At 51.9% G+C, this 72089-nt stretch overlaps 1 protein-coding gene across 1 annotated transcript; it reads left to right on the forward strand.

The window, feature by feature from the left end:
• Positions 1–3207: 3207 nt before the first annotated feature.
• On the forward strand, positions 3208–30657 carry LOC142708473 (repressor of RNA polymerase III transcription MAF1 homolog; the record flags this gene model as incomplete). Its single annotated transcript, XM_075848399.1, has 4 exons — positions 3208–3431; positions 28188–28296; positions 29880–30008; positions 30492–30657. Coding segments are annotated over exons 2-4 (378 nt in total), but the record flags the coding sequence as incomplete, so codon positions are not given.
• Positions 30658–72089: the final 41432 nt, after the last annotated feature.

Genomic DNA, 72089 nt, shown 5'->3' on the forward strand with positions numbered 1-72089 from the left:
TCACCTCCTGTCTCCACTACATGACTGTATGATCAGCTTCTCTCCTCACCTCCTGTCTCCACTACATGACTGTATGATCAGCTTCTCTCCTCACCTCCTGTCTCCTCTAGATGACTGTATGATCAGCTTCTCCTCTCCTCACCTCCTGTCTCCACTACATGACTGTATGATCAGCTTCTCCTCTCACCTCCTGTCTCCTCTACATGACTGTATGATCAGCTTCTCCCCTCACCTCCTGTCTCCACTACATGACTGTATGATCAGCTTCTCTCCTCACCTCCTGTCTCCTCTAGATGACTGTATGATCAGCTTCTCCTCTCCTCACCTCCTGTCTCCACTACATGACTGTATGATCAGCTTCTCCTCTCACCTCCTGTCTCCTCTACATGACTGTATGATCAGCTTCTCCTCACCTCCTGTCTCCTCTACATGACTGTATGATCAGCTTCTCTCCTCACCTCCTGTCTCCTCTACATGACTGTATGATCAGCTTCTCCTCACCTCCTGTCTCCACTACATGACTGTATGATCAGCTTCTCTCCTCACCTCCTGTCTCCACTACACGACTGTATGATCAGCTTCTCCTCTCACCTCCTGTCTCCTCTACATGACTGTATGATCAGCTTCTCTCCTCACCTCCTGTCTCCACTACATGACTGTATGATCAGCTTCTCTCCTCACCTCCTGTCTCCTCTACATGACTGTATGATCAGCTTCTCTCCTCACCTCCTGCCTCCACTACATGACTGTATGATCAGCTTCTCCTCTCCTCACCTCCTGTCTCCTCTACATGACTGTATGATCAGCTTCTCTCCTCACCTCCTGTCTCCACTACATGACTGTATGATCAGCTTCTCCCCTCACCTCCTGTCTCCACTACATGACTGTATGATCAGCTTCTCTCCTCACCTCCTGTCTCCACTACATGACTGTATGATCAGCTTCTCCTCACCTCCTGTCTCCTCTACATGACTGTATGATCAGCTTCTCTCCTCACCTCCTGTCTCCACTACACGACTGTATGATCAGCTTCTCCTCTCACCTCCTGTCTCCTCTACATGACTGTATGATCAGCTTCTCTCCTCACCTCCTGTCTCCACTACATGACTGTATGATCAGCTTCTCTCCTCACCTCCTGTCTCCACTACATGACTGTATGATCAGCTTCTCTCCTCACCTCCTGTCTCCACTACATGACTGTATGATCAGCTTCTCACCTCACCTCCTGTCTCCACTACATGACTGTATGATCAGCTTCTCTCCTCACCTCCTGTCCCACTACATGACTGTATGATCGGCTTCTCCTCACCTCCTGTCTCCACTACATGACTGTATGATCAGCTTCTCTCCTCACCTCCTGTCTCCACTACATGACTGTATGATCAGCTTCTCACCTCACCTCCTGTCTCCACTACATGACTGTATGATCAGCTTCTCTCCTCACCTCCTGTCCCACTACATGACTGTATGATCAGCTTCTCCTCACCTCCTGTCTCCACTACATGACTGTATGATCAGCTTCTCTCCTCACCTCCTGTCTCCTCTACATGACTGTATGATCAGCTTCTCTCCTCACCTCCTGTCTCCACTACATGACTGTATGATCAGCTTCTCCCCTCACCTCCTGTCTCCTCTACATGACTGTATGATCAGCTTCTCCTCTCCTCACCTCCTGTCTCCTCTACATGACTGTATGATCAGCTTCTCTCCTGTCTCCTCTACATGACTGTATGATCAGCTTCTCTCCTCACCTCCTGTCTCCACTACATGACTGTATGATCAGCTTCTCTCCTCACCTCCTGTCTCCACTACATGACTGTATGATCAGCTTCTCCTCACCTCCTGTCTCCACTACATGACTGTATGATCAGCTTCTCTCCTCACCTCCTGTCTCCTCTACATGACTGTATGATCAGCTTCTCCCCTCTCCTCCGGTCTCCACTACATGACTGTATGATCAGCTTCTCTCCTCACCTCCTGTCTCCACTACATGACTGTATGATCAGCTTCTCCCCTCACCTCCTGTCTCCTCTACATGACTGTATGATCAGCTTCTCCTCTCCTCACCTCCTGTCTCCTCTACATGACTGTATGATCAGCTTCTCTCCTCACCTCCTGTCTCCACTACATGACTGTATGATCAGCTTCTCCTCTCCTCACCTCCTGTCTCCACTACATGACTGTATGATCAGCTTCTCTCCTCACCTCCTGTCTCCCCTACATGACTGTATGATCAGCTTCTCCTCTCCTCACCTCCTGTCTCCACTACATGACTGTATGATCAGCTTCTCTCCTCACCTCCTGTCTCCTCTACATGACTGTATGATCAGCTTCTCCTCTCCTCACCTCCTGTCTCCTCTACATGACTGTATGATCAGCTTCTCTCCTCACCTCCTGTCTCCACTACATGACTGTATGATCAGCTTCTCCTCTCCTCACCTCCTGTCTCCACTACATGACTGTATGATCAGCTTCTCTCCTCACCTCCTGTCTCCCCTACATGACTGTATGATCAGCTTCTCCTCACCTCCTGTCTCCACTACATGACTGTATGATCATCTTCTCTCCTCACCTCCTGTCTCCACTACATGACTGTATGATCAGCTACTCCCCTCACCTCCTGTCTCATCTACATGACTGTATGATCAGCTTCTCCTCTCACCTCCTGTCTCCAGTACATGACTGTATGATCAGCTTCTCTCCTCACCTCCTGTCTCCCCTACATGACTGTATGATCAGCTTCTCTCCTCACCTCCTGTCTCCACTACATGACTGTATGATCAGCTTCTCTCCTCACCTCCTGTCTCCTCTACATGACTGTATGATCAGCTTCTCTCCTCACCTCCTGTCTCCACTACATGACTGTATGATCAGCTTCTCCTCTCCTCACCTCCTGCTTTTATTATTATTATTATAGTGTGTTCATGTTATGTATATTCCCCGTGTGTCTGTCTGTCTGTCTATCTATCTGTCTCTCTTACTAGAAAATAAGCATTTGTCTTGAGGTTGGTCACGGACTGAGCGTTTTCGTGAATGATGCTGGGCCCCCAGCAGCACAGAGAACTTCAGCAGAGAGCTGTGGGGGTCTTGTGAGGTCACAGACCGAGTATATGGTGTAGGATTTGCCCTCGCAGGGTGTATTTAATCCCTCATGTGTATTTTCTCTATTGACAGTCCGGGGTTGATACTTCTTGTTTCTCCTATCCAGATTTCGGCCTTTGCCCACCATCTGTTGGATCGGTTTATATCGGCGCAGTCATGTCGTGGCTCAGGACGCCGTTACTTTGTGCTCCGAGTTTTTGTGAAGTGTCGTCCTACAAAAGACTCCACTTAAGCCAGAAATACTGAAGGGGCAGCGGACTGAGGATTATCAGAGGGTTTGGTGCTTGGTATCCAAGTGTTGTGCTGAAGAGAAGTGTCCCTGGATACAGGTAAGATGTACAGGCTGAGAGTTACATAGTCGGAGGAGCAGGTCCCCAGCAGCACAGAGCATGTCAGGAGAGGAGTGTGCTGATCATGTGGGGGGGGGGGGGGGGTCACAGGCTGAGAGTTACATAGTCAGAGGAGCAGGAAGGTATAACTGGTCATGTTTCGGCAGCTTGGACCTCATTCATCAGCCTTGGTGAGACAGTTAGTTCTTGGCGTGGATGATTGTGTCCGCTGCCTCTCCTTACTTCCCGCGGCTGCATTTGGTCTCTATTGATGCTCTGGGTTTTTTCCATGGAGTGGTGACCTGGACGCCGGCTGCTTCTTCTTTATAGACCGGCCTTCACCGACCAATAGCGCATCTGTAAAAGGTGAAGGCATATACCAGGCAACTGGGCACTGACGCGTTTCTCCAGTATACCCAACCTGGCCTTACCCTGGGAGACATTGTGTTTGTTTTGTCCTAAATAAAAAGTCCCTAAACCTATGAACTGATGGGGGAGGGAAACTAATGTGGAAATCAGGAGTCTAATCTGTCGTGTCCTCTTCTGGTTCAGCTTCGGTCTCCGAACCAGGGGGCAGATAGTGGCAGCAGTCATGGATATTATTACCCCAGCACAGGAGAACGAGGGGAGAACCAGGGGGCAGATAGTGGCAGCAGTCATGTATATTATTACCCCAGCACAGGAGAACGAGGGGAGAACCAGGGGGCAGATAGTGGCAGCAGTCATGGATATTATTACCCCAGCACAGGAGTACGAGGGGAGAACCAGGGGGCAGATAGTGGCAGCAGTCATGGATATTATTACCCCAGCACAGGAGAACGAGGGGAGAACCAGGGGGCAGATAGTGGCAGCAGTCATGTATATTATTACCCAGCACAGGAGAACGAGGGGAGAACCAGGGGTCAGATAGTGACAGCAGTCATGGATATTATTACCCCAGCACAGGAGAACGAGGGGAGAACCAGGGGTCAGATAGTGGCAGCAGTCATGGATATTATTACCCCAGCACAGGAGAACGAGGGGGAGAACCAGGGGTCAGATAGTGGCAGCAGTCATGGATATTATTACCCAGCACAGGAGAACGAGGGGAGAACCAGGGGTCAGATAGTGGCAGCAGTCATGGATATTATTACCCCAGCACAGGAGAACGAGGGGGAGAACCAGGGGTCAGATAGTGACAGCAGTCATGGATATTATTACCCCAGCACAGGAGAACGAGGGGGAGAACCAGGGGTCAGATAGTGACAGCAGTCATGGATATTATTACTCCAGCACAGGAGAACGAGGGGGAGAACCAGGGGTCAGATAGTGGCAGCAGTCATGGATATTATTACCCCAGCACAGGAGAACGAGGGGGAGAACCAGGGGTCAGATAGTGGCAGCAGTCATGGATATTATTACCCCTGCACAGGAGAACGAGGGGGAGAACCAGGGGGCAGATAGTGGCAGCAGTCATGGATATTATTACCCCTGCACAGGAGAACGAGGGGAGAACCAGGGGTCAGATAGTGGCAGCAGTCATGGATATTATTACCCAGCACAGGAGAACGAGGGGAGAACCAGGGGTCAGATAGTGGCAGCAGTCATGGATATTATTACCCCAGCACAGGAGAACGAGGGGGAGAACCAGGGGTCAGATAGTGGCAGCAGTCATGGATATTATTACCCAGCACAGGAGAACGAGGGGAGAACCAGGGGGCAGATAGTGGCAGCAGTCATGGATATTATTACCCCAGCACAGGAGAACGAGGGGAGAACCAGGAGTCAGATAGTGACAGCAGTCATGGATATTATTACCCCAGCACAGGAGAACGAGGGGAGAACCAGGGGGCAGATAGTGGCAGCAGTCATGGATATTATTACCCCAGCACAGGAGAACGAGGGGAGAACCAGGGGGCAGATAGTGGCAGCAGTCATGGATATTATTACCCAGCACAGGAGAACGAGGGGGAGAACCAGGGGTCAGATAGTGGCAGCAGTCATGGATATTATTACCCAGCACAGGAGAACGAGGGGGAGAACCAGGGGGCAGATAGTGGCAGCAGTCATGGATATTATTACCCCAGCACAGGAGAACGAGGGGAGAACCAGGGGTCAGATAGTGGCAGCAGTCATGGATATTATTACCCCAGCACAGGAGAACGAGGGGTGAACCAGGGGTCAGATAGTGGCAGCAGTCATGGATATTATTACCCCAGCACAGGAGAACGAGGGGAGAACCAGGGGGCAGATAGTGGCAGCAGTCATGGATATTATTACCCCAGCACAGGAGAACGAGGGGGAGAACCAGGGGGCAGATAGTGGCAGCAGTCATGGATATTATTACCCCAGCACAGGAGAACCAGGGGTCAGATAGTGGCAGCAGTCATGGATATTATTACCCCAGCACAGGAGAAGGAGGGGGAGAACCAGGAGTCAGATAGTGGCAGCAGTCATGGATATTATTACCCCAGCACAGGAGAACGAGGGGAGAACCAGGGGTCAGATAGTGGCAGCAGTCATGGATATTATTACCCAGCACAGGAGAACCAGGGGGCAGATAGTGGCAGCAGTCATGGATATTATTACCCCAGCACAGGAGAACGAGGGGAGAACCAGGGGTCAGATAGTGGCAGCAGTCATGGATATTATTACCCCAGCACAGGAGAACGAGGGGGAGAACCAGGGGTCAGATAGTGGCAGCAGTCATGGATATTATTACCCCAGCACAGGAGAACGAGGGGAGAACCAGGGGTCAGATAGTGACAGCAGTCATGGATATTATTACCCCAGCACAGGAGAACGAGGGGAGAACCAGGGGGCAGATAGTGGCAGCAGTCATGGATATTATTACCCCAGCACAGGAGAACGAGGGTAGAACCAGGGGTCAGATAGTGGCAGCAGTCATGGATATTATTACCCCAGCACAGGAGAACGAGGGGAGAACCAGGAGTCAGATAGTGGCAGCAGTCATGGATATTATTACCCCAGCACAGGAGAACGAGGGGGAGAACCAGGGGTCAGATAGTGGCAGCAGTCATGGATATTATTACCCCAGCACAGGAGAACGAGGGGAGAACCAGGGGTCAGATAGTGGCAGCAGTCATGGATATTATTACCCAGCACAGGAGAACGAGGGGGAGAACCAGGGGTCAGATAGTGGCAGCAGTCATGGATATTATTACCCCAGCACAGGAGAACGAGGGGGAGAACCAGGGGTCAGATAGTGGCAGCAGTCATGGATATTATTACCCCAGCACAGGAGAACGAGGGGAGAACCAGGGGGCAGATAGTGGCAGCAGTCATGGATATTATTACCCCAGCACAGGAGAACGAGGGGGAGAACCAGGGGTCAGATAGTGGCAGCAGTCATGGATATTATTACCCCAGCACAGGAGAACGAGGGGAGAACCAGGGGGCAGATAGTGGCAGCAGTCATGGATATTATTACCCCAGCACAGGAGAACGAGGGGAGAACCAGGGGTCAGATAGTGGCAGCAGTCATGGATATTATTACCCCAGCACAGGAGAACGAGGGGAGAACCAGGGGTCAGATAGTGGCAGCAGTCATGGATATTATTACCCCAGCACAGGAGAACGAGGGGGAGAACCAGGGGTCAGATAGTGGCAGCAGTCATGGATATTATTACCCCAGCACAGGAGAACGAGGGGAGAACCAGGGGTCAGATAGTGGCAGCAGTCATGGATATTATTACCCCAGCACAGGAGAACGAGGGGGAGAACCAGGGGTCAGATAGTGGCAGCAGTCATGGATATTATTACCCAGCACAGGAGAACGAGGGGAGAACCAGGGGTCAGATAGTGGCAGCAGTCATGGATATTATTACCCAGCACAGGAGAACGAGGGGAGAACCAGGGGGCAGATAGTGGCAGCAGTCATGGATATTATTACCCCAGCACAGGAGAACGAGGGGAGAACCAGGGGTCAGATAGTGGCAGCAGTCATGGATATTATTACCCAGCACAGGAGAACGAGGGGAGAACCAGGGGTCAGATAGTGACAGCAGTCATGGATATTATTACCCCAGCACAGGAGAACGAGGGGGAGAACCAGGGGTCAGATAGTGGCAGCAGTCATGGATATTATTACCCCAGCACAGGAGAACGAGGGGAGAACCAGGGGGCAGATAGTGGCAGCAGTCATGGATATTATTACCCCAGCACAGGAGAACGAGGGGAGAACCAGGGGTCAGATAGTGGCAGCAGTCATGGATATTATTACCCCAGCACAGGAGAACGAGGGGAGAACCAGGGGGCAGATAGTGGCAGCAGTCATGGATATTATTACCCCAGCACAGGAGAACGAGGGGGAGAACCAGGGGTCAGATAGTGACAGCAGTCATGTATATTATTACCCCAGCACAGGAGAACGAGGGGGAGAACCAGGGGGCAGATAGTGGCAGCAGTCATGGATATTATTACCCCAGCACAGGAGAACGAGGGGGAGAACCAGGGGTCAGATAGTGGCAGCAGTCATGGATATTATTACCCCAGCACAGGAGAACGAGGGGGAGAACCAGGGGGCAGATAGTGGCAGCAGTCATGGATATTATTACCCAGCACAGGAGAACGAGGGGGAGAACCAGGGGTCAGATAGTGGCAGCAGTCATGGATATTATTACCCAGCACAGGAGAACGAGGGGAGAACCAGGGGGCAGATAGTGGCAGCAGTCATGGATATTATTACCCCAGCACAGGAGAACGAGGGGGAGAACCAGGGGTCAGATAGTGGCAGCAGTCATGGATATTATTACCCCAGCACAGGAGAACGAGGGGGAGAACCAGGAGTCAGATAGTGGCAGCAGTCATGGATATTATTACCCCAGCACAGGAGAACGAGGGGAGAACCAGGGGTCAGATAGTGGCAGCAGTCATGGATATTATTACCCCAGCACAGGAGAACGAGGGGGAGAACCAGGGGTCAGATAGTGGCAGCAGTCATGGATATTATTACCCAGCACAGGAGAACGAGGGGGAGAACCAGGGGGCAGATAGTGGCAGCAGTCATGGATATTATTACCCCAGCACAGGAGAACGAGGGGGAGAACCAGGGGTCAGATAGTGGCAGCAGTCATGGATATTATTACCCCAGCACAGGAGAACGAGGGGAGAACCAGGGGTCAGATAGTGGCAGCAGTCATGGATATTATTACCCCAGCACAGGAGAACGAGGGGGAGAACCAGGGGTCAGATAGTGGCAGCAGTCATGGATATTATTACCCCAGCACAGGAGAACGAGGGGAGAACCAGGGGTCAGATAGTGGCAGCAGTCATGGATATTATTACCCCAGCACAGGAGAACGAGGGGAGAACCAGGGGTCAGATAGTGGCAGCAGTCATGGATATTATTACCCCTGCACAGGAGAGCGAGGGGGAGAACCAGGGGTCAGATAGTGGCAGCAGTCATGGATATTATTACCCCAGCACAGGAGAACGAGGGGAAAACCAGGGGTCAGATAGTGGCAGCAGTCATGGATATTATTACCCAGCACAGGAGAACGAGGGGGAGAACCAGGGGTCAGATAGTGGCAGCAGTCATGGATATTATTACCCCAGCACAGGAGAACGAGGGGGAGAACCAGGGGTCAGATAGTGGCAGCAGTCATGGATATTATTACCCCAGCACAGGAGAACGAGGGGAGAACCAGGGGTCAGATAGTGGCAGCAGTCATGGATATTATTACCCCTGCACAGGAGAACGAGGGGAGAACCAGGGGGCAGATAGTGGCAGCAGTCATGGATATTATTACCCCAGCAAGGAGAACGAGGGGTGAACCAGGGGTCAGATAGTGGCAGCAGTCATGGATATTATTACCCCAGCACAGGAGAACGAGGGGAGAACCAGGGGTCAGATAGTGGCAGCAGTCATGGATATTATTACCCAGCACAGGAGAACGAGGGGGAGAACCAGGGGGCAGATAGTGGCAGCAGTCATGGATATTATTACCCCAGCACAGGAGAACGAGGGGAGAACCAGGGGGCAGATAGTGACAGCAGTCATGGATATTATTACCCCAGCACAGGAGAACGAGGGGGAGAACCAGGGGTCAGATAGTGGCAGCAGTCATGGATATTATTACCCAGCACAGGAGAACGAGGGGTAGAACCAGGGGTCAGATAGTGGCAGCAGTCATGGATATTATTACCCCAGCACAGGAGAACGAGGGGAGAACCAGGGGTCAGATAGTGGCAGCAGTCATGGATATTATTACCCAGCACAGGAGAATGAGGGGGAGAACCAGGGGTCAGATAGTGGCAGCAGTCATGGATATTATTACCCCAGCACAGGAGAACGAGGGGGAGAACCAGGGGTCAGATAGTGACAGCAGTCATGGATATTATTACCCCAGCACAGGAGAACGAGGGGAGAACCAGGGGGCAGATAGTGGCAGCAGTCATGGATATTATTACCCCAGCACAGGAGAACGAGGGGAGAACCAGGGGTCAGATAGTGGCAGCAGTCATGGATATTATTACCCCAGCACAGGAGAACGAGGGGGAGAACCAGGGGGCAGATAGTGGCAGCAGTCATGGATATTATTACCCCAGCACAGGAGAACGAGGGGGAGAACCAGGGGGCAGATAGTGACAGCAGTCATGGATATTATTACCCCAGCACAGGAGAACGAGGGGAGAACCAGGGGTCAGATAGTGGCAGCAGTCATGGATATTATTACCCAGCACAGGAGAACGAGGGGGAGAACCAGGGGTCAGATAGTGGCAGCAGTCATGGATATTATTACCCCAGCACAGGAGAACGAGGGGAGAACCAGGGGTCAGATAGTGGCAGCAGTCATGGATATTATTACCCCAGCACAGGAGAACGAGGGGAGAACCAGGGGTCAGATAGTGGCAGCAGTCATGGATATTACCCCAGCACAGGAGAACGAGGGGGAGAACCAGGGGGCAGATAGTGGCAGCAGTCATGGATATTATTACCCCAGCACAGGAGAACGGGGGAGAACCAGGGGTCAGATAGTGACAGCAGTCATGGATATTATTACCCCAGCACAGGAGAACGAGGGGGAGAACCAGGGGGCAGATAGTGGCAGCAGTCATGGATATTATTACCCCAGCACAGGAGAACGAGGGGAGAACCAGGGGTCAGATAGTGTCAGCAGTCATGGATATTATTACCCCAGCACAGGAGAACGAGGGGAGAACCAGGGGTCAGATAGTGGCAGCAGTCATGGATATTATTACCCCAGCACAGGAGAACGAGGGGAGAACCAGGGGTCAGATAGTGGCAGCAGTCATGGATATTATTACCCAGCACAGGAGAACGAGGGGAGAACCAGGGGGCAGATAGTGGCAGCAGTCATGGATATTATTACCCCAGCACAGGAGAACGAGGGGGAGAACCAGGGGTCAGATAGTGGCAGCAGTCATGGATATTATTACCCCAGCACAGGAGAACGAGGGGAGAACCAGGGGGCAGATAGTGACAGCAGTCATGGATATTATTACCCCAGCACAGGAGAAGGAGGGGGAGAACCAGGGGGCAGATAGTGGCAGCAGTCATGGATATTATTACCCCAGCACAGGAGAACGAGGGGGAGAACCAGGGGTCAGATAGTGGCAGCAGTCATGGATATTATTACCCCAGCACAGGAGAACGAGGGGAGAACCAGGGGGCAGAACCAGGGGGCAGATAGTGACAGCAGTCATGGATATTATTACCCAGCACAGGAGAACGAGGGGAGAACCAGGGGGCAGATAGTGGCAGCAGTCATGGATATTATTACCCCAGCACAGGAGAACGAGGGGAGAACCAGGAGTCAGATAGTGACAGCAGTCATGGATATTATTACCCCAGCACAGGAGAACGAGGGGAGAACCAGGGGGCAGATAGTGGCAGCAGTCATGGATATTATTACCCCAGCACAGGAGAACGAGGGGGAGAACCAGGGGTCAGATAGTGGCAGCAGTCATGGATATTATTACCCAGCACAGGAGAACGAGGGGAGAACCAGGGGTCAGATAGTGGCAGCAGTCATGGATATTATTACCCCAGCACAGGAGAACGAGGGGGAGAACCAGGGGTCAGATAGTGGCAGCAGTCATGGATATTATTACCCCAGCACAGGAGAACGAGGGGAGAACCAGGGGTCAGATAGTGGCAGCAGTCATGGATATTATTACCCCAGCACAGGAGAACGAGGGGAGAACCAGGGGTCAGATAGTGGCAGCAGTCATGGATATTATTACCCCAGCACAGGAGAACGAGGGGAGAACCAGGGGTCAGATAGTGGCAGCAGTCATGGATATTATTACCCCAGCACAGGAGAACGAGGGGGAGAACCAGGGGGCAGATAGTGGCAGCAGTCATGGATATTATTACCCAGCACAGGAGAACGAGGGGAGAACCAGGGGTCAGATAGTGGCAGCAGTCATGGATATTATTACCCCAGCGCAGGAGAACGAGGGGAGAACCAGGGGTCAGATAGTGGCAGCAGTCATGGATATTACCCCAGCACAGGAGAACGAGGGGGAGAACCAGGGGGCAGATAGTGGCAGCAGTCATGGATATTATTACCCCAGCACAGGAGAACGGGGGAGAACCAGGGGTCAGATAGTGACAGCAGTCATGGATATTATTACCCCAGCACAGGAGAGCGAGGGGGAGAACCAGGGGTCAGATAGTGGCAGCAGTCATGGATATTATTACCCCAGCACAGGAGAACGAGGGGAGAACCAGGGGGCAGATAGTGGCAGCAGTCATGGATAGTATTACCCCAGCACAGGAGAACGAGGGGAGAACCAGGGGTCAGATAGTGGCAGCAGTCATGGATATTATTACCCAGCACAGGAGAACGAGGGGAGAACCAGGGGGCAGATAGTGGCAGCAGTCATGGATATTATTACCCCAGCACAGGAGAACGAGGGGAGAACCAGGGGTCAGATAGTGGCAGCAGTCATGGATATTATTACCCCAGCACAGGAGAACGAGGGGAGAACCAGGGGGCAGATAGTGGCAGCAGTCATGGATATTATTACCCAGCACAGGAGAACCAGGGGGCAGATAGTGGCAGCAGTCATGGATATTATTACCCCAGCACAGGAGAACGAGGGGAGAACCAGGAGTCAGATAGTGGCAGCAGTCATGGATATTATTACCCCAGCACAGGAGAACGAGGGGAGAACCAGGGGGCAGATAGTGGCAGCAGTCATGGATATTATTACCCAGCACAGGAGATCCAGGGGGCAGATAGTGGCAGCAGTCATGGATATTATTACCCCAGCACAGGAGAACGAGGGGAGAACCAGGAGTCAGATAGTGGCAGCAGTCATGGATATTATTACCCCAGCACAGGAGAACGAGGGGAGAACCAGGGGTCAGATAGTGGCAGCAGTCATGGATATTATTACCCCAGCACAGGAGAACGAGGGGAGAACCAGGGGGCAGATAGTGGCAGCAGTCATGGATATTATTACCCCAGCACAGGAGAACGAGGGGGAGAACCAGGGGTCAGATAGTGGCAGCAGTCATGGATATTATTACCCCAGCACAGGAGAACGAGGGGAGAACCAGGGGGCAGATAGTGGCAGCAGTCATGGATATTATTACCCCAGCACAGGAGAACGAGGGGAGAACCAGGGGTCAGATAGTGGCAGCAGTCATGGATATTATTACCCCAGCACAGGAGAAGGAGGGGGAGAACCAGGGGTCAGATAGTGGCAGCAGTCATGGATATTATTACCCCAGCACAGGAGAACGAGGGGAGAACCAGGGGGCAGATAGTGGCAGCAGTCATGGATATTATTACCCCAGCACAGGAGAACGAGGGGAGAACCAGGGGGCAGATAGTGACAGCAGTCATGGATATTATTACCCCAGCACAGGAGAACGAGGGGAGAACCAGGGGGCAGATAGTGGCAGCAGTCATGGATATTATTACCCCAGCACAGGAGAACGAGGGGGAGAACCAGGGGTCAGATAGTGGCAGCAGTCATGGATATTATTACCCCAGCACAGGAGAACGAGGGGAGAACCAGGGGTCAGATAGTGGCAGCAGTCATGGATATTATTACCCCAGCACAGGAGAACGAGGGGAGAACCAGGGGGCAGATAGTGGCAGCAGTCATGGATATTATTACCCAGCACAGGAGAACGAGGGGAGAACCAGGGGGCAGATAGTGGCAGCAGTCATGGATATTATTACCCCAGCACAGGAGAACGAGGGGAGAACCAGGGGTCAGATAGTGGCAGCAGTCATGGATATTATTACCCCAGCACAGGAGAACGAGGGGGAGAACCAGGGGTCAGATAGTGGCAGCAGTCATGGATATTATTACCCAGCACAGGAGAACGAGGGGGAGAACCAGGGGTCAGATAGTGGCAGCAGTCATGGATATTATTACCCCTGCACAGGAGAACGAGGGGAGAACCAGGGGGCAGATAGTGGCAGCAGTCATGGATATTATTACCCCAGCACAGGAGAACGAGGGGGAGAACCAGGGGGCAGATAGTGGCAGCAGTCATGGATATTATTACCCAGCACAGGAGAGCGAGGGGGAGAACCAGGGGTCAGATAGTGGCAGCAGTCATGGATATTATTACCCCAGCACAGGAGAACGAGGGGGAGAACCAGGGGGCAGATAGTGGCAGCAGTCATGGATATTATTACCCCAGCACAGGAGAACGAGGGGGAGAACCAGGGGTCAGATAGTGGCAGCAGTCATGGATATTATTACCCCAGCACAGGAGAACGAGGGGGAGAACCAGGGGTCAGATAGTGGCAGCAGTCATGGATATTATTACCCAGCACAGGAGAACGAGGGGGAGAACCAGGGGTCAGATAGTGGCAGCAGTCATGGATATTATTACCCCAGCACAGGAGAACGAGGGGGAGAACCAGGGGTCAGATAGTGGCAGCAGTCATGGATATTATTACCCAGCACAGGAGAACGAGGGGGAGAACCAGGGGTCAGATAGTGGCAGCAGTCATGGATATTATTACCCCAGCACAGGAGAACGAGGGGGAGAACCAGGGGGCAGATAGTGGCAGCAGTCATGGATATTATTACCCCAGCACAGGAGAACGAGGGGGAGAACCAGGGGTCAGATAGTGGCAGCAGTCATGGATATTATTACCCCAGCACAGGAGAACGAGGGGAGAACCAGGGGGCAGATAGTGGCAGCAGTCATGGATATTATTACCCCAGCACAGGAGAACGAGGGGGAGAACCAGGGGGCAGATAGTGGCAGCAGTCATGGATATTATTACCCAGCACAGGAGAACGAGGGGGAGAACCAGGGGGCAGATAGTGGCAGCAGTCATGGATATTATTACCCCAGCACAGGAGAACGAGGGGGAGAACCAGGGGGCAGATAGTGGCAGCAGTCATGGATATTATTACCCAGCACAGGAGAGCGAGGGGGAGAACCAGGGGTCAGATAGTGGCAGCAGTCATGGATATTATTACCCCAGCACAGGAGAACGAGGGGGAGAACCAGGGGGCAGATAGTGGCAGCAGTCATGGATATTATTACCCCAGCACAGGAGAACGAGGGGGAGAACCAGGGGTCAGATAGTGGCAGCAGTCATGGATATTATTACCCCAGCACAGGAGAACGAGGGGAGAACCAGGGGTCAGATAGTGGCAGCAGTCATGGATATTATTACCCCAGCACAGGAGAACGAGGGGGAGAACCAGGGGTCAGATAGTGGCAGCAGTCATGGATATTATTACCCCAGCACAGGAGAACGAGGGGAGAACCAGGGGGCAGATAGTGGCAGCAGTCATGGATATTATTACCCAGCACAGGAGAACCAGGGGGCAGATAGTGGCAGCAGTCATGGATATTATTACCCCAGCACAGGAGAACGAGGGGAAAACCAGGGGTCAGATAGTGGCAGCAGTCATGGATATTATTACCCCAGCACAGGAGAACGAGAGGAGAACCAGGGGTCAGATAGTGACAGCAGTCATGGATATTATTACCCCAGCACAGGAGAACGAGGGGAGAACCAGGGGGCAGATAGTGGCAGCAGTCATGGATATTATTACCCCAGCACAGGAGAACGAGGGGAGAACCAGGGGGCAGATAGTGGCAGCAGTCATGGATATTATTACCCCAGCACAGGAGAACGAGGGGGAGAACCAGGGGGCAGATAGTGGCAGCAGTCATGGATATTATTACCCCAGCACAGGAGAACGAGGGGAGAACCAGGGGGCAGATAGTGGCAGCAGTCATGGATATTATTACCCAGCACAGGAGAACGAGGGGAGAACCAGGGGTCAGATAGTGGCAGCAGTCATGGATATTATTACCCCAGCACAGGAGAACGAGGGGAGAACCAGGGGTCAGATAGTGACAGCAGTCATGGATATTATTACCCCAGCACAGGAGAACGAGGGGAGAACCAGGGGTCAGATAGTGACAGCAGTCATGGATATTATTACCCCAGCACAGGAGAACGAGGGGAGAACCAGGGGTCAGATAGTGGCAGCAGTCATGGATATTATTACCCCAGCACAGGAGAACGAGGGGAGAACCAGGGGTCAGATAGTGGCAGCAGTCATGGATATTATTACCCCAGCACAGGAGAACGAGGGGAGAACCAGGAGTCAGATAGTGGCAGCAGTCCTGGATATTATTACCCCAGCACAGGAGAACGAGGGGAAGAACCAGGGGGCAGATAGTGGCAGCAGTCATGGATATTATTACCCCAGCACAGGAGAACGAGGGGGAGAACCAGGGGGCAGATAGTGGCAGCAGTCATGGATATTATTACCCAGCACAGGAGAACGAGGGGAGAACCAGGGGTCAGATAGTGGCAGCAGTCATGGATATTATTACCCAGCACAGGAGAACGAGGGGAGAACCAGGGGGCAGATAGTGGCAGCAGTCATGTATATTATTACCCCAGCACAGGAGAACGAGGGGGAGAACCAGGGGTCAGATAGTGGCAGCAGTCATGGATATTATTACCCAGCACAGGAGAACGAGGGGTAGAACCAGGGGTCAGATAGTGGCAGCAGTCATGGATATTATTACCCCAGCACAGGAGAACGAGGGGAGAACCAGGGGTCAGATAGTGGCAGCAGTCATGGATATTATTACCCCAGCACAGGAGAACCAGGGGTCAGATAGTGGCAGCAGTCATGGATATTATTACCCAGCACAGGAGAACGAGGGGGAGAACCAGGGGTCAGATAGTGGCAGCAGTCATGGATATTATTACCCAGCACAGGAGAACGAGGGGAGAACCAGGGGTCAGATAGTGGCAGCAGTCATGGATATTATTACCCCAGCACTGGAGAACGAGGGGGAGAACCAGGGGTCAGATAGTGGCAGCAGTCATGGATATTATTACCCCAGCACAGGAGAACCAGGGGTCAGATAGTGACAGCAGTCATGGATATTATTACCCCAGCACAGGAGAACGAGGGGAGAACCAGGGTTCAGATAGTGGCAGCAGTCATGGATATTATTACCCAGCACAGGAGAACGAGGGGGAGAACCAGGGGGCAGATAGTGGCAGCAGTCATGGATATTATTACCCCAGCACAGGAGAACGAGGGGAGAACCAGGGGTCAGATAGTGGCAGCAGTCATGGATATTATTACCCCAGCACAGGAGAACGAGGGGAGAACCAGGGGTCAGATAGTGGCAGCAGTCATGGATATTATTACCCCAGCACAGGAGAACGAGGGGGAGAACCAGGGGTCAGATAGTGGCAGCAGTCATGGATATTATTACCCCAGCACAGGAGAAAGAGGGGAGAACCAGGGGTCAGATAGTGGCAGCAGTCATGGATATTATTACCCAGCACAGGAGAACGAGGGGGAGAACCAGGGGGCAGATAGTGGCAGCAGTCATGGATATTATTACCCCAGCACAGGAGAACGAGGGGGAGAACCAGGGGTCAGATAGTGGCAGCAGTCATGGATATTATTACTCCAGCACAGGAGAACGAGGGGAGAACCAGGGGTCAGATAGTGGCAGCAGTCATGGATATTATTACCCCAGCACAGGAGAACGAGGGGAGAACCAGGGGTCAGATAGTGGCAGCAGTCATGGATATTATTACCCCAGCACAGGAGAACGAGGGGGAGAACCAGGGGGCAGATAGTGGCAGCAGTCATGGATATTATTACCCCAGCACAGGAGAACGAGGGGGAGAACCAGGGGTCAGATAGTGGCAGCAGTCATGGATATTATTACCCCAGCACAGGAGAACGAGGGGGAGAACCAGGGGTCAGATAGTGGCAGCAGTCATGGATATTCTTACCCAGCACAGGAGAACGAGGGGAGATCCAGGGGGCAGATAGTGGCAGCAGTCATGGATATTATTACCCCAGCACAGGAGAACGAGGGGAGAACCAGGGGGCAGATAGTGACAGCAGTCATGGATATTATTACCCCAGCACAGGAGAACGAGGGGGAGAACCAGGGGGCAGATAGTGACAGCAGTCATGGATATTATTACCCCAGCACAGGAGAACGAGGGGGAGAACCAGGGGTCAGATAGTGGCAGCAGTCATGGATATTATTACCCCAACACAGGAGAACGATGGGAGAACCAGGGGTCAGATAGTGGCAGCAGTCATGGATATTACCCCAGCACAGGAGAACGAGGGGGAGAACCAGGGGGCAGATAGTGGCAGCAGTCATGGATATTATTACCCCAGCACAGGAGAACGAGGGGGAGAACCAGGGGTCAGATAGTGACAGCAGTCATGGATATTATTACCCCAGCACAGGAGAACGAGGGGAGATCCAGGGGTCAGATAGTGGCAGCAGTCATGGATATTATTACCCCAGCACAGGAGAACGAGGGGAGAACCAGGGGTCAGATAGTGGCAGCAGTCATGGATATTATTACCCCAGCACAGGAGAACGAGGGGAGAACCAGGGGGCAGATAGTGACAGCAGTCATGGATATTATTACCCCAGCACAGGAGAACGAGGGCAGAACCAGGGGGCAGATAGTGGCAGCAGTCATGGATATTATTACCCCAGCACAGGAGAACGAGGGGAGAACCAGGGGGCAGATAGTGGCAGCAGTCATGGATATTATTACCCCAGCACAGGAGAACGAGGGGAGAACCAGGGGTCAGATAGTGGCAGCAGTCATGGATATTATTACCCAGCACAGGAGAACGAGGGGGAGAACCAGGGGTCAGATAGTGGCAGCAGTCATGGATATTATTACCCAGCACAGGAGAACGAGGGGAGAACCAGGGGGCAGATAGTGGCAGCAGTCATGGATATTATTACCCCAGCACAGGAGAACGAGGGGAGAACCAGGGGTCAGATAGTGGCAGCAGTCATGGATATTATTACCCCAGCACAGGAGAACGAGGGGAGAACCAGGAGTCAGATAGTGGCAGCAGTCATGGATATTATTACCCCAGCACAGGAGAACGAGGGGGAGAACCAGGGGTCAGATAGTGGCAGCAGTCATGGATATTATTACCCCAGCACAGGAGAACGAGGGGAGAACCAGGGGGCAGATAGTGGCAGCAGTCATGGATATTATTACCCCAGCACAGGAGAACGAGGGGAGAACCAGGGGTCAGATAGTGGCAGCAGTCATGGATATTATTACCCCAGCACAGGAGAACGAGGGGAGAACCAGGGGTCAGATAGTGGCAGCAGTCATGGATATTATTACCCCAGCACAGGAGAACCAGGGGGCAGATAGTGGCAGCAGTCATGGATATTATTACCCCAGCACAGGAGAACGAGGGGAGAACCAGGGGTCAGATAGTGGCAGCAGTCATGGATATTATTACCCCAGCACAGGAGAACGAGGGGAGAACCAGGGGGCAGATAGTGGCAGCAGTCATGGATATTATTACCCCAGCACAGGAGAACGAGGGGAGAACCAGGGGGCAGATAGTGGCAGCAATCATGGATATTATTACCCCAGCACAGGAGAACGAGGGGGAGAACCAGGGGGCAGATAGTGGCAGCAATCATGGATATTATTACCCCAGCACAGGAGAACGAGGGGGAGAACCAGGGGTCAGATAGTGGCAGCAGTCATGGATATTATTACCCCAGCACAGGAGAACGAGGGGAGAACCAGGGGGCAGATAGTGGCAGCAGTCATGGATATTATTACCCAGCACAGGAGAACGAGGGGAGAACCAGGGGGCAGATAGTGGCAGCAGTCATGGATATTATTACCCAGCACAGGAGAACGAGGGGAGAACCAGGGGGCAGATAGTGGCAGCAGTCATGGATATTATTACCCAGCACAGGAGAACGAGGGGAGAACCAGGGGTCAGATAGTGGCAGCAGTCATGGATATTATTACCCCAGCACAGGAGAACGAGGGGAGAACCAGGGGGCAGATAGTGGCAGCAGTCATGGATATTATTACCCCAGCACAGGAGAACGAGGGGAGAACCAGGGGGCAGATAGTGGCAGCAGTCATGGATATTATTACCCCAGCACAGGAGAACGAGGGGGAGAACCAGGGGGCAGATAGTGGCAGCAGTCATGGATATTATTACTCCAGCACAGGAGAACGAGGGGAGAACCAGGGGTCAGATAGTGGCAGCAGTCATGGATATTATTACCCCTGCACAGGAGAACGAGGGGGAGAACCAGGGGTCAGATAGTGGCAGCAGTCATGGATATTATTACCCCAGCACAGGAGAACGAGGGGAGAACCAGGGGTCAGATAGTGGCAGCAGTCATGGATATTATTACCCCAGCACAGGAGAACGAGGGGAGAACCAGGGGTCAGATAGTGGCAGCAGTCATGGATATTATTACCCCAGCACAGGAGAACGAGGGGAGAACCAGGAGTCAGATAGTGGCAGCAGTCATGGATATTATTACCCCAGCACAGGAGAACGAGGGGGAGAACCAGGGGTCAGATAGTGGCAGCAGTCATGGATATTATTACCCCAGCACAGGAGAACGAGGGGAGAACCAGGGGGCAGATAGTGGCAGCAGTCATGGATATTATTACCCCAGCACAGGAGAACGAGGGGAGAACCAGGGGGCAGATAGTGGCAGCAGTCATGGATATTATTACCCCAGCACAGGAGAACGAGGGGAGAACCAGGGGGCAGATAGTGGCAGCAATCATGGATATTATTACCCCAGCACAGGAGAACGAGGGGGAGAACCAGGGGTCAGATAGTGGCAGCAATCATGGATATTATTACCCCAGCACAGGAGAACGAGGGGGAGAACCAGGGGTCAGATAGTGGCAGCAGTCATGGATATTATTACCCAGCACAGGAGAACGAGGGGAGAACCAGGGGGCAGATAGTGGCAGCAGTCATGGATATTATTACCCCAGCACAGGAGAACGAGGGGAGAACCAGGGGTCAGATAGTGGCAGCAGTCATGGATATTATTACCCAGCACAGGAGAACGAGGGGAGAACCAGGGGGCAGATAGTGGCAGCAGTCATGGATATTATTACCCAGCACAGGAGAACGAGGGGAGAACCAGGGGGCAGATAGTGGCAGCAGTCATGGATATTATTACCCAGCACAGGAGAACGAGGGGGAGAACCAGGGGTCAGATAGTGGCAGCAGTCATGGATATTATTACCCAGCACAGGAGAACGAGGGGAGAACCAGGAGTCAGATAGTGGCAGCAGTCATGGATATTATTACCCCAGCACAGGAGAACGAGGGGGAGAACCAGGGGTCAGATAGTGGCAGCAGTCATGGATATTATTACCCCAGCACAGGAGAACGAGGGGGAGAACCAGGGGTCAGATAGTGGCAGCAGTCATGGATATTATTACCCAGCACAGGAGAACGAGGGGAGAACCAGGGGGCAGATAGTGGCAGCAGTCATGGATATTATTACCCCAGCACAGGAGAACGAGGGGAGAACCAGGGGTCAGATAGTGGCAGCAGTCATGGATATTATTACCCCAGCACAGGAGAACGAGGGGAGAACCAGGGGGCAGATAGTGGCAGCAGTCATGGATATTATTACCCCAGCACAGGAGAACGAGGGGGAGAACCAGGGGGCAGATAGTGGCAGCAGTCATGGATATTATTACCCCAGCACAGGAGAACGAGGGGAGAACCAGGGGGCAGATAGTGGCAGCAGTCATGGATATTGACTGCGTCCTGTGCTCTTCTCTGTTATTATACCCCCTCCTCATACACGTCCTGTGCTCTTCTCTATATGTTATTATACCCCCTCCTCATACACGTCCTGTGCTCTTCTCTATATGTTATTATACCCCCTCCTCATACACGTCCTGTGCTCTTCTCTGTTATTATACCTCCCTCCTCTTACACGTCCTGTTCTCTTCTCTATATGTTATACCCCCTCCTCATACACGTCCTGTGCTCTTCTCTGTTATTATACCCCCTCCTCATACACGTCCTGTGCTCTTCTCTATATGTTATTATACCCCCTCCTCATACACGTCCTGTGCTCTTCTCTGTTATTATACCCCCTCCTCATACACGTCCTGTGCTCTTCTCTATATGTTATTCTACCCCCTCCTCATACACTTCCTGTGCTCTTCTCTCTTATTATACCCCCTCCTCATACACGTCCTGTGCTCTTCTCTGTTATTATACCCCCCTCCTCATACACTTCCTGTGCTCTTCTCTCTTATTATACCCCCTCCTCATACACGTCCTGTGCTCTTCTCTGTTATTATACCCCCTCCTCATACGCGTCCTGTGCTCTTCTCTATATGTTATTATACCCCCCTCCTCATACACGTCCTGTGCTCTTCTCTGTTATTATACCCCCTCCTCATACGCGTCCTGTGCTCTTCTCTATATGTTATTATACCCCCTCCTCATACACGTCCTGTGCTCTTCTCTATATGTTATACCCCCTCCTCATAGGCGTCCTGTGCTCTTCTCTGTTATTATACCCCCTCCTCATACTCGTCCTGTGCTCTTCTCTATATGTTATTATACCCCCTCCTCATAGGCGTCCTGTGCTCTTCTCTGTTATTATACCCCCTCCTCATATACGTCCTTTGCTCTTCTCTGTTATTATACCCCCTCCTCATACACGTCCTGTGCTCTTCTCTATGTTATTATACCCCCTCCTCATACACGTCCTGTGCTCTTCTCTGTTATTATACCCCCTCCTCATACGCGTCCTGTGCTCTTCTCTCTATGTTATTATACCCCCTCCTCATACACGTCCTGTGCTCTTCTCTATATGTTATTATACCCCCTCCTCATATACGTCCTGTGCTCTTCTCTATATGTTATTATACCCCCTCCTCATATACGTCCTGTGCTCTTCTCTGTTATTATACCCCCTCCTCATACGCGTCCTGTGCTCTTCTCTATTATACCTCCCTCCTCATACGCGTCCTGTGCTCTTCTCTCTATGTTATTATACCCCCTCCTCATACACGTCCTGTGCTCTTCTCTGTTATTATACCCCCTCCTCATACGCGTCCTGTGCTCTTCTCTATTATTATACCCCCTCCTCATACACGTCCTGTGCTCTTCTCTATGTTATTATACCTCCCTCCTCATACTCGTCCTGTGCTCTTCTCTATATGTTATTATACCCCCTCCTCATACACGTCCTGTGCTCTTCTCTGTTATTATACCCCCCTTCTCATACTCGTCCTGTGCTCTTCTCTATATGTTATTATACCCCCTCCTCATAGGCGTCCTGTGCTCTTCTCTGTTATTATACCCCCCCCCCTCATACTCGTCCTGTGCTCTTCTGTTATTATACCCCCCTTCTCATATACGTCCTGTGCTATTCTCTGTTATTATACCCCCTCCTCATACACGTCCTGTGCTCTTCTCTATATGTTATTATACCCCCTCCTCATACACGTCCTGTGCTCTTCTCTATGTTATTATACCTCCCTCCTCATACGCGTCCTGTGCTCTTCTCTATATGTTATTATACCCCCTCCTCATACACGTCCTGTGCTCTTCTCTGTTATTATACCCCCCTCCTCATACACGTCCTGTGCTCTTCTCTATATGTTATTATACCCCCTCCTCATATACGTCCTGTGCTCTTCTCTATATGTTATTATACCCCCTCCTCATATACGTCCTGTGCTCTTCTCTATATGTTATTATACCTCCCTCCTCATACACGTCCTGTGCTCTTCTCTGTTATTATACCCCCTCCTCATACACGTCCTGTGCTCTTCTCTATATGTTATTCTACCCCCTCCTCATACACGTCCTGTGCTCTTCTCTATATGTTATTATACCTCCCTCCTCATACGCGTCCTGTGCTCTTCTCTATATGTTATTATACCCCCTCCTCATACACGTCCTGTGCTCTTCTCTATATGTTATTATACCTCCCTCCTCATACGCGTCCTGTGCTCTTCTCTATATGTTATTATACCCCCTCCTCATACACGTCCTGTGCTCTTCTCTGTTATTATACCCCCCTCCTCATACACGTCCTGTGCTCTTCTCTATATGTTATTATACCCCCTCCTCATATACGTCCTGTGCTCTTCTCTATATGTTATTATACCCCCTCCTCATATACGTCCTGTGCTCTTCTCTGTTATTATACCCCCTCCTCATATACGTCCTGTGCTCTTCTCTATATGTTATTATACCCCCTCCTCATACACGTCCTGTGCTCTTCTCTGTTATTATACCCCCTCCTCATACGCGTCCTGTGCTCTTCTCTATTATTATACCCCCTCCTCATACACGTCCTGTGCTCTTCTCTCTATGTTATTATACCCCCTCCTCATACACGTCCTGTGCTCTTCTCTGTTATTATACCCCCTCCTCATATACGTCCTGTGCTCTTCTCTATATGTTATTATACCCCCTCCTCATACACGTCCTGTGCTCTTCTCTATATGTTATTATACCCCCTCCTCATATACGTCCTGTGCTCTTCTCTATATGTTATTATACCCCCTCCTCATACACGTCCTGTGCTCTTCTCTATATGTTATTATACCTCCCTCCTCATACACGTCCTGTGCTCTTCTCTGTTATTATACCCCCCTCCTCATACACGTCCTGTGCTCTTCTCTATATGTTATTATACCCCCTCCTCATATACGTCCTGTGCTCTTCTCTATATGTTATTATACCCCCTCCTCATACACGTCCTGTGCTCTTCTCTATATGTTATTATACCTCCCTCCTCATACACGTCCTGTGCTCTTCTCTGTTATTATACCCCCTCCTCATACACGTCCTGTGCTCTTCTCTGTTATTATACCCCCTCCTCATATACGTCCTGTGCTCTTCTCTATATGTTATTATACCTCCCTCCTCATACACGTCCTGTGCTCTTCTCTGTTATTATACCCCCTCCTCATACACGTCCTGTGCTCTTCTCTATATGTTATTATACCCCCTCCTCATACACGTCCTGTGCTCTTCTCTATATGTTATTATACCTCCCTCCTCATACACGTCTTGTGCTCTTCTCTATTATCATACCCCCCTCCTCATACGCGTCCTGTGCTCTTCTCTGTTATTATACCCCCCCTCCTCATACACGTCCTGTGCTCTTCTCTGTTATTATACCCCCTCCTCATACGCGTCCTGTGCTCTTCTCTATTATTATACCCCCCTCCTCATACGCGTCCTGTGCTCTTCTCTGTTATTATACCCCCCTCCTCATACACGTCCTGTTCTCTTCTCTGTTATTATACCCCCTTCCTCATACGCGTCCTGTGCTCTTCTGTTATTATACCTCTCTCCTCATACACGTCCTGTGCTCTTCTCTGTTATTATACCCCCTCCTCATACACGTCCTGTGCTCTTCTCTATTATTATACCTCCCTCCTCATACACGTCCTGTGCTCTTCTCTATTATTATACCCCCCTCCTCATACACGTCCTGTTCTCTTCTCTATATGTTATTATACCCCCTCCTCATACACGTCCTGTGCTCTTCTCTATATGTTATACCCCCTCCTCATAGGCGTCCTGTGCTCTTCTCTCTATGTTATTATACCCCCTCCTCATACGCGTCCTGTGCTCTTCTCTGTTATTATACCCCCTCCTCATACTCGTCCTGTGCTCTTCTCTATATGTTATTATACCCCCTCCTCATACACGTCCTGTGCTCTTCTCTATATGTTATTATACCCCCTCCTCATACTCGTCCTGTGCTCTTCTCTATATGTTATTATACCCCCTCCTCATACGCGTCCTGTGCTCTTCTCTGTTATTATACCCCCTCCTCATACACGTCCTGTGCTCTTCTCTGTTATTATACCCCCTCCTCATACACGTCCTGTGCTCTTCTCTATATGTTATTATACCTCCCTCCTCATACACGTCCTGTGCTCTTCTCTATATGTTATTATACCCCCTCCTCATATACGTCCTGTGCTCTTCTCTATATGTTATTATACCCCCCTCCTCATACACGTCCTGTGCTCTTCTCTATATGTTATTATACCCCCCTCCTCATACACGTCCTGTGCTCTTCTCTATATGTTATTATACCCCCCTCCTCATACACGTCCTGTGCTCTTCTCTATATGTTATTATACTCCCTCCTCATACACGTCCTGTGCTCTTCTCTATATGTTATTATACCCCCTCCTCATACACGTCCTGTGCTCTTCTCTATATGTTATTATACTCCCTCCTCATACACATCCTGTGCTCTTCTCTGTTATTATACCCCCTCCTCATACACATCCTGTGCTCTTCTCTATTATTATACCCCCTTCCTCATACGCGTCCTGTGCTCTTCTCTGTTATTATACCCCCTCCTCATACGCGTCCTGTGCTCTTCTCTATTATTATACCCCCTCCTCATACGCGTCCTGTGCTCTTCTCTATTATTATACCCCATCCTCATACGCGTCCTGTGCTCTTCTCTGTTATTATACCCCCTCCTCATACGCGTCCTGTGCTCTTCTCTATTATTATACCCCCCTCCTCATACGCGTCCTGTGCTCTTCTCTATATGTTATTATACCCCCTCCTCATACACGTCCTGTGCTCTTCTCTATTATTATACCCCCCTCCTCATACACGTCCTGTGCTCTTCTCTATATGTTATTATACCCCCCTCCTCATACACGTCCTGTGCTCTTCTCTATATGTTATTATACCCCCTCCTCATACACGTCCTGTGCTCTTCTCTGTTATTATACCCCCTCCTCATACACGTCCTGTGCTCTTCTCTATATGTTATTATACCCCCTCCTCATACACGTCCTGTGCTCTTCTCTGTTATTATACCCCCTCCTCATACACGTCCTGTGCTCTTCTCTGTTATTATACCCCCTCCTCATACACGTCCTGTGCTCTTCTCTATATGTTATTATACCCCCCTCCTCATACACGTCCTGTGCTCTTCTCTGTTATTATACCCCCTCCTCATACACGTCCTGTGCTCTTCTCTATATGTTATTATACCCCCCTCCTCATACACGTCCTGTGCTCTTCTCTATTATTATACCTCCCTCCTCATACTCGTCCTGTGCTCTTCTCTATATGTTATTATACCTCCCTCCTCATACACGTCCTGTGCTCTTCTCTATATGTTATTATACCCCCTCCTCATACACGTCCTGTGCTCTTCTCTGTTATTATACCCCCTCCTCATACACGTCCTGTGCTCTTCTCTATATGTTATTATACCCCCTCCTCATACGCGTCCTGTGCTCTTCTCTATTATTATACCCCCCTCCTCATACGCGTCCTGTGCTCTTCTCTATATGTTATTATACCCCCTCCTCATACACGTCCTGTGCTCTTCTCTATTATTATACCCCCCTCCTCATACACGTCCTGTGCTCTTCTCTATATGTTATTATACCCCCCTCCTCATACACGTCCTGTGCTCTTCTCTATATGTTATTATACCCCCTCCTCATACACGTCCTGTGCTCTTCTGTATATGTTATTATACCCCCTCCTCATACACGTCCTGTGCTCTTCTCTATATGTTATTATACCCCCTCCTCATACGCGTCCTGTGCTCTTCTCTATATGTTATTATACCTCCCTCCTCATACACGAACTGTGCTCTTCTCTGTTATTATACCCCCTCCTCATACACGTCCTGTGCTCTTCTCTATATGTTATTATACCCCCTCCTCATACACGTCCTGTGCTCTTCTCTGTTATTATACCCCCTCCTCATACACGTCCTGTGCTCTTCTCTGTTATTATACCCCCTCCTCATACACGTCCTGTGCTCTTCTCTATATGTTATTATACCTCCCTCCTCATACACGTCCTGTGCTCTTCTCTATATGTTATTATACCCCCCTCCTCATACACGTCCTGTGCTCTTCTCTATATGTTATTATACCCCCTCCTCATACACGTCCTGTGCTCTTCTCTATATGTTATTATACCCCCTCCTCATATACGTCCTGTGCTCTTCTCTATATGTTATTATACCCACCTCCTCATACACGTCCTGTGCTCTTCTCTATATGTTATTATACCCCCTCCTCATACACGTCCTGTGCTCTTCTCTGTTATTATACCCCCTCCTCATACACGTCCTGTGCTCTTCTCTATATGTTATTATACCCCCTCCTCATACACGTCCTGTGCTCTTCTCTGTTATTATACCCCCTCCTCATACACGTCCTGTGCTCTTCTCTGTTATTATACCCCCTCCTCATACACGTCCTGTGCTCTTCTCTCTTATTATACCCCCTCCTCATACACGTCCTGTGCTCTTCTCTATATGTTATTATACCCCCTCCTCATACACGTCCTGTGCTCTTCTCTATATGTTATTATACCCCCCTCCTCATACATGTTGGGTGTTATTGTCTATATGTTATCATTGTAACCTCCTCCCCGGCTGTTTCCACAATCCATTGTTTTCTATGCTCGTGTTTTTAGATTTTGCGGTTTGTGATATAGCAGAGATGAAACTGCTGGAGAATTCTCGTTTTGAAGCTGTGAACTCTCAGCTGTGTGTGGAGATGGGGGATACACACATCATAGGCAGGTGAGTAGACTGATCGCCATCTGTATGAACGCTTGTTGCTCTGGTGTGATATAGTGCACAGAGGTTTTTCTGTTGGTGTGATTAGCCGGAGCTCCATCATTCCATGTGCCGCTACACTTTTATTATGCCATTTCCACTGATGGCTCCAAGACAGGAGTGGTAACTGACTGTAAAGATCAAAGGACGAGGAGCCAAGAGCAACTGTACAGATCCGAGACAGTAATCACTAACCATAGAGATCTGCGGAGGAGTCGTCCTCACCAACTGCAGTATAGAGATCTGTGGAGGACGACCCAACTACAGTGTACAGATGCGCAACGGAGGAGGAGTCATCACTAACCATAGAGATCAGAGGAGGAAGAGCCAACTGCAGTATACAGATCAGAGGAGGACGAGCCAGCTGCAGCATACAGATCAGAGGAGGACGAGCCAGCTGCAGCGTACAGATCAGAGGAGGACGAGCCAGCTGCAGCGTAAAGATCAGAGGAGGACGAGCCAGCTGCAGCGTACAGATCAGAGGAGGACGAGCCAGCTGCAGCGTACAGATCAGAGGAGGACGAGCCAGCTGCAGTGTACAGATCAGAGGAGGACGAGCCAGCTGCAGTATACAGATCAGAGGAGGACGAGCCAGCTGCAGTATACAGATCAGAGGAGGACGAGCCAGCTGCAGTATACAGATCAGAGGAGGACGAGCCAGCTGCAGTATACAGATCAGAGGAGGACGAGCCAGCTGCAGTATACAGATCAGAGGAGGACGAGCCAGCTGCAGTATACAGATCAGAGGAGGACGAGCCAGCTGCAGTATACAGATCAGAGGAGGACGAGCCAGCTGCAGTATACAGATCAGAGGAGGACGAGCCAGCTGCAGTATACAGATCAGAGGAGGACGAGCCAGCTGCAGTATACAGATCAGAGGAGGACGAGCCAGCTGCAGTATACAGATCAGAGAGGGAGAAGGGATTAATTTATTATTATGGAAGGCATAAGACTGTAACTGGTCGTATACCATGTAAAGCCAGGTCATACAGAGCTCGTGGTATAAGTGCCACCACTAATAACCATATTACAAGACCAGAGGAGGCAGAGGCCTAAGCATTGCATAGATGATTACATAATGGCCAAGAACACGGCTGCGAGGCTTCTGCATGGTTTTCTGATACCCCTTCTTGGCACTAGGGTCGAATAACTTCCAACCTCTGGGCAACAAACTAAAAATATTACAAGACCATTGAATTGTGAATTTGCTGCAGGAGGAAGTTTCTATCTGGATGAAATATTCCTAGGTAGATTATGGGATGTGTCCTGCTGCTATCAGGGCCAATCCTCATCCTCCCTGAGCCGTCTCCAGAAATAAACATCGGAGAGGCATCCGGCCTGGTCTGAACACCTGCTGGGCAAATTGTACTGAACTTCCCTGCCCGGGATCAGTGGTTCCTGTGTAATATCAGTCACGTCGCTGAGGAGGACATCACATATGACCTAATGCCAACTCTAGTGGAGTCTTTTTTTCCTTTTTCCTTGACGAAGGAGATGTTTGTACAGGGATCGTGGTGGCTCCCTTTGATCTTTGTTTTGTGTTGCAGGATGGAGAGCTATTCATGTAAGATGGCTGGGGATGACAAGCACATGTTCAAGCAGTTTTGCCAGGAAGGCCAACCACATGTGCTGGAAGCGCTGTCTCCTCCCCAGACGGGCGGCGTCAGTCCCAGCAGGTACGTGTGATTTGGTGGAGCAGCTCTATCAATGCTTGTCGTACATGTTCGGAGACCTACAGTCGTGGGGTGCCTTTAACCCATGTTGTTGAGCTCTTCAAGAGTAAAGGTGGCCATACATGGGGGGGAGAAATAAGCCGCTGCCAGTTACCTCATGGTGGCAAATGGCATCGGGTGTGTTCAAATCCAACATGCCTGAAATTTCTTTACCCCAAAATGTGCCGTCAGGAAGCCCCCAAACATATTTGATTGAAACTGATGCGATAGACTGAACTTTTGTTATTTGGGCACCTCCAAAGCTTGAGACGCAGGAACGTGGGGTCATGAATTTCTACAGCTCCGTCCTCGAGGTGGATTATTACGGCAGCTCCTGTGTCAGATGAATTTCCCTCCTGACGTTTCTCGCTGCCATATTACAAGTATTAGAACGGCTGCAGAGATTTCACGCCTTCGTCTTTTTTATCTCTTATTTGTGTCTCTCAGGCTGGGAAAGAGCCTTGGAGGAGATGAGGAGGGGCCGCTGAGCGATAAATGCAGCCGGAAGACCCTCTTCTATCTGATCGCCACTCTGAATGAGTCTTTTCGTCCGGACTATGACTTCAGCGCCGCACGAAGCCATGAGTTTAGCCGTGAGCCGAGTCTGAACTGGGTAAGAGTTCTGGAAGGTGACACTGTCCTCATAACATATATTACAGAGGCTGCAGGCAGGAGAGGGGTACAGGCTGCTGGAAGGTGAGGAGGAGACACTGTCCTCTAATAACATATATTACAGAGAGGCTGCAGGCAGGAGAGGGGGTACAGGCTGCTGGAAGGTGAGGAGGTGACACTGTCCTCTAATAACATATATTACACAGGCTGCAGGCAGGAGAGGGGTACAGGCTGCTGGAAGGTGAGGAGGAGACACTGTCCTCTAATAACATATATTACAGAGAGGCTGCAGGCAGGAGAGGGGGTACAGGCTGCTGGAAGGTGAGGAGGTGACACTGTCCTCTAATAACATATATTACAGAGGCTGCAGGCAGGAGAGGGGGTACAGGCTGCTGGAAGGTGAGGGGGTGACACTGTCCTCTAATAACATATATTACAGAGAGGCTGCAGGCAGGAGAGGGGGTACAGGCTGCTGGAAGGTGAGGAGGTGACACTGTCCTCTAATAACATATATTACAGAGGCTGCATGCAGGAGAGGGGGTACAGGCTGCTGGAAGGTGAGGAGGTGACACTGTCCTCTAATAACATATATTACTGAGGCTGCAGGCAGGAGAGGGGGTACAGGCTGCTGGAAGGTGAGGAGGTGACTCTGTCCTCTAATAACATATATTACAGAGGCTGCAGGCAGGAGAGGGGTACAGGCAGCTGGAAGGTGAGGAGGTGACACTGTCCTCTAATAACATATATTACTGAGGCTGCAGGCAGGAGAGGGGTACAGGCAGCTGGAAGGTGAGGAGGTGACACTGTCCTCTAATAACATATATTACAGAGGCTGCATGCAGGAGAGGGGGTACAGGCTGCTGGAAGGTGAGGAGGTGACACTGTCCTCTAATAACATATTACAGAGGCTGCAGGCAGGAGAGGGGTACAGGCTGCTGGAAGGTGAGGAGGAGACACTGTCCTCTAATAACATATATTACAGAGAGGCTGCAGGCAGGAGAGGGGGTACAGGCTGCTGGAAGGTGAGGAGGTGACACTGTCCTCTAATAACATATATTACAGAGGCTGCAGGCAGGAGAGGGGGTACAGGCTGCTGGAAGGTGAGGGGGTGACACTGTCCTCTAATAACATATATTACAGAGAGGCTGCAGGCAGGAGAGGGGGTACAGGCTGCTGGAAGGTGAGGAGGTGACACTGTCCTCTAATAACATATATTACAGAGGCTGCATGCAGGAGAGGGGGTACAGGCTGCTGGAAGGTGAGGAGGTGACACTGTCCTCTAATAACATATATTACTGAGGCTGCAGGCAGGAGAGGGGGTACAGGCTGCTGGAAGGTGAGGAGGTGACTCTGTCCTCTAATAACATATATTACAGAGGCTGCAGGCAGGAGAGGGGTACAGGCAGCTGGAAGGTGAGGAGGTGACACTGTCCTCTAATAACATATATTACTGAGGCTGCAGGCAGGAGAGGGGTACAGGCAGCTGGAAGGTGAGGAGGTGACACTGTCCTCTAATAACATATATTACAGAGGCTGCAGGCAGGAGAGGGGTACAGGCTGCTGGAAGGTGAGGAGGTGACACTGTCCTCTAATAACATATATTACAGAGGCTGCAGGCAGGAGAGGGGGTACAGACTGCTGGAAGGTGAGGAGGGGACACTGTCCTCTAATAACATATATTACAGAGGCTGCAGGCAGGAGAGGGGGTACAGGCTGCTGGAAGGTGAGGAGGTGACACTGTCCTCTAATAACATATATTACAGAGGCTGCAGGCAGGAGAGGGGTACAGGCTGCTGGAAGGGGAGGGGGTGACACTGTCCTCTAATAACATATATTACAGAGGCTGCAGGCAGGAGAGGGGGTACAGGCTGCTGGAAGGTGAGGAGGTGACACTGTCCTCTAATAACATATATTACAGAGAGGCTGCAGGCAGGAGAGGGGGTACAGGCTGCTGGAAGGTGAGGGGGTGACACTGTCCTCTAATAACATATATTACAGAGAGGCTGCAGGCAGGAGAGGGGGTACAGGCTGCTGGAAGGTGAGGAGGTGACACTGTCCTCTAATAACATATATTACAGAGGCTGCAGGCAGGAGAGGGGGTACAGGCTGCTGGAAGGTGAGGAGGTGACACTGTCCTCTAATAACATATATTACAGAGAGGCTGCAGGCAGGAGAGGGGTACAGGCTGCTGGAAGGTGAGGGGGTGACACTGTCCTGTAATAACATATATTACAGAGGCTGCAGGCAGGAGAGGGGGTACAGGCTGCTGGAAGGTGAGGAGGGGACACTGTCCTCTAATAACATATATTACAGAGGCTGCAGGCAGGAGAGGGGGTACAGGCTGCTGGAAGGTGAGGAGGTGACACTGTCCTGTAATAACATATTACAGAGGCTGCAGGCAGGAGAGGGGTACAGGCTGCTGGAAGGTGAGGAGGTGACACTGTCCTCTAATAACCTATATTACAGAGGCTGCAGGCAGGAGAGGGGGTACAGGCTGCTGGAAGGTGAGGAGGTGACACTGTCCTCTAATAACCTATATTACAGAGGCTGCAGGCAGGAGAGGGGGTACAGGCTGCTGGAAGGTGAGGAGGTGACACTGTCCTCTAATAACATATATTACAGAGGCTGCAGGCAGGAGAGGGGGTACAGGCTGCTGGAAGGTGAGGAGGTGACACTGTCCTCTAATAACATATATTACAGAGGCTGCAGGCAGGAGAGGGGGTACAGGCTGCTGGAAGGTGAGGAGGTGACACTGTCCTCTAATAACATATATTACAGAGGCTGCAGGCAGGAGAGGGGGTACAGGCTGCTGGAAGGTGAGGGGGTGACACTGTCCTCTAATAACATATATTACAGAGAGGCTGCAGTCAGGAGAGGGGGTACAGGCTGCTGGAAGGTGAGGGGGTGACACTGTCCTCTAATAACATATATTACAGAGGCTGCAGGCAGGAGAGGGGGTACAGGCTGCTGGAAGGTGAGGAGGTGACACTGTCCTCTAATAACATATATTACAGAGGCTGCAGGCAGGAGAGGGGGTACAGGCTGCTGGAAGGTGAGGAGGTGACACTGTCCTCTAATAACATATATTACAGAGGCTGCAGGCAGGAGAGGGGGTACAGGCTGCTGGAAGGTGAGGAGGGGACACTGTCCTCTAATAACATATATTACAGAGAGGCTGCAGGCAGGAGAGGGGGTACAGGCTGCTGGAAGGTGAGGAGGTGACACTGTCCTCTAATAACATATATTACAGAGGCTGCAGGCAGGAGAGGGGTACAGACTGCTGGAAGGTGAGGAGGGGACACTGCCCTCTAATAACATATATTACAGAGGCTGCAGGCAGGAGAGGGGTACAGGCTGCTGGAAGGTGAGGAGGTGACACTGTCCTCTAATAACATATATTACAGAGGCTGCAGGCAGGAGAGGGGGTACAGGCTGCTGGAAGGTGAGGAGGTGACACTGTCCTCTAATAACATATATTACAGAGGCTGCAGGCAGGAGAGGGGGTACAGGCTGCTGGAAGGTGAGGAGGAGACACTGTCCTCTAATAACATATATTACAGAGGCTGCAGGCAGGAGAGGGGGTACAGGCTGCTGGAAGGTGAGGAGGTGACACTGTCCTCTAATAACATATATTACAGAGGCTGCAGGCAGGAGAGGGGGTACAGGCTGCTGGAGGGTGAGGAGGTGACACTGTCCTCTAATAACATATATTACAGAGGCTGCAGGCAGGAGAGGGGGTACAGGCTGCTGGAAGGTGAGGAGATGACACTGTCCTCTAATAACATATATTACAGAGGCTGCAGGCAGGAGGGGGGTACAGGCTGCTGGAAGGTGAGGAGGTGACACTGTCCTCTAATAACATATATTACAGAGGCTGCAGGCAGGAGAGGGGGTACAGGCTGCTGGAAGGTGAGGAGGTGACACTGTCCTCTAATAACATATATTACAGAGAGGCTGCAGTCAGGAGAGGGGGTACAGGCTGCTGGAAGGTGAGGAGGTGACACTGTCCTCTAATAACATATATTACAGAGGCTGCAGGCAGGAGAGGGGGTACAGGCTGCTGGAAGGTGAGGAGGTGACACTGTCCTCTAATAACATATATTACAGAGGCTGCAGGCAGGAGAGGGGGTACAGGCTGCTGGAAGGTGAGGAGGTGACACTGTCCTCTAATAACATATATTACAGAGGCTGCAGGCAGGAGAGGGGTACAGGCTGCTGGAAGGTGAGGGGGTGACACTGTCCTCTAATAACATATATTACAGAGGCTGCAGGCAGGAGAGGGGTACAGGCTGCTGGAAGGTGAGGAGGTGACGCTGTCCTCTAATAACATATATTACAGAGGCTGCAGGCAGGAGAGGGGTACAGGCTGCTGGGAGGTGAGGAGATGACACTGTCCTCTAATAACATATATTACAGGGGCTGCAGGCAGGAGAGGGGGTACAGGCTGCTGGAAGGTGAGGAGGTGACACTGTCCTCTAATAACATATATTACAGAGGCTGCAGGCAGGAGAGGGGTACAGGCTGCTGGAAGGTGAGGAGGTGACACTGTCCTCTAATAACATATATTACAGAGAGGCTGCAGGCAGGAGAGGGGGTACAGGCTGCTGGAAGGTGAGGAGGTGACACTGTCCTCTAATAACATATATTACAGAGGCTGCAGGCAGGAGAGGGGGTACAGGCTGCTGGAAGGTGAGGGGGTGACACTGTCCTCTAATAACATATATTACAGAGGCTGCAGGCAGGAGAGGGGGTACAGGCTGCTGGAAGGTGAGGAGGGGACACTGTCCTCTAATAACATATATTACAGAGGCTGCAGGCAGGAGAGGGGTACAGGCTGCTGGAAGGTGAGGAGGTGACACTGTCCTCTAATAACATATATTACAGAGGCTGCAGGCAGGAGAGGGGTACAGGCTGCTGGAAGGTGAGGAGATGACACTGTCCTCTAATAACATATATTACAGAGGCTGCAGGCAGGAGAGGGGTACAGGCTGCTGGAAGGTGAGGAGGTGACACTGTCCTCTAATAACATATATTACAGAGAGGCTGCAGGCAGGAGAGGGGGTACAGGCTGCTGGAAGGTGAGGAGGTGACACTGTCCTCTAATAACATATATTACAGAGGCTGCAGGCAGGAGAGGGGTACAGGCTGCTGGAAGGTGAGGAGGTGACACTGTCCTCTAATAACATATATTACAGAGGCTGCAGGCAGGAGAGGGGGTACAGGCTGCTGGAAGGTGAGGAGGTGACACTGTCCTCTAATAACATATATTACAGAGAGGCTGCAGGCAGGAGAGGGGGTACAGGCTGCTGGAAGGTGAGGAGATGACACTGTCCTCTAATAACATATATTACAGAGAGGCTGCAGGCAGGAGAGGGGGTACAGGCTGCTGGAAGGTGAGGAGGTGACACTGTCCTCTAATAACATATATTACAGAGGCTGCAGGCAGGAGAGGGGTACAGGCTACTGGAAGGTGAGGAGGTGACACTGTCCTCTAATAACATATATTACAGAGGCTGCAGGCAGGAGAGGGGTACAGGCTGCTGGAAGGTGAGGGGGTCACACTGTCCTCTAATAACATATATTACAGAGGCTGCAGGCAGGAGAGGGGGTACAGGCTGCTGGAAGGTGAGGAGGTGACACTGTCCTCTAATAACATATATTACAGAGGCTGCAGGCAGGAGAGGGGGTACAGGCTGCTGGAAGGTGAGGAGGTGACACTGTCCTCTAATAACATATATTACAGAGGCTGCAGGCAGGAGAGGGGTACAGGCTGCTGGAAGGGGAGGAGGTGACACTGTCCTCTAATAACATATATTACAGAGGCTGCAGGCAGGAGAGGGGGTACAGGCTGCTGGAAGGTGAGGAGGTGACACTGTCCTCTAATAACATATATTACAGAGGCTGCAGGCAGGAGAGGGGGTACAGGCTGCTGGAAGGTGAGGGGGTGACACTGTCCTCTAATAACATATATTACAGAGGCTGCAGGCAGGAGAGGGGGTACAGGCTGCTGGAAGGTGAGGAGGTGACACTGTCCTCTAATAACATATATTACAGAGGCTGCAGGCAGGAGAGGGGGTACAGGCTGCTGGAAGGATAGGAGGTGACACTGTCCTCTAATAACATATATTACAGAGAGGCTGCAGGCAGGAGAGGGGTACAGGCTGCTGGAAGGTGTGGAGGTGACACTGTCCTCTAATAACATATATTACAGAGAGGCTGCAGGCAGGAGAGGAGGTACAGACTGCTGGAAGGTGAGGAGGTGACACTGGCCTCTAATAACATATATTACAGAGGCTGCAGGCAGGAGAGGGGTACAGGCTGCTGGAAGGTGAGGGGGTGACACTGTCCTCTAATAACATATATTACAGAGGCTGCAGGCAGGAGAGGGGTACAGGCTGCTGGAAGGTGAGGAGGTGACACTGTCCTCTAATAACATATATTACAGAGGCTGCAGGCAGGAGAGGGGGTACAGGCTGCTGGAAGGTGAGGAGATGACACTGTCCTCTAATAACATATATTACAGAGGCTGCAGGCAGGAGAGGGGGTACAGGCTGCTGGAAGGTGAGGAGGTGACACTGTCCTCTAATAACATATATTACAGAGAGGCTGCAGGCAGGAGAGGGGGTACAGGCTGCTGGAAGGTGAGGGGGTGACACTGTCCTCTAATAACATATATTACAGAGGCTGCAGGCAGGAGAGGGGTACAGGCTGCTGGAAGGTGAGGAGGTGACACTGTCCTCTAATAACATATATTACAGAGGCTGCAGGCAGGAGAGGGGGTACAGGCTGCTGGAAGGTGAGGAGGTGACACTGTCCTCTAATAACATATATTACAGAGGCTGCAGGCAGGAGAGGGGGTACAGACTGCTGGAAGGTGAGGGGGTGACACTGTCCTCTAATAACATATATTACAGAGGCTGCAGGCAGGAGAGGGGTACAGGCTGCTGGAAGGTGAGGAGGTGACACTGTCCTCTAATAACATATATTACAGAGGCTGCAGGCAGGAGAGGGGGTACAGGCTGCTGGAAGGTGAGGGGGTGACACTGTCCTCTAATAACATATATTACAGAGGCTGCAGGCAGGAGAGGGGGTACAGGCTGCTGGAAGGTGAGGAGGTGACACTGTCCTCTAATAACATATATTACAGAGGCTGCAGGCAGGAGAGGGGGTACAGGCTGCTGGAAGGTGAGGAGGTGACACTGTCCTCTAATAACATATATTACAGAGGCTGCAGGCAGGAGAGGGGTACAGGCTGCTGGAAGGTGAGGAGGTGACACTGTCCTCTAATAACATATATTACAGAGAGGCTGCAGGCAGGAGAGGGGTACAGGCTGCTGGAAGGTGAGGAGGTGACACTGTCCTCTAATAACATATATTACAGAGGCTGCAGGCAGGAGAGGGGGTACAGGCTGCTGGAAGGTGAGGGGGTGACACTGTCCTCTAATAACATATATTACAGAGAGGCTGCAGGCAGGAGAGGGGGTACAGGCTGCTGGAAGGTGAGGAGGTGACACTGTCCTCTAATAACATATATTACAGAGGCTGCAGGCAGGAGAGGGGTACAGGCTGCTGGAAGGTGAGGAGGTGACACTGTCCTCTAATAACATATATTACAGAGGCTGCAGGCAGGAGAGGGGTACAGGCTGCTGGAAGGTGAGGGGGTGACACTGTCCTCTAATAACATATATTACAGAGAGGCTGCAGGCAGGAGAGGAGGTACAGGCTGCTGGAAGGTGAGGAGGTGACACTGTCCTCTAATAACATATATTACAGAGGCTGCAGGCAGGAGAGGGGTACAGGCTGCTGGAAGGTGAGGAGGTGACACTGTCCTCTAATAACATATATTACAGAGGCTGCAGGCAGGAGAGGGGTACAGGCTGCTGGAAGGTGAGGAGATGACACTGTCCTCTAATAACATATATTACAGAGGCTGCAGGCAGGAGAGGGGGTACAGGCTGCTGGAAGGTGAGGAGGTGACACTGTCCTCTAATAACATATATTACAGAGGCTGCAGGCAGGAGGGGGGTACAGGCTGCTGGAAGGTGAGGAGGTGACACTGTCCTCTAATAACATATATTACAGAGGCTGCAGGCAGGAGGGGGGTACAGGCTGCTGGAAGGTGAGGAGGTGACACTGTCCTCTAATAACATATATTACAGAGGCTGCAGGCAGGAGGGGGGTACAGGCTGCTGGAAGGTGAGGAGGTGACACTGTCCTCTAATAACATATATTACAGAGGCTGCAGGCAGGAGAGGGGGTACAGGCTGCTGGAAGGTGAGGAGGTGACACTGTCCTCTAATAACATATATTACAGAGGCTGCAGGCAGGAGAGGGGGGTACAGGCTGCTGGAAGGTGAGGAGGTGACACTGTCCTCTAATAACATATATTACAGAGGCTGCAGGCAGGAGAGGGGTACAGGCTGCTGGAAGGTGAGGAGGTGACACTGTCCTCTAATAACATATATTACAGAGGCTGCAGGCAGGAGAGGGGGTACAGGCTGCTGGAAGGTGAGGAGGTGACACTGTCCTCTAATAACATATATTACAGAGGCTGCAGGCAGGAGGGGGGTACAGGCTGCTGGAAGGTGAGGAGGTGACACTGTCCTCTAATAACATATATTACAGAGGCTGCAGGCAGGAGAGGGGTACAGGCTGCTGGAAGGTGAGGAGGTGACACTGTCCTCTAATAACATATATTACAGAGGCTGCAGGCAGGAGAGGGGGTACAGGCTGCTGGAAGGTGAGGAGGTGACACTGTCCTCTAATAACATATATTACAGAGGCTGCAGGCAGGAGAGGGGGTACAGGCTGCTGGGAGGTGAGGTGACACTGTCCTCTAATAACATATATTACAGAGGCTGCAGGCAGGAGAGGGGGTACAGGCTGCTGGAAGGTGAGGGGGTGACACTGTCCTCTAATAACATATATTACAGAGGCTGCAGGCAGGAGAGGGGGTACAGGCTGCTGGAAGGTGAGGGGGTGACACTGTCCTCTAATAACATATATTACAGAGGCTACAGGCAGGAGAGGGGTACAGGCTGCTGGAAGGTGAGGAGATGACACTGTCCTCTAATAACATATATTACAGAGGCTGCAGGCAGGAGAGGGGTACAGGCTGCTGGAAGGTGAGGAGGGGACACTGTCCTCTAATAACATATATTACAGAGAGGCTGCAGGCAGGAGAGGGGGTACAGGCTGCTGGAAGGTGAGGAGGTGACACTGCCCTCTAATAACATATATTACAGAGGCTGCAGGCAGGAGAGGGGTACAGGCTGCTGGAAGGTGAGGGGGTGACACTGTCCTCTAATAACATATATTACAGAGAGGCTGCAGGCAGGAGAGGGGGTACAGGCTGCTGGAAGTTGAGGGGGTGACACTGCCCTCTAATAACATATATTACAGAGGCTGCAGGCAGGAGAGGGGTACAGGCTGCTGGAAGGGGAGGAGGTGACACTGTCCTCTAATAACATATATTACAGAGGCTGCAGGCAGGAGAGGGGTACAGGCTGCTGGAAGGTGAGGAGGTGACACTGTCCTCTAATAACATATATTACAGAGGCTGCAGGCAGGAGGGGGGTACAGGCTGCTGGAAGGTGAGGAGGTGACACTGTCCTCTAATAACATATATTACAGAGGCTGCAGGCAGGAGAGGGGGTACAGGCTGCTGGAAGGTGAGGAGGTGACACTGTCCTCTAATAACATATATTACAGAGGCTGCAGGCAGGAGAGGGGTACAGGCTGCTGGAAGGTGAGGAGGTGACACTGTCCTCTAATAACATATATTACAGAGGCTGCAGGCAGGAGAGGGGTACAGGCTGCTGGAAGGTGAGGAGGTGACACTGTCCTCTAATAACATATATTACAGAGGCTGCAGGCAGGAGAGGGGGTACAGGCTGCTGGAAGGTGAGGGGGTGACACTGTCCTCTAATAACATATATTACAGAGGCTGCAGGCAGGAGAGGGGGTACAGGCTGCTGGAAGGTGAGGGGGTGACACTGTCCTCTAATAACATATATTACAGAGGCTGCAGGCAGGAGAGGGGGTACAGGCTGCTGGAAGGTGAGGAGGTGACACTGTCCTCTAATAACATATATTACAGAGAGGCTGCAGGCAGGAGAGGGGGTACAGGCTGCTGGAAGGTGAGGGGGTGACACTGTCCTCTAATAACATATATTACAGAGAGGCTGCAGGCAGGAGAGGGGGTACAGGCTGCTGGAAGGTGAGGGGGTGACACTGTCCTCTAATAACATATATTACAGAGGCTGCAGACAGGAGAGGGGTACAGGCTGCTGGAAGGTGAGGAGGTGACACTGTCCTCTAATAACATATATTACAGAGGCTGCAGGCAGGAGAGGGGGTACAGGCTGCTGGAAGGTGAGGAGGTGACACTGTCCTCTAATAACATATATTACAGAGGCTGCAGGCAGGAGAGGGGTACAGGCTGCTGGAAGGTGAGGAGGTGACACTGTCCTCTAATAACATATATTACAGAGGCTGCAGGCAGGAGAGGGGGTACAGGCTGCTGGAAGGTGAGGGGGTGACACTGTCCTCTAATAACATATATTACAGAGGCTGCAGGCAGGAGAGGGGGTACAGGCTGCTGGAAGGTGAGGAGATGACACTGTCCTCTAATAACATATATTACAGAGGCTGCAGGCAGGAGAGGGGTACAGGCTGCTGGAAGGTGAGGAGGTGACACTGTCCTCTAATAACATATATTACAGAGGCTGCAGGCAGGAGAGGGGGTACAGGCTGCTGGAAGGTGAGGGGGTGACACTGTCCTCTAATAACATATATTACAGAGGCTGCAGGCAGGAGAGGGGGTACAGGCTGCTGGAAGGTGAGGAGATGACACTGTCCTCTAATAACATATATTACAGAGGCTGCAGGCAGGAGAGGGGTACAGGCTGCTGGAAGGTGAGGAGGTGACACTGTCCTCTAATAACATATATTACAGAGAGGCTGCAGGCAGGAGGGGGGGTACAGGCTGCTGGAAGGTGAGTAGGTGACACTGTCCTCTAATAACATATATTACAGAGGCTGCAGGCAGGAGGGGGGTACAGGCTGCTGGAAGGTGAGGAGGTGACACTGTCCTCTAATAACATATATTACAGAGAGGCTGCAGGCAGGAGAGGGGGTACAGGCTGCTGGAAGGTGAGGGGGTGACACTGTCCTCTAATAACATATATTACAGAGAGGCTGCAGGCAGGAGAGGGGTACAGGCTGCTGGAAGGTGAGGAGGTGACACTGTCCTCTAATAACATATATTACAGAGGCTGCAGGCAGGAGAGGGGTACAGGCTGCTGGAAGGTGAGGAGGTGACACTGTCCTCTAATAACATATATTACAGAGGCTGCAGGCAGGAGAGGGGGTACAGGCTGCTGGAAGGTGAGGAGGTGACACTGTCCTCTAATAACATATATTACAGAGAAGCTGCAGGCAGGAGAGGGGTACAGACTGCTGGAAGGTGAGGAGGTGACACTGTGCTCTAATAACATATATTACAGAGGCTGCAGGCAGGAGAGGGGGTACAGGCTGCTGGAAGGTGAGGGGGTGACACTGTCCTCTAATAACATATATTACAGAGGCTGCAGGCAGGAGAGGGGGTACAGGCTGCTGGAAGGTGAGGGGGTGACACTGTCCTCTAATAACATATATTACAGAGGCTGCAGGCAGGAGAGGGGGTACAGGCTGCTGGAAGGTGAGGGGGTGACACTGTCCTCTAATAACATATATTACAGAGGCTGCAGGCAGGAGAGGGGGTACAGGCTGCTGGAAGGTGAGGGGGTGACACTGTCCTCTAATAACATATATTACAGAGGCTGCAGGCAGGAGAGGGGTACAGGCTGCTGGAAGGTGAGGAGGTGACACTGTCCTCTAATAACATATATTACAGAGGCTGCAGGCAGGAGAGGGGTACAGGCTGCTGGAAGGTGAGGAGGTGACACTGTCCTCTAATAACATATATTACAGAGGCTGCAGGCAGGAGAGGGGTACAGGCTGCTGGAAGGTGAGGGGGTGACACTGTCCTCTAATAACATATATTACAGAGGCTGCAGGCAGGAGAGGGGGTACAGGCTGCTGGAAGGTGAGGAGGTGACACTGTCCTCTAATAACATATATTACAGAGGCTGCAGGCAGGAGAGGGGTACAGGCTGCTGGAAGGTGAGGAGGTGACACTGTCCTCTAATAACATATATTACAGAGGGGCTGCAGGCAGGAGAGGAGTACAGGCTGCTGGAAGGTGAGGGGGTGACACTGCCCTCTAATAACATATATTACAGAGGCTGCAGGCAGGAGAGGGGTACAGGCTGCTGGAAGGTGAGGAGGTGACACTGTCCTCTAATAACATATATTACAGAGGCTGCAGGCAGGAGAGGGGTACAGGCTGCTGGAAGGTGAGGAGGTCACACTGTCCTCTAATAACATATATTACAGAGGCTGCAGGCAGGAGAGGGGGTACAGGCTGCTGGAAGGTGAGGAGGTGACACTGTCCTCTAATGACATATATTACAGAGGCTGCGGGCAGGAGAGGGGTACAGGCTGCTGGAAGGTGAGGAGGTGACACTGTCCTCTAATAACATATATTACAGAGGCTGCAGGCAGGAGAGGGGGTACAGGCTGCTGGAAGGTGAGGGGGTGACACTGTCCTCTAATAACATATATTACAGAGGCTGCAGGCAGGAGAGGGGGTACAGGCTGCTGGAAGGTGAGGAGGTGACACTGTCCTCTAATAACATATATTACAGAGGCTGCGGGCAGGAGAGGGGTACAGGCTGCTGGAAGGTGAGGAGGTGACACTGTCCTCTAATAACATATATTACAGAGGCTGCAGGCAGGAGAGGGGGTACAGGCTGCTGGAAGGTGAGGAGGTGACACTGTCCTCTAATAACATATATTACAGAGAGGCTGCAGGCAGGAGAGGGGTACAGACTGCTGGAAGGTGAGGAGGTGACACTGTCCTCTAATAACATATATTACAGAGAGGCTGCAGGCAGGAGAGGGGGTACAGGCTGCTGGAAGGTGAGGAGGTGACACTGTCCTCTAATAACATATATTACAGAGAGGCTGCAGGCAGGAGAGGGGTACAGACTGCTGGAAGGTGAGGAGGTGACACTGTCCTCTAATAACATATATTACAGAGGCTGCAGGCAGGAGAGGGGGTACAGGCTGCTGGAAGGTGAGGAGGTGACACTGTCCTCTAATAACATATATTACAGAGAGGCTGCAGGCAGGAGAGGGGTACAGGCTGCTGGAAGGTGAGGAGGTGACACTGTCCTCTAATAACATATATTACAGAGAGGCTGCAGGCAGGAGAGGGGTACAGGCTGCTGGAAGGTGAGGAGGTGACACTGTCCTCTAATAACATATATTACAGAGGCTGCAGGCAGGAGAGGGGTACAGGCTGCTGGAAGGTGAGGAGGTGACACTGTCCTCTAATAACATATATTACAGAGGCTGCAGGCAGGAGAGGGGGTACAGGCTGCTGGAAGGTGAGGAGGTGACACTGTCCTCTAATAACATATATTACAGAGGCTGCAGGCAGGAGAGGGGGTACAGGCTGCTGGAAGGTGAGGAGGTGACACTGTCCTCTAATAACATATATTACAGAGGCTGCAGGCAGGAGAGGGGGTACAGGCTGCTGGAAGGTGAGGAGGTGACACTGTCCTCTAATAACATATATTACAGAGAGGCTGCAGGCAGGAGAGGGGTACAGGCTGCTGGAAGGTGAGGAGGTGACACTGTCCTCTAATAACATATATTACAGAGGCTGCAGGCAGGAGAGGGGTACAGGCTGCTGGAAGGTGAGGAGGTGACACTGTCCTCTAATAACATATATTACAGAGAGGCTGCAGGCAGGAGAGGGGTACAGGCTGCTGGAAGGTGAGGGGGTGACACTCTCCTCTAATAACATATATTACAGAGGCTGCAGGCAGGAGAGGGGGTACAGGCTGCTGGAAGGTGAGGAGATGACACTGTCCTCTAATAACATATATTACAGAGGCTGCAGGCAGGAGAGGGGGTACAGGCTGCTGGAAGGTGAGGAGATGACACTGTCCTCTAATAACATATATTACAGAGGCTGCAGGCAGGAGAGGGGTACAGACTGCTGGAAGGTGGGGAGATGACACTGTCCTCTAATATATATTACAGAGGCTGCAGGCAGGAGAGGGGTACAGGCTGCTGGAAGGTGAGGAGGTGACACTGTCCTCTAATAACATATATTACAGAGGCTGCAGGCAGGAGAGGGGGTACAGGCTGCTGGAAGGTGAGGAGGTGACACTGTCCTCTAATAACATATATTACAGAGGCTGCAGGCAGGAGAGGGGGTACAGGCTGCTGGAAGGTGAGGAGGGGACACTGCCCTCTAATAACATATATTACAGAGGCTGCAGGCAGGAGAGGGGGTACAGGCTGCTGGAAGGTGAGGAGGTGACACTGTCCTCTAATAACATATATTACAGAGGCTGCAGGCAGGAGAGGGGGTACAGGCTGCTGGAAGGTGAGGGGGTGACACTGTCCTCTAATAACATATATTACAGAGGCTGCAGGCAGGAGAGGGGGTACAGGCTGCTGGAAGGTGAGGAGGTGACACTGTCCTCTAATAACATATATTACAGAGGCTGCAGGCAGGAGAGGGGGTACAGGCTGCTGGAAGGTGAGGAGGTGACACTGTCCTCTAATAACATATATTACAGAGAGGCTGCAGGCAGGAGAGGGGGTACAGGCTGCTGGAAGGTGAGGAGGTGACACTGTCCTCTAATAACATATATTACAGAGAGGCTGCAGGCAGGAGAGGGGGTACAGGCTGCTGGAAGGTGAGGGGGTGACACTGTCCTCTAATAACATATATTACAGAGAGGCTGCAGGCAGGAGAGGGGGTACAGGCTGCTGTAAGGTGAGGAGGTGACACTGTCCTCTAATAACATATATTACAGAGAGGCTGCAGGCAGGAGAGGGGGTACAGGCTGCTGGAAGGTGAGGAGGTGACACTGTCCTCTAATAACATATATTACAGAGGCTGCAGGCAGGAGAGGGGGTACAGGCTGCTGGAAGGTGAGGGGGTGACACTGTCCTCTAATAACATATATTACAGAGGCTGCAGGCAGGAGGGGGGTACAGGCTGCTGGAGGGTGAGGAGGTGACACTGTCCTCTAATAACATATATTACAGAGGCTGCAGGCAGGAGAGGGGGTACAGGCTGCTGGAAGGTGAGGAGGGGACACTGTCCTCTAATAACATATATTACAGAGGCTGCAGGCAGGAGAGGGGTACAGGCTGCTGGAAGGTGAGGAGGGGACACTGTCCTCTAATAACATATTACAGAGAGGCTGCAGGCAGGAGAGGGGGTACAGGCTGCTGGAAGGTGAGGAGGTGACACTGTCCTCTAATAACATATATTACAGAGGCTGCAGGCAGGAGAGGGGGTACAGGCTGCTGTAAGGTGAGGAGGTGACACTGTCCTCTAATAACATATATTACAGAGGCTGCAGGCAGGAGAGGGGTACAGACTGCTGGAAGGTGAGGGGGTGACACTGTCCTCTAATAACATATATTACAGAGGCTGCAGGCAGGAGAGGGGGTACAGGCTGCTGGAAGGTGAGGAGGTGACACTGTCCTCTAATAACATATATTACAGAGGCTGCAGGCAGGAGAGGGGGTACAGGCTGCTGGAAGGTGAGGGGGTGACACTGTCCTCTAATAACATATATTACAGAGGCTGCAGGCAGGAGAGGGGGTACAGGCTGCTGGAAGGTGAGGAGGTGACACTGTCCTCTAATAACATATATTACAGAGAGGCTGCAGGCAGGAGAGGGGGTACAGGCTGCTGGAAGGTGAGGGGGTGACACTGTCCTCTAATAACATATATTACAGAGAGGCTGCAGGCAGGAGAGGGGGTACAGGCTGCTGGAAGGTGAGGAGGTGACACTGTCCTCTAATAACATATATTACAGAGGCTGCAGGCAGGAGAGGGGGTACAGGCTGCTGGAAGGTGAGGAGGTGACACTGTCCTCTAATAACATATATTACAGAGAGGCTGCAGGCAGGAGAGGGGTACAGGCTGCTGGAAGGTGAGGAGGGGACACTGTCCTCTAATAACATATATTACAGAGGCTGCAGGCAGGAGAGGGGTACAGGCTGCTGGAAGGTGAGGAGGTGACACTGTCCTCTAATAACATATATTACAGAGGCTGCAGGCAGGAGAGGGGGTACAGGCTGCTGGAAGGTGAGGGGGTGACACTGTCCTCTAATAACATATATTACAGAGGCTGCAGGCAGGAGAGGGGGTACAGGCTGCTGGAAGGTGAGGAGATGACACTGTCCTCTAATAACATATATTACAGAGGCTGCAGGCAGGAGAGGGGGTACAGGCTGCTGGAAGGTGAGGAGGTGACACTGTCCTCTAATAACATATATTACAGAGGCTGCAGGCAGGAGAGGGGTACAGGCTGCTGGAAGGTGAGGGGGTGACACTGTCCTCTAATAACATATATTACAGAGGCTGCAGGCAGGAGGGGGGTACAGGCTGCTGGAAGGTGAGGAGGTGACACTGTCCTCTAATAACATATATTACAGAGGCTGCAGGCAGGAGAGGGGTACAGGCTGCTGGAAGGTGAGGGGGTGACACTGTCCTCTAATAACATATATTACAGAGGCTGCAGGCAGGAGAGGGGGTACAGACTGCTGGAAGGTGAGGAGGTGACACTGTCCTCTAATAACATATATTACAGAGGCTGCAGGCAGGAGAGGAGTACAGGCTGCTGGAAGGTGAGGGGGTGACACTGTCCTCTAATAACATATATTACAGAGGCTGCAGGCAGGAGAGGGGTACAGGCTGCTGGAAGGTGAGGAGGTGACACTGTCCTCTAATAACATATATTACAGAGAGGCTGCAGGCAGGAGAGGGGGTACAGGCTGCTGGAAGATGAGGAGGTGACACTGTCCTCTAATAACATATATTACAGAGGCTGCAGGCAGGAGAGGGGGTACAGGCTGCAGGCAGGAGAGGGGTACAGGCTGCTGGAAGGTGAGGAGGTGACACTGTCCTCTAATAACATATATTACAGAGGCTGCAGGCAGGAGGGGGGTACAGGCTGCTGGAAGGTGAGGAGGGGACACTGTCCTCTAATAACATATATTACAGAGGCTGCAGGCAGGAGAGGGGGTACAGGCTGCTGGAAGGTGAGGGGGTGACACTGTCCTCTAATAACATATATTACAGAGAGGCTGCAGGCAGGAGAGGGGTACAGGCTGCTGGAAGGTGAGGAGGTGACACTGTCCTCTAATAACATATATTACAGAGGCTGCAGGCAGGAGAGGGGGTACAGGCTGCTGGAAGGTGAGGGGGTGACACTGTCCTCTAATAACATATATTACAGAGGCTGCAGGCAGGAGAGGGGTACAGGCTGCTGGAAGGTGAGGAGGGGACACTGTCCTCTAATAACATATATTACAGAGGCTGCAGGCAGGAGAGGGGGTACAGGCTGCTGGAAGGTGAGGAGGGGACACTGTCCTCTAATAACATATATTACAGAGAGGCTGCAGGCAGGAGAGGGGGTACAGGCTGCTGGAAGGTGAGGAGGTGACACTGTCCTCTAATAACATATATTACAGAGAGGCTGCAGGCAGGAGAGGGGGTACAGGCTGCTGGAAGGTAAGGAGGTGACACTGTCCTCTAATAACATATATTACAGAGGCTGCAGGCAGGAGAGGGGGTACAGGCTGCTGGAAGGTGAGGAGGTGACACTGTCCTCTAATAACATATATTACAGAGGCTGCAGGCAGGAGAGGGGGTACAGGCTGCTGGAAGGTGAGGAGGTGACACTGTCCTCTAATAACATATATTACAGAGGCTGCAGGCAGGAGAGGGGGTACAGGCTGCTGGAAGGTGAGGAGGGGACACTGTCCTCTAATAACATATATTACAGAGGCTGCAGGCAGGAGAGGGGGTACAGGCTGCTGGAAGGTGAGGGGGTGACACTGTCCTCTAATAACATATATTACAGAGGCTGCAGGCAGGAGAGGGGTACAGGCTGCTGGAAGGTGAGGGGGTGACACTGTCCTCTAATAACATATATTACAGAGAGGCTGCAGGCAGGAGAGGGGGTACAGGCTGCTGGAAGGTGAGGAGGTGACACTGTCCTCTAATAACATATATTACAGAGGCTGCAGGCAGGAGAGGGGTACAGGCTGCTGGAAGGTGAGGAGGGGACACTGTCCTCTAATAACATATATTACAGAGGCTGCAGGCAGGAGAGGGGGTACAGGCTGCTGGAAGGTGAGGAGGAGACACTGTCCTCTAATAACATATATTACAGAGGCTGCAGGCAGGAGAGGGGTACAGGCTGCTGGAAGGTAAGGAGGTGACACTGTCCTCTAATAACATATATTACAGAGGCTGCAGGCAGGAGAGGGGGTACAGGCTGCTGGAAGGTGAGGGGGTGACACTGTCCTCTAATAACATATATTACAGAGGCTGCAGGCAGGAGAGGGGTACAGGCTGCTGGAAGGTGAGGAGGTGACACTGTCCTCTAATAACATATATTACAGAGGCTGCAGGCAGGAGAGGGGGTACAGGCTGCTGGAAGGTGAGGAGGGGACACTGTCCTCTAATAACATATATTACAGAGGCTGCAGGCAGGAGAGGGGGTACAGGCTGCTGGAAGGTGAGGAGGTGACACTGTCCTCTAATAACACATATTACAGAGGCTGCAGGCAGGAGAGGGGTACAGGCTGCTGGAAGGTGAGGGGGTGACACTGTCCTCTAATAACATATATTACAGAGGCTGCAGGCAGGAGAGGGGTACAGGCTGCTGGAAGGTGAGGAGGTGACACTGTCCTCTAATAACATATATTACAGAGAGGCTGCAGGCAGGAGAGGGGTACAGGCTGCTGGAGGGTGAGGAGGTGACACTGTCCTCTAATAACATATATTACAGAGGCTGCAGGCAGGAGGGGGGTACAGACTGCTGGAAGGTGAGGAGGTGACACTGTCCTCTAATAACATATATTACAGAGAGGCTGCAGGCAGGAGAGGGGGTACAGGCTGCTGGAAGGTGAGGGGGTGACACTGTCCTCTAATAACATATATTACAGAGGCTGCAGGCAGGAGAGGGGTACAGACTGCTGGAAGGTGAGGAGGTGACACTGTCCTCTAATAACATATATTACAGAGGCTGCAGGCAGGAGGGGGGTACAGACTGCTGGAAGGTGAGGAGGTGACACTGTCCTCTAATAACATATATTACAGAGAGGCTGCAGGCAGGAGAGGGGGTACAGGCTGCTGGAAGGTGAGGGGGTGACACTGTCCTCTAATAACATATATTACAGAGGCTGCAGGCAGGAGAGGGGGTACAGGCTGCTGGAAGGTGAGGGGGTGACACTGTCCTCTAATAACATATATTACAGAGGCTGCAGGCAGGAGAGGGGGTACAGGCTGCTGGAAGGTGAGGAGGTGACACTGTCCTCTAATAACATATATTACAGAGGCTGCAGGCAGGAGAGGGGTACAGGCTGCTGGAAGGTGAGGAGGTGACACTGTCCTCTAATAACATATATTACAGAGGCTGCAGGCAGGAGAGGGGGTACAGGCTGCTGGAAGGTGAGGAGGTGACACTGTCCTCTAATAACATATATTACAGAGGCTGCAGGCAGGAGAGGGGTACAGGCTGCTGGAAGGTGAGGAGGTGACACTGTCCTCTAATAACATATATTACAGAGGCTGCAGGCAGGAGAGGGGGTACAGGCTGCTGGAAGGTGAGGAGGTGACACTGTCCTCTAATAACATATATTACAGAGAGGCTGCAGGCAGGAGAGGGGGTACAGGCTGCTGGAAGGTGAGGGGGTGACACTGTCCTCTAATAACATATATTACAGAGGCTGCAGGCAGGAGAGGGGGTACAGGCTGCTGGAAGGTGAGGGGGTGACACTGTCCTCTAATAACATATATTACAGAGGCTGCAGGCAGGAGAGGGGTACAGGCTGCTGGAAGGTGAGGAGGTGACACTGTCCTCTAATAACATATATTACAGAGGCTGCAGGCAGGAGAGGGGGTACAGGCTGCTGGAAGGTGAGGAGGGGACACTGTCCTCTAATAACATATATTACAGAGGCTGCAGGCAGGAGAGGGGGTACAGGCTGCTGGAAGGTGAGGAGGTGACACTGTCCTCTAATAACATATATTACAGAGGCTGCAGGCAGGAGAGGGGGTACAGGCTGCTGGAAGGTGAGGAGGGGACACTGTCCTCTAATAACATATATTACAGAGGCTGCAGGCAGGAGAGGGGGTACAGGCTGCTGGAAGGTGAGGAGGGGACACTGTCCTCTAATAACATATATTACAGAGGCTGCAGGCAGGAGAGGGGGTACAGGCTGCTGGAAGGTGAGGAGGGGACACTGTCCTCTAATAACATATATTACAGAGGCTGCAGGCAGGAGAGGGGGTACAGGCTGCTGGAAGGTGAGGAGGGGACACTGTCCTCTAATAACATATATTACAGAGGCTGCAGGCAGGAGAGGGGCTACAGGCTGCTGGAAGGTGAGGAGGGGACACTGTCCTCTAATAACATATATTACAGAGGCTGCAGGCAGGAGAGGGGGTACAGGCTGCTGGAAGGTGAGGAGGTGACACTGTCCTCTAATAACATATATTACAGAGGCTGCAGGCAGGAGAGGGGTACAGGCTGCTGGAAGGTGAGGAGGTGACACTGTCCTCTAATAACATATATTACAGAGGCTGCAGGCAGGAGAGGGGGTACAGGCTGCTGGAAGGTGAGGGGGTGACACTGTCCTCTAATAACATATATTACAGAGGCTGCAGGCAGGAGAGGGGTACAGGCTGCTGGAAGGTGAGGAGGTGACACTGTCCTCTAATAACATATATTACAGAGGCTGCAGGCAGGAGAGGGGTACAGGCTGCTGGAAGGTGAGGAGGGGACACTGTCCTCTAATAACATATATTACAGAGGCTGCAGGCAGGAGAGGGGGTACAGGCTGCTGGAAGGTGAGGGGGTGACACTGTCCTCTAATAACATATATTACAGAGGCTGCAGGCAGGAGAGGGGTACAGGCTGCTGGAAGGTGAGGAGGTGACACTGTCCTCTAATAACATATATTACAGAGGCTGCAGGCAGGAGAGGGGTACAGGCTGCTGGAAGGTGAGGAGGTGACACTGTCCTCTAATAACATATATTACAGAGGCTGCAGGCAGGAGAGGGGGTACAGGCTGCTGGAAGGTGAGGAGGTGACCCTGTCCTCTAATAACATATATTACAGAGGCTGCAGGCAGGAGAGGGGTACAGGCTGCTGGAAGGTGAGGGGGTGACACTGTCCTCTAATAACATATATTACAGAGAGGCTGCAGGCAGGAGAGGGGTACAGGCTGCTGGAAGGTGAGGGGGTGACACTGTCCTCTAATAACATATATTACAGAGGCTGCAGGCAGGAGAGGGGGTACAGGCTGCTGGAAGGTGAGGGGGTGACACTGTCCTCTAATAACATATATTACAGAGGCTGCAGGCAGGAGAGGGGTACAGGCTGCTGGAAGGTGAGGAGGTGACACTGTCCTCTAATAACATATATTACAGAGGCTGCAGGCAGGAGAGGGGGTACAGGCTGCTGGAAGGTGAGGAGGTGACACTGTCCTCTAATAACATATATATTACAGAGGCTGCAGGCAGGAGAGGGGTACAGGCTGCTGGAAGGTGAGGGGGTCACACTGTCCTCTAATAACATATATTACAGAGGCTGCAGGCAGGAGAGGGGGTACAGGCTGCTGGAAGGTGAGGAGATGACACTGTCCTCTAATAACATATATTACAGAGGCTGCAGGCAGGAGAGGGGGTACAGGCTGCTGGAAGGTGAGGGGGTGACACTGTCCTCTAATAACATATATTTCAGAGGCTGCAGGCAGGAGAGGGGTACAGGCTGCTGGAAGGTGAGGAGGTGACACTGTCCTCTAATAACATATATTACAGAGGCTGCAGGCAGGAGAGGGGTACAGGCTGCTGGAAGGTGAGGGGGTGACACTGTCCTCTAATAACATATATTACAGAGGCTGCAGGCAGGAGAGGAGGTACAGGCTGCTGGAAGGTGAGGAGGTGACACTGTCCTCTAATAACATATATTACAGAGGCTGCAGGCAGGAGAGGGGGTACAGGCTGCTGGAGGGTGAGGAGGTGACACTGTCCTCTAATAACATATATTACAGAGAGGCTGCAGGCAGGAGAGGGAGTACAGGCTGCTGGAAGGTGAGGAGGTGACACTGTCCTCTAATAACATATATTACAGAGGCTGCAGGCAGGAGAGGGGGTACAGGCTGCTGGAAGGTGAGGAGATGACACTGTCCTCTAATAACATATATTACAGAGAGGCTGCAGGCAGGAGAGGGGGTACAGGCTGCTGGAAGGTGAGGAGGTGACACTGTCCTCTAATAACATATATTACAGAGAGGCTGCAGGCAGGAGAGGGGGTACAGGCTGCTGGAAGGTGAGGAGGTGACACTGTCCTCTAATAACATATATTACAGAGGCTGCAGGCAGGAGAGGGGGTACAGGCTGCTGGAAGGTGAGGAGATGACACTGTCCTCTAATAACATATATTACAGAGAGGCTGCAGGCAGGAGAGGGGGTACAGGCAGCTGGAAGGTGAGGGGGTGACACTGTCCTCTAATAACATATATTACAGAGGCTGCAGGCAGGAGAGGGGGTACAGGCTGCTGGAAGGTGAGGAGGTGACACTGTCCTCTAATAACATATATTACAGAGAGGCTGCAGGCAGGAGAGGGGGTACAGGCTGCTGGAAGGTGAGGGGGTGACACTGTCCTCTAATAACATATATTACAGAGGCTGCAGGCAGGAGAGGGGGTACAGGCTGCTGGAAGGTGAGGGGGTGACACTGTCCTCTAATAACATATATTACAGAGGCTGCAGGCAGGAGAGGGGTACAGGCTGCTGGAAGGTGAGGAGGTGACACTGTCCTCTAATAACATATATTACAGAGGCTGCAGGCAGGAGAGGGGGTACAGGCTGCTGGAAGGTGAGGAGGTGACACTGTCCTCTAATAACATATATTACAGAGGCTGCAGGCAGGAGAGGGGGTACAGGCTGCTGGAAGGTAAGGAGGTGACACTGTCCTCTAATAACATATATTACAGAGGCTGCAGGCAGGAGAGGGGGTACAGGCTGCTGGAAGGTGAGGAGGAGACACTGTCCTCTAATAACATATATTACAGAGGCTGCAGGCAGGAGAGGGGGTACAGGCTGCTGGAAGGTGAGGAGGTGACACTGTCCTCTAATAACATATATTACAGAGGCTGCAGGCAGGAGAGGGGGTACAGACTGCTGGAAGGTAAGGAGGTGACACTGTCCTCTAATAACATATATTACAGAGGCTGCAGGCAGGAGAGGGGTACAGGCTGCTGGAAGGTGAGGGGGTGACACTGTCCTCTAATAACATATATTACAGAGGCTGCAGGCAGGAGAGGGGGTACAGGCTGCTGGAAGGTGAGGAGGTGACACTGTCCTCTAATAACATATATTACAGAGGCTGCAGGCAGGAGAGGGGGTACAGGCTGCTGGAAGGTGAGGAGGTGACACTGTCCTCTAATAACATATATTACAGAGGCTGCAGGCAGGAGAGGGGGTACAGGCTGCTGGAAGGTGAGGAGATGACACTGACCTCTAATAACATATATTACAGAGGCTGCAGGCAGGAGAGGGGGTACAGGCTGCTGGAAGGTGAGGAGGGGACACTGTCCTCTAATAACATATATTACAGAGGCTGCAGGCAGGAGGGGGGTACAGGCTGCTGGAAGGTGAGGGGGTGACACTGTCCTCTAATAACATATATTACAGAGGCTGCAGGCAGGAGAGGGGGTACAGGCTGCTGGAAGGTGAGGAGGGGACACTGTCCTCTAATAACATATATTACAGAGGCTGCAGGCAGGAGGGGGGTACAGGCTGCTGGAAGGTGAGGAGGTGACACTGTCCTCTAATAACATATATTACAGAGGCTGCAGGCAGGAGAGGGGGTACAGGCTGCTGGAAGGTGAGGAGGGGACACTGTCCTCTAATAACATATATTACAGAGGCTGCAGGCAGGAGGGGGGTACAGGCTGCTGGAAGGTGAGGGGGTGACACTGTCCTCTAATAACATATATTACAGAGAGGCTGCAGGCAGGAGAGGGGTACAGGCTGCTGGAAGGTGAGGAGGTGACACTGTCCTCTAATAACATATATTACAGAGGCTGCAGGCAGGAGAGGGGGTACAGGCTGCTGGAAGGTGAGGAGATGACACTGTCCTCTAATAACATATATTACAGAGGCTGCAGGCAGGAGAGGGGTACAGGCTGCTGGAAGGTGAGGAGGTGACACTGTCCTCTAATAACATATATTACAGAGGCTGCAGGCAGGAGAGGGGGTACAGGCTGCTGGAAGGTGAGGAGGTGACACTGTCCTCTAATAACATATATTACAGAGGCTGCAGGCAGGAGAGGGGTACAGGCTGCTGGAAGGTGAGGAGGTGACACTGTCCTCTAATAACATATATTACAGAGGCTGCAGGCAGGAGAGGGGGTACAGGCTGCTGGAAGGTGAGGAGATGACACTGACCTCTAATAACATATATTACAGAGGCTGCAGGCAGGAGAGGGGGTACAGGCTGCTGGAAGGTGAGGAGGTGACACTGTCCTCTAATAACATATATTACAGAGGCTGCAGGCAGGAGAGGGGGTACAGGCTGCTGGAAGGTGAGGAGATGACACTGTCCTCTAATAACATATATTACAGATGCTGCAGGCAGGAGAGGGGGTACAGGCTGCTGGAAGGTGAGGAGGTGACACTGTCCTCTAATAACATATATTACAGAGAGGCTGCAGGCAGGAGAGGGGGTACAGGCTGCTGGAAGGTGAGGAGGTGACACTGTCCTCTAATAACATATATTACAGAGGCTGCAGGCAGGAGAGGGGGTACAGGCTGCTGGAAGGTGAGGGGGTGACACTGTCCTCTAATAACATATATTACAGAGGCTGCAGGCAGGAGGGGGGTACAGGCTGCTGGAAGGTGAGGAGGAGACACTGTCCTCTAATAACATATATTACAGAGGCTGCAGGCAGGAGAGGGGGTACAGGCTGCTGGAAGGTGAGGGGGTGACACTGTCCTCTAATAACATATATTACAGAGGCTGCAGGCAGGAGAGGGGGTACAGGCTGCTGGAAGGTGAGGGGGTGACACTGTCCTCTAATAACATATATTACAGAGGCTGCAGGCAGGAGAGGGGTACAGGCTGCTGGAAGGTGAGGAGGTGACACTGTCCTCTAATAACATATATTACAGAGAGGCTGCAGGCAGGAGAGGGGGTACAGGCTGCTGGAAGGTGAGGAGGTGACACTGTCCTCTAATAACATATATTACAGAGGCTGCAGGCAGGAGAGGGGTACAGGCTGCTGGAAGGTGAGGAGGTGACACTGTCCTCTAATAACATATATTACAGAGGCTGCAGGCAGGAGAGGGGGTACAGGCTGCTGGAAGGTGAGGGGGTGACACTGTCCTCTGATAACATATATTACAGAGGCTGCAGGCAGGAGAGGGGGTACAGGCTGCTGGAAGGTGAGGAGGTGACACTGTCCTCTAATAACATATATTACAGAGAGGCTGCAGGCAGGAGAGGGGGTACAGGCTGCTGGAAGGTGAGGGGGTGACACTGTCCTCTAATAACATATATTACAGAGACTGCAGGCAGGAGAGGGGTACAGGCTGCTGGAAGGTGAGGAGGTGACACTGTCCTCTAATAACATATATTACAGAGGCTGCAGGCAGGAGAGGGGGTACAGGCTGCTGGAAGGTGAGGGGGTGACACTGTCCTCTAATAACATATATTACAGAGACTGCAGGCAGGAGAGGGGTACAGGCTGCTGGAGGGTGAGGAGGAGACACTGTCCTCTAATAACATATATTACAGGGGCTGCAGGCAGGAGAGGGGTATAGGCTGCTGGAAGGTGAGGAGATGACACTGTCCTCTAATAACATATATTACAGAGAGGCTGCAGGCAGGAGAGGGGTACAGGCTGCAGGAAGGTGAGGAGATGACACTGTCCTCTAATAACATATATTACAGAGGCTGCAGGCAGGAGAGGGGTACAGGCTGCAGGAAGGTGAGGAGGAGACACTGTCCTCTAATAACATATATTACAGAGGCTGCAGGCAGGAGAGGGGGTACAGGCTGCTGGAAGGTGAGGGGGTGACACTGTCCTCTAATAACATATATTACAGAGGCTGCAGGCAGGAGAGGGGGTACAGGCTGCTGGAAGGTGAGGGGGTGACACTGTCCTCTAATAACATATATTACAGAGGCTGCAGGCAGGAGAGGGGTACAGGCTGCTGGGAGGTGAGGAGGTGACACTGTCCTCTAATAACATATATTACAGAGGCTGCAGGCAGGAGAGGGGGTACAGGCTGCTGGAAGGTGAGGAGGTGACACTGTCCTCTAATAACATATATTACAGAGGCTGCAGGCAGGAGAGGGGGTACAGGCTGCTGGAAGGTGAGGAGGTGACACTGTCCTCTAATAACATATATTACAGAGGCTGCAGGCAGGAGAGGGGGTACAGGCTGCTGGAAGGTGAGGGGGTGACACTGTCCTCTAATAACATATATTACAGAGAGGCTGCAGGCAGGAGAGGGGGTACAGGCTGCTGGAAGGTGAGGAGGTGACACTGTCCTCTAATAACATATATTACAGAGGCTGCAGGCAGGAGAGGGGGTACAGGCTGCTGGAAGGTGAGGAGGTGACACTGTCCTCTAATAACATATATTACAGAGGCTGCAGGCAGGAGAGGGGGTACAGGCTGCTGGAAGGTGAGGAGATGACACTGTCCTCTAATAACATATATTACAGAGGCTGCAGGCAGGAGAGGGGGTACAGGCTGCTGGAAGGTGAGGAGATGACACTGTCCTCTAATAACATATATTACAGAGGCTGCAGGCAGGAGAGGGGGTACAGGCTGCTGGAAGGTGAGGAGATGACACTGTCCTCTAATAACATATATTACAGAGGCTGCAGGCAGGAGAGGGGGTACAGGCTGCTGGAAGGTGAGGAGGTGACACTGTCCTCTAATAACATATATTACAGAGGCTGCAGGCAGGAGAGGGGGTACAGGCTGCTGGAAGGTGAGGGGGTGACACTGTCCTCTAATAACATATATTACAGAGAGGCTGCAGGCAGGAGAGGGGGTACAGGCTGCTGGAAGGTGAGGAGGTGACACTGTCCTCATAACATATATTACAGAGGCTGCAGGCAGGAGAGGGGTACAGGCTGCTGTAAGGTGAGGAGGTGACACTGTCCTCTAATAACATATATTACAGAGGCAGCAGGCAGGAGAGGGGGTACAGGCTTCTGGAAGGTGAGGAGGTGACACTGTCCTCTAATAACATATATTACAGAGGCTGCAGGCAGGAGAGGGGGTACAGGCTGCTGGAAGGTGAGGAGGTGACACTGTCCTCTAATAACATATATTACAGAGGCTGCAGGCAGGAGAGGGGGTACAGGCTGCTGGAAGGTGAGGAGGTGACACTGTCCTCTAATAACATATATTACAGAGGCTGCAGGCAGGAGAGGGGGTACAGGCTGCTGGAAGGTGAGGAGGTGACACTGTCCTCTAATAACATATATTACAGAGGCTGCAGGCAGGAGAGGGGTACAGGCTGCTGGAAGGTGAGGAGGTGACACTGTCCTCTAATAACATATATTACAGAGAGGCTGCAGACAGGAGAGGGGGTACAGGCTGCTGGAAGGTGAGGGGGTGACACTGTCCTCTAATAACATATATTACAGAGGCTGCAGGCAGGAGAGGGGGTACAGGCTGCTGGAAGGTGAGGAGGTGACACTGTCCTCTAATAACATATATTACAGAGGCTGCAGGCAGGAGAGGGGGTACAGGCTGCTGGAAGGTGAGGAGATGACACTGTCCTCTAATAACATATATTACAGAGGCTGCAGGCAGGAGAGGGGGTACAGGCTGCTGGAAGGTGAGGAGGTGACACTGTCCTCTAATAACATATATTACAGAGAGGCTGCAGGCAGGAGAGGGGGTACAGGCTGCAGGCAGGAGAGGGGTACAGGCTGCTGGAAGGTGAGGAGGTGACACTGTCCTCTAATAACATATATTACAGAGGCTGCAGGCAGGAGAGGGGGTACAGGCTGCTGGAAGGTGAGGGGGTGACACTGTCCTCTAATAACATATATTACAGAGGCTGCAGGCAGGAGAGGGGGTACAGGCTGCTGGAAGGTGAGGAGGTGACACTGTCCTCTAATAACATATATTACAGAGGCTGCAGGCAGGAGAGGGGGTACAGGCTGCTGGAAGGTGAGGAGATGACACTGTCCTCTAATAACATATATTACAGAGGCTGCAGGCAGGAGAGGGGTACAGGCTGCTGGAAGGTGAGGAGGTGACACTGTCCTCTAATAACATATATTACAGAGGCTGCAGGCAGGAGAGGGGGTACAGGCTGCTGGAAGGTGAGGGGGTGACACTGTCCTCTAATAACATATATTACAGAGAGGCTGCAGGCAGGAGAGGGGGTACAGGCTGCTGGAAGGTGAGGAGGTGACACTGTCCTCTAATAACATATATTACAGAGAGGCTGCAGGCAGGAGAGGGGGTACAGGCTGCTGGAAGGTGAGGGGGTGACACTGTCCTCTAATAACATATATTACAGAGAGGCTGCAGGCAGGAGAGGGGGTACAGGCTGCTGGAAGGTGAGGGGGTGACACTGTCCTCTAATAACATATATTACAGAGGCTGCAGGCAGGAGGGGGGTACAGGCTGCTGGAAGGTGAGGAGGTGACACTGTCCTCTAATAACATATATTACAGAGGCTGCAGGCAGGAGAGGGGGTACAGGCTGCTGGAAGGTGAGGAGGGGACACTGTCCTCTAATAACATATATTACAGAGGCTGCAGGCAGGAGAGGGGGTACAGGCTGCTGGAAGGTGAGGGGGTGACACTGTCCTCTAATAACATATATTACAGAGAGGCTGCAGGCAGGAGAGGGGGTACAGGCTGCTGGAAGGTGAGGGGGTGACACTGTCCTCTAATAACATATATTACAGAGAGGCTGCAGGCAGGAGAGGGGGTACAGGCTGCTGGAAGGTGAGGGGGTGACACTGTCCTCTAATAACATATATTACAGAGAGGCTGCAGGCAGGAGAGGGGGTACAGGCTGCTGGAAGGTGAGGGGGTGACACTGTCCTCTAATAACATATATTACAGAGGCTGCAGGCAGGAGGGGGGTACAGGCTGCTGGAAGGTGAGGGGGTGACACTGTCCTCTAATAACATATATTACAGAGGCTGCAGGCAGGAGAGGGGGTACAGGCTGCTGGAAGGTGAGGAGGGGACACTGTCCTCTAATAACATATATTACAGAGAGGCTGCAGGCAGGAGAGGGGGTACAGGCTGCTGGAAGGTGAGGAGGTGACACTGTCCTCTAATAACATATATTACAGAGGCTGCAGGCAGGAGAGGGGTACAGGCTGCTGGAAGGTGAGGGGGTGACACTGTCCTCTAATAACATATATTACAGAGGCTGCAGGCAGGAGAGGGGGTACAGGCTGCTGGAAGGTGAGGAGGTGACACTGTCCTCTAATAACATATATTACAGAGGCTGCAGGCAGGAGAGGGGGTACAGGCTGCTGGAAGGTGAGGAGGTGACACTGTCCTCTAATAACATATATTACAGAGAGGCTGCAGGCAGGAGAGGGGGTACAGGCTGCTGGAAGGTGAGGAGGTGACACTGTCCTCTAATAACATATATTACAGAGAGGCTGCAGGCAGGAGAGGGGTACAGGCTGCTGGAAGGTGAGGGGGTGACACTGTCCTCTAATAACATATATTACAGAGGCTGCAGGCAGGAGAGGGGGTACAGGCTGCTGGAAGGTGAGGAGGTGACACTGTCCTCTAATAACATATATTACAGAGGCTGCAGGCAGGAGAGGGGTACAGGCTGCTGGGAGGTGAGGGGGGGACACTGTCCTCTAATAACATATATTACAGAGAGGCTGCAGGCAGGAGAGGGGTACAGGCTGCTGGAAGGTGAGGAGGTGACACTGTCCTCTAATAACATATATTACAGAGAGGCTGCAGGCAGGAGAGGGGGTACAGGCTGCTGGAAGGTGAGGAGGTGACACTGTCCTCTAATAACATATATTACAGAGGCTGCAGGCAGGAGAGGGGGTACAGGCTGCTGGAAGGTGAGGGGGTGACACTGTCCTCTAATAACATATATTACAGAGGCTGCAGGCAGGAGAGGGGTACAGGCTGCTGGAAGGTGAGGGGGTGACACTGTCCTCTAATAACATATATTACAGAGAGGCTGCAGGCAGGAGAGGGTGTACAGGCTGCTGGAAGGTGAGGAGGTGACACTGTCCTCTAATAACATATATTACAGAGGCTGCAGGCAGGAGAGGGGGTACAGGCTGCTGGAAGGTGAGGGGGTGACACTGTCCTCTAATAACATATATTACAGAGGCTGCAGGCAGGAGAGGGGGTACAGGCTGCTGGAAGGTGAGGGGGTGACACTGTCCTCTAATAACATATATTACAGAGGCTGCAGGCAGGAGAGGGGGTACAGGCTGCTGGAAGGTGAGGGGGTGACACTGTCCTCTAATAACATATATTACAGAGGCTGCAGGCAGGAGAGGGGGTACAGGCTGCTGGAAGGTGAGGGGGTGACACTATCCTCTAATAACATATATTACAGAGGCTGCAGGCAGGAGAGGGGTACAGGCTGCTGGAAGGTGAGGAGGTGACACTGTCCTCTAATAACATATATTACAGAGGCTGCAGGCAGGAGAGGGGGTACAGGCTGCTGGAAGGTGAGGAGGTGACACTGTCCTCTAATAACATATATTACAGAGAGGCTGCAGGCAGGAGAGGGGGTACAGGCTGGTGGAAGGTGAGGAGGTGACACTGTCCTCTAATAACATATATTACAGAGGCTGCAGGCAGGAGAGGGGGTACAGGCTGCTGGAAGGTGAGGAGGTGACACTGTCCTCTAATAACATATATTACAGAGGCTGCAGGCAGGAGAGGGGGTACAGGCTGCTGGAAGGTGAGGAGGTGACACTGTCCTCTAATAACATATATTACAGAGGCTGCAGGCAGGAGAGGGGGTACAGGCTGCTGGAAGGTAAGGAGGTGACACTGTCCTCTAATAACATATATTGCAGAGAGGCTGCAGGCAGGAGAGGGGGTACAGGCTGCTGGAAGGTGAGGAGGTGACACTGTCCTCTAATAACATATATTACAGAGGCTGCAGGCAGGAGAGGGGTACAGGCTGCTGGAAGGTGAGGGGGTGACACTGTCCTCTAATAACATATATTACAGAGGCTGCAGGCAGGAGAGGGGGTACAGGCTGCTGGAAGGTGAGGAGGTGACACTGTCCTCTAATAACATATATTACAGAGGCTGCAGGCAGGAGAGGGGGTACAGACTGCTGGAAGGTAAGGAGGTGACACTGTCCTCTAATAACATATATTACAGAGGCTGCAGGCAGGAGAGGGGTACAGGCTGCTGGAAGGTGAGGGGGTGACACTGTCCTCTAATAACATATATTACAGAGGCTGCAGGCAGGAGAGGGGTACAGGCTGCTGGAAGGTGAGGAGGTGACACTGTCCTCTAATAACATATATTACAGAGGCTGCAGGCAGGAGAGGGGGTACAGGCTGCTGGAAGGTGAGGGGGTGACACTGCCCTCTAATAACATATATTACAGAGGCTGCAGGCAGGAGAGGGGTACAGGCTGCTGGAAGGTGAGGGGGTGACACTGCCCTCTAATAACATATATTACAGAGGCTGCAGGCAGGAGAGGGGTACAGGCTGCTGGAAGGTGAGGAGGTGACACTGTCCTCTAATAACATATATTACAGAGGCTGCAGGCAGGAGAGGGGGTACAGGCTGCTGGAAGGTGAGGAGGTGACACTGTCCTCTAATAACATATATTACAGAGAGGCTGCAGGCAGGAGAGGGGGTACAGGCTGCTGGAAGGTGAGGAGGTGACACTGTCCTCTAATAACATATATTACAGAGGCTGCAGGCAGGAGAGGGGTATAGGCTGCTGGAAGGTGAGGAGGTGACACTGTCCTCTAATAACATATATTACAGAGGCTGCAGGCAGGAGAGGGGTACAGGCTGCTGTAAGGTGAGGGGGTGACACTGTCCTCTAATAACATATATTACAGAGGCTGCAGGCAGGAGAGGGGTACAGGCTGCTGGAAGGTGAGGGGGTGACACTGTCCTCTAATAACATATATTACAGAGGCTGCAGGCAGGAGAGGGGGTACAGGCTGCTGGAAGGTGAGGAGGTGACACTGTCCTCTAATAACATATATTACAGAGGCTGCAGGCAGGAGAGGGGTACAGGCTGCTGGAAGGTGAGGAGGGGACACTGTCCTCTAATAACATATATTACAGAGAGGCTGCAGGCAGGAGAGGGGGTACAGGCTGCTGGAAGGTGAGGAGGTGACACTGTCCTCTAATAACATATATTACAGAGGCTGCAGGCAGGAGAGGGGGTACAGGCTGCTGGAAGGTGAGGAGGTGACACTGTCCTCTAATAACATATATTACAGAGGCTGCAGGCAGGAGAGGGGGTACAGGCTGCTGGAAGGTGAGGGGGTGACACTGTCCTCTAATAACATATATTACAGAGGCTGCAGGCAGGAGAGGGGTACAGGCTGCTGGAAGGTGAGGGGGTGACACTGTCCTCTAATAACATATATTACAGAGAGGCTGCAGGCAGGAGAGGGGGTACAGGCTGCTGGAAGGTGAGGAGGTGACACTGTCCTCTAATAACATATATTACAGAGGCTGCAGGCAGGAGAGGGGGTACAGGCTGCTGGAAGGTGAGGAGGTGACACTGTCCTCTAATAACATATATTACAGAGGCTGCAGGCAGGAGAGGGGTACAGGCTGCTGGAAGGTGAGGGGGTGACACTGTCCTCTAATAACATATATTACAGAGAGGCTGCAGGCAGGAGAGGGGGTACAGGCTGCTGGAAGGTGAGGAGGTGACACTGTCCTCTAATAACATATATTACAGAGGCTGCAGGCAGGAGAGGGGGTACAGGCTGCTGGAAGGTGAGGAGGTGACACTGTCCTCTAATAACATATATTACAGAGGCTGCAGGCAGGAGAGGGGGTACAGGCTGCTGGAAGGAGAGGAGGTGACACTGTCCTCTAATAACATATATTACAGAGGCTGCAGGCAGGAGAGGGGGTACAGGCTGCTGGAAGGTGAGGAGGTGACACTGTCCTCTAATAACATATATTACAGAGGCTGCAGGCAGGAGAGGGGTACAGGCTGCTGGAAGGTGAGGAGGTGACACTGTCCTCTAATAACATATATTACAGAGGCTGCAGGCAGGAGAGGGGGTACAGGCTGCTGGAAGGTGAGGAGGTGACACTGTCCTCTAATAACATATATTACAGGTGCTGCAGGCAGGAGGGGGGTACAGGCTGCTGGAAGGTGAGGAGGTGACACTGTCCTCTAATAACATATATTACAGAGGCTGCAGGCAGGAGAGGGGTACAGGCTGCTGGAAGGTGAGGAGGTGACACTGTCCTCTAATAACATATATTACAGAGGCTGCAGGCAGGAGAGGGGTACAGACTGCTGGAAGGTGAGGGGGTGACACTGTCCTCTAATAACATATATTACAGAGGCTGCAGGCAGGAGAGGGGGTACAGGCTGCTGGAAGGTGAGGAGGTGACACTGTCCTCTAATAACATATATTACAGAGGCTGCAGGCAGGAGAGGGGGTACAGGCTGCTGGAAGGTGAGGAGGTGACACTGTCCTCTAATATATATTACAGAGGCTGCAGGCAGGAGAGGGGTACAGGCTGCTGGAAGGTGAGGAGGTGACACTGTCCTCTAATAACATATATTACAGAGGCTGCAGGCAGGAGAGGGGGTACAGGCTGCTGGAAGGTGAGGAGGTGACACTGTCCTCTAATAACATATATTACAGAGAGGCTGCAGGCAGGAGAGGGGTACAGGCTGCTGGAAGGTGAGGAGGAGACACTGTCCTCTAATAACATATATTACAGAGGCTGCAGGCAGGAGAGGGGGTACAGGCTGCTGGAAGGTGAGGAGGTGACACTGTCCTCTAATAACATATATTACAGAGGCTGCAGGCAGGAGAGGGGTACAGGCTGCTGGAAGGTGAGGAGGTGACACTGTCCTCTAATAACATATATTACAGAGGCTGCAGGCAGGAGAGGGGGTACAGGCTGCTGGAAGGTGAGGAGGTGACACTGTCCTCTAATAACATATATTACAGAGGCTGCAGGCAGGAGAGGGGTACAGACTGCTGGAAGGTGAGGGGGTGACACTGTCCTCTAATAACATATATTACAGAGGCTGCAGGCAGGAGAGGGGGTACAGGCTGCTGGAAGGTGAGGAGGTGACACTGTCCTCTAATAACATATATTACAGAGAGGCTGCAGGCAGGAGAGGGGTACAGGCTGCTGGAAGGTGAGGGGGTGACACTGTCCTCTAATAACATATATTACAGAGGCTGCAGGCAGGAGAGGGGGTACAGGCTGCTGGAAGGTGAGGAGGTGACACTGTCCTCTAATAACATATATTACAGAGGCTGCAGGCAGGAGAGGGGTACAGGCTGCTGGAAGGTGAGGAGGTGACACTGTCCTCTAATAACATATATTACAGAGGCTGCAGGCAGGAGAGGGGGTACAGGCTGCTGGAAGGTGAGGGGGTGACACTGTCCTCTAATAACATATATTACAGAGGCTGTAGGCAGGAGAGGGGGTACAGGCTGCTGGAAGGTGAGGAGGAGACACTGTCCTCTAATAACATATATTACAGAGGCTGCAGGCAGGAGAGGGGGTACAGGCTGCTGGAAGGTGAGGGGGTGACACTGTCCTCTAATAACATATATTACAGAGGCTGCAGGCAGGAGAGGGGGTACAGGCTGCTGGAAGGTGAGGGGGTGACACTGTCCTCTAATAACATATATTACAGAGGCTGCAGGCAGGAGAGGGGTACAGGCTGCTGGAAGGTGAGGAGGGGACACTGTCCTCTAATAACATATATTACAGAGGCTGCAGGCAGGAGAGGGGGTACAGGCTGCTGGAAGGTGAGGTGGTGACACTGTCCTCTAATAACATATATTACAGAGGCTGCAGGCAGGAGAGGGGTACAGGCTGCTGGAAGGTGAGGGGGTGACACTGTCCTCTAATAACATATATTACAGAGGCTGCAGGCAGGAGAGGGGTACAGGCTGCTGGAAGGTGAGGAGGAGACACTGTCCTCTAATATCATATATTACACAGGCTGCAGGCAGGAGAGGGGGTACAGGCTGCTGGAAGGTGAGGAGGTGACACTGTCCTCTAATAACATATATTACAGAGAGGCTGCAGGCAGGAGAGGGGGTACAGGCTGCTGGAAGGTGAGGAGGTGACACTGTCCTCTAATAACATATATTACAGAGAGGCTGCAGGCAGGAGAGGGGTACAGGCTGCTGGAAGGTGAGGAGGAGACACTGTCCTCTAATAACATATATTACAGAGGCTGCAGGCAGGAGAGGGGGTACAGGCTGCTGGAAGGTGAGGAGGAGACACTGTCCTCTAATAACATATATTACAGAGGCTGCAGGCAGGAGAGGGGTACAGGCTGCTGGAAGGTGAGGAGGTGACACTGTCCTCTAATAACATATATTACAGAGGCTGCAGGCAGGAGGGGGGTACAGGCTGCTGGAAGGTGAGGAGGTGACACTGTCCTCTAATAACATATATTACAGAGGCTGCAGGCAGGAGAGGGGTACAGGCTGCTGGAAGGTGAGGAGGTGACACTGTCCTCTAATAACATATATTACAGAGAGGCTGCAGGCAGGAGAGGGGGTACAGGCTGCTGGAAGGTGAGGAGGTGACACTGTCCTCTAATAACATATATTACAGAGGCTGCAGGCAGGAGAGGGGTACAGGCTGCTGGAAGGTGAGGAGATGACACTGTCCTCTAATAACATATATTACAGAGGCTGCAGGCAGGAGAGGGGGTACAGGCTGCTGGAAGGTGAGGAGGTGACACTGTCTAATAACATATATTACAGAGGCTGCAGGCAGGAGAGGGGGTACAGGCTGCTGGAAGGTGAGGAGGTGACACTGTCCTCTAATAACATATATTACAGAGGCTGCAGGCAGGAGAGGGGTACAGGCTGCTGGAAGGTGAGGAGGTGACACTGTCCTCTAATAACATATATTACAGAGGCTGCAGGCAGGAGAGGGGGTACAGGCTGCTGGAAGGTGAGGGGGTGACACTGTCCTCTAATAACATATATTACAGAGAGGCTGCAGGCAGGAGAGGGGGTACAGGCTGCTGGAAGGTGAGGAGGTGACACTGTCCTCTAATAACATATATTACAGAGGCTGCAGGCAGGAGAGGGGGTACAGGCTGCTGGAAGGTGAGGGGGTGACACTGTCCTCTAATAACATATATTACAGAGGCTGCAGGCAGGAGAGGGGTACAGGCTGCTGGAAGGTGAGGAGGTGACACTGTCCTCTAATAACATATATTACAGAGGCTGCAGGCAGGAGAGGGGGTACAGGCTGCTGGAAGGTGAGGGGGTGACACTGTCCTCTAATAACATATATTACAGTGGCTGCAGGCAGGAGAGGGGGTACAGGCTGCTGGAAGGTGAGGGGTGACACTGTCCTCTAATAACATATATTACAGAGGCTGCAGGCAGGAGAGGGGGTACAGGCTGCTGGAAGGTGAGGGGGTGACACTGTCCTCTAATAACATATATTACAGAGGCTGCAGGCAGGAGAGGGGGTACAGGCTGCTGGAAGGTGAGGAGGTGACACTGTCCTCTAATAACATATATTACAGAGGCTTCAGGCAGGAGAGGGGGTACAGGCTGCTGGAAGGTAAGGAGGTGACACTGTCCTCTAATAACATATATTACAGAGAGGCTGCAGGCAGGAGAGGGGTACAGGCTGCTGGAAGGTGAGGGGGTGACACTGTCCTCTAATAACATATATTACAGAGAGGCTGCAGGCAGGAGAGGGGTACAGGCTGCTGGAAGGTGAGGAGATGACACTGTCCTCTAATAACATATATTACAGAGGCTGCAGGCAGGAGAGGGGTACAGGCTGCTGGAAGGTGAGGAGGTGACACTGTCCTCTAATAACATATATTACAGAGGCTGCAGGCAGGAGAGGGGGTACAGGCTGCTGGAGGGTGAGGAGGTGACACTGTCCTCTAATAACATATATTACAGAGGCTGCAGGCAGGAGAGGGGTACAGGCTGCTGGAAGGTGAGGAGGTGACACTGTCCTCTAATAACATATATTACAGAGGCTGCAGGCAGGAGAGGGGTACAGGCTGCTGGAAGGTGAGGAGGTGACACTGTCCTCTAATAACATATATTACAGAGAGGCTGCAGGCAGGAGAGGGGTACAGGCTGCTGGAAGGTGAGGGGGTGACACTGTCCTCTAATAACATATATTACAGAGGCTGCAGGCAGGAGAGGGGGTACAGGCTGCTGGAAGGTGAGGGGGTGACACTGTCCTCTAATAACATATATTACAGAGGCTGCAGGCAGGAGGGGGGTACAGGCTGCTGGAAGGTGAGGAGGTGACACTGTCCTCTAATAACATATATTACAGAGAGGCTGCAGGCAGGAGAGGGGTACAGGCTGCTGGAAGGTGAGGAGGTGACACTGTCCTCTAATAACATATATTACAGAGGCTGCAGGCAGGAGAGGGGGTACAGGCTGCTGGAAGGTGAGGAGGTGACACTGTCCTCTAATAACATATATTACAGAGGCTGCAGGCAGGAGAGGGGGTACAGGCTGCTGGAAGGTGAGGGGGTGACACTGTCCTCTAATAACATATATTACAGAGGCTGCAGGCAGGAGAGGGGGTACAGGCTGCTGGAAGGTAAGGAGGTGACACTGTCCTCTAATAACATATATTACAGAGAGGCTGCAGGCAGGAGAGGGGTACAGGCTGCTGGAAGGTGAGGGGGTGACACTGTCCTCTAATAACATATATTACAGAGAGGCTGCAGGCAGGAGAGGGGTACAGGCTGCTGGAAGGTGAGGGGGTGACACTGTCCTCTAATAACATATATTACAGAGGCTGCAGGCAGGAGAGGGGGTACAGACTGCTGGAAGGTGAGGAGGTGACACTGTCCTCTAATAACATATATTACAGAGGCTGCAGGCAGGAGAGGGGGTACAGGCTGCTGGAAGGTGAGGGGGTGACACTGTCCTCTAATAACATATATTACAGAGGCTGCAGGCAGGAGAGGGGGTACAGGCTGCTGGAAGGTGAGGAGGTGACACTGTCCTCTAATAACCTATATTACAGAGGCTGCAGGCAGGAGAGGGGGTACAGGCTGCTGGAAGGTGAGGAGGTGACACTGTCCTCTAATAACATATATTACAGAGGCTGCAGGCAGGAGAGGGGTACAGGCTGCTGGAAGGTGAGGAGGTGACACTGTCCTCTAATAACATATATTACAGAGGCTGCAGGCAGGAGAGGGGGTACAGGCTGCTGGAAGGTGAGGAGGTGACACTGTCCTCTAATAACATATATTACAGAGGCTGCAGGCAGGAGAGGGGTACAGGCTGCTGGAAGGTGAGGGGGTGACACTGTCCACTAATAACATATATTACAGAGGCTGCAGGCAGGAGAGGGGTACAGGCTGCTGGAAGGTAAGGAGATGACACTGTCCTCTAATAACATATATTACAGAGGCTGCAGGCAGGAGAGGGGGTACAGGCTGCTGGAAGGTGAGGGGGTGACACTGTCCTCTAATAACATATATTACAGAGGCTGCAGGCAGGAGAGGGGGTACAGGCTGCTGGAAGGTGAGGAGGTGACACTGTCCTCTAATAACATATATTACAGAGGCTGCAGGCAGGAGAGGGGGTACAGGCTGCTGGAAGGTGAGGGGGTGACACTGTCCTCTAATAACATATATTACAGAGGCTGCAGGCAGGAGAGGGGGTACAGGCTGCTGGAAGGTGAGGAGGTGACACTGTCCTCTAATAACATATATTACAGAGGCTGCAGGCAGGAGAGGGGTACAGGCTGCTGGAAGGTGAGGAGGTGACACTGCCCTCTAATAACATATATTACAGAGGCTGCAGGCAGGAGAGGGGGTACAGGCTGCTGGAAGGTGAGGGGGTGACACTGTCCTCTAATAACATATATTACAGAGGCTGCAGGCAGGAGAGGGGGTACAGGCTGCTGGAAGGTGAGGGGGTGACACTGTCCTCTAATAACATATATTACAGAGGCTGCAGGCAGGAGAGGGGTACAGGCTGCTGGAAGGTGAGGAGGTGACACTGCCCTCTAATAACATATATTACAGAGAGGCTGCAGGCAGGAGAGGGGGTACAGGCTGCTGGAAGGTGAGGAGGTGACACTGTCCTCTAATAACATATATTACAGAGAGGCTGCAGGCAGGAGAGGGGGTACAGGCTGCTGGAAGGTGAGGAGGTGACACTGTCCTCTAATAACATATATTACAGAGGCTGCAGGCAGGAGAGGGGTACAGGCTGCTGGAAGGTGAGGAGGTGACACTGTCCTCTAATAACATATATTACAGAGGCTGCAGGCAGGAGAGGGGGTACAGGCTGCTGGAAGGTGAGGGGGTGACACTGCCCTCTAATAACATATATTACAGAGAGGCTGCAGGCAGGAGAGGGGGTACAGGCTGCTGGAAGGTGAGGGGGTGACACTGTCCTCTAATAACATATATTACAGAGGCTGCAGGCAGGAGAGGGGTACAGGCTGCTGGAAGGTGAGGAGGTGACACTGCCCTCTAATAACATATATTACAGAGAGGCTGCAGGCAGGAGAGGGGGTACAGGCTGCTGGAAGGTGAGGAGGTGACACTGTCCTCTAATAACATATATTACAGAGGCTGCAGGCAGGAGAGGGGTACAGGCTGCTGGAAGGTGAGGAGGTGACACTGTCCTCTAATAACATATATTACAGAGGCTGCAGGCAGGAGAGGGGGTACAGGCTGCTGGAAGGTGAGGGGGTGACACTGCCCTCTAATAACATATATTACAGAGAGCTGCAGGCAGGAGAGGGGGTACAGGCTGCTGGAAGGTGAGGAGGTGACACTGTCCTCTAATAACATATATTACAAGAGGCTGCAGGCAGGAGAGGGGTACAGGCTGCTGGAAGGTGAGGGGGTGACACTGTCCTCTAATAACATATATTACAGAGGCTGCAGGCAGGAGAGGGGGTACAGGCTGCTGGAAGGTGAGGGGGTGACACTGTCCTCTAATAACATATATTACAGAGAGGCTGCAGGCAGGAGAGGGGTACAGGCTGCTGGAAGGTGAGGGGGTGACACTGTCCTCTAATAACATATATTACAGAGGCTGCAGGCAGGAGAGGGGGTACAGGCTGCTGGAAGGTGAGGAGGTGACACTGTCCTCTAATAACCTATATTACAGAGCTGCAGGCAGGAGAGGGGGTACAGGCTGCTGGAAGGTGAGGAGGTGACACTGTCCTCTAATAACATATATTACAGAGGCTGCAGGCAGGAGAGGGTACAGGCTGCTGGAAGGTGAGGAGGTGACACTGTCCTCTAATAACATATATTACAGAGGCTGCAGGCAGGAGAGGGGGTACAGGCTGCTGGAAGGTGAGGAGGTGACACTGTCCTCTAATAACATATATTACAGAGGCTGCAGGCAGGAGAGGGGGTACAGGCTGCTGGAAGGTGAGGAGGTGACACTGTCCTCTAATAACATATATTACAGAGGCTGCAGGCAGGAGAGGGGGTACAGGCTGCTGGAGGGTGAGGAGGTGACACTGTCCTCTAATAACATATATTACAGAGGCTGCAGGCAGGAGAGGGGGTACAGGCTGCTGGAAGGTGAGGGGGTGACACTGTCCTCTAATAACATATATTACAGAGAGGCTGCAGGCAGGAGAGGGAGTACAGGCTGCTGGAAGGTGAGGGGGTGACACTGTCCTCTAATAACATATATTACAGAGAGGCTGCAGGCAGGAGAGGGGTACAGGCTGCTGGAAGGTGAGGAGGTGACACTGTCCTCTAATAACATATATTACAGAGAGGCTGCAGGCAGGAGAGGGGGTACAGGCTGCTGGAAGGTGAGGAGGTGACACTGTCCTCTAATAACATATATTACAGAGGCTGCAGGCAGGAGAGGGGTACAGGCTGCTGGAAGGTGAGGGGGTGACACTGTCCACTAATAACATATATTACAGAGGCTGCAGGCAGGAGAGGGGTACAGGCTGCTGGAAGGTAAGGAGATGACACTGTCCTCTAATAACATATATTACAGAGGCTGCAGGCAGGAGAGGGGGTACAGGCTGCTGGAAGGTGAGGGGGTGACACTGTCCTCTAATAACATATATTACA

This window comes from Rhinoderma darwinii, unplaced genomic scaffold (genome assembly GCF_050947455.1).
Source record: "Rhinoderma darwinii isolate aRhiDar2 unplaced genomic scaffold, aRhiDar2.hap1 Scaffold_3951, whole genome shotgun sequence".
NCBI classification, from domain to species: Eukaryota; Metazoa; Chordata; class Amphibia; order Anura; family Rhinodermatidae; genus Rhinoderma; species Rhinoderma darwinii.